Source organism: Macaca fascicularis, chromosome 1 (genome assembly GCF_037993035.2).
Source record: "Macaca fascicularis isolate 582-1 chromosome 1, T2T-MFA8v1.1".
Classification (NCBI taxonomy): Eukaryota; Metazoa; Chordata; class Mammalia; order Primates; family Cercopithecidae; genus Macaca; species Macaca fascicularis.
The window spans coordinates 20,161,619-20,233,707 of NC_088375.1; the positions used below are offsets into that span (position 1 = coordinate 20,161,619).

Here is a 72,089-nt window from a genome sequence, read left to right on the forward strand (position 1 = left end):
CCCGCTATCTTCCTTCTCTCCTGGAGACCCTCAGCTAGGAGCCCGCAACCTTAGTCTGTGCTCAGGCTCCGGGGCTTTCCTCAGAAACGATTCTAGAACCCCAGAGACAGGCCCGAGGGAGATGAGGAGGGAGAGTCCCTGCGCAGCATGCTTCCTGAAGGCACATGTCAGAGTAAAAGCGTGTCCTCATAAGTGGGGTTCTCACTGACAGCGGAGTGACTTTGCACAAGACACTTTACCTCTCTCAGTCTCCCTTTCCTCATGATAATGATCATAATTCTCACTACAAAGCTGTATTACATCACAGGACAACAGGAGAAATCTGGCCATCTCATACACTAGGCCTCCCCAAGTTGCTATCATCTCTTTGCTGGGTTGTTGCAATTACCTCCGCAAAGGCCCCACTCCCACATCTGCAGTCTCTCTTCATACTACAGCCAGGAGGCTCTTTAAAACCAGGATTGAGTCACCAACTTGTCAAAAACCCTCAAATGGTTTTCAGTGTGACTCAGAGTAAAAGTGAAGGTCGACACCATGACCTGCAAAGCCCTGCAGGATAAGATGCTTGAAGCCTCTTGCTTCTTAAGCCTTCCACCCCTCTTCTTCCCTAGGCCATGGCCTCCGTCCGTGTGGTCTGGCCATTCTGCCTCATGAGGGCCCTTAGCGCTGACTGCTCCCTCCGCAGCATCTCCTCTCACGTGACCACTGGGCTCCCTCCCTTACCCCAGCTTTCTGCTCAAGTGTGGCCTTCGTAGGGCTGCCTTCTTATCCTCCCTTTTCCTACCTCCTTGCTTTATAGTACTTATGGCACTTACCACTGCATGATGTATTGTATGTTTATAAATGCGCCTGGTGTCTGCCTCTCCCCAGTAAAGCACGAACACTGTAGGAGCAGGCACTGTGCCTATTTTGTATACAGTTGTGTTTTCAGCCTTTAGAATAGAGCCTGGCACACACTAGGAGCTCAGTACATATTTGTTGAATGAATAAATACATTCGTCTAGTACAGTGACCATATAAAACATTCGCTTTCTCTCCATTTCTTCTTTCTCTTCGAAAGTGATTTCTGTAGAATGGAAGATAAAACATTGTGGGAAATTTCTGAGATAAAATGCAGAATGTTCACAAGTGTTTGAAAATATCATTGGAAATTCACATGAATGTCTCTAGAAAACATAAGGGCTCCTTACATGTGCAAATGCGCTCCACCAAACATGACAGAAGTTGGGAAGTGCATTGTGAACAGCGTCTGGGAAGGAAGGGACAATAAGCGTGAGCAACTGGGCAGCCAGGAAAAGGAGTGACTGAGAAAATGAGGGCTTGTTACCAAAACAAGGGCAAGGGGAAAAGATGGGAAAGCGGCAGGGGAGGGAGACACTGATCATCCCGGATGCTGAGAACACAAATTCCCAGCAGACCAGGAGGTGGGGTGGGGGTGGGGTGGGGAGTTTGTGGAAAGTCTTTTTGACCGTAAGCCAAATAGTCAGTGCTGGGGCCCAAACGATAAGGATTTTACTTCTCTAGGACCACAGGAAAGGAGTCACTTAGCCTGAGTAGGTGGACACAGGACTGAGAACCAGAGGGCTATCACTAAGGCCATAATCAATATGGGCGGTACCTGCAGAACCCAGGTATAGCTGCCAGATGAGGCGATGTTACAATGGAATGAGGCAGCTGCTCCACTGGGGACACTACTGTCATGCCTGGGCGCCTGGGCACCGAGGAAGGGACATCCACCACGTCCACAGGGGTCAGGGAGATGTCACCGCTGGGGACACTGCTGCCATGCCTGGGCACCGAGGAAGGGACATCCACCATGTCTGCAGGGTTGAGGGAGACATCACAGAAAAGGGGATGCTTAGAGAAGCAGGAATTCACGAAGCACACCAAATGAGAAGTAAGAAATGTCTACCCGTTGGAAGAGCACCGCAGCTGCCTAGATCCAACTGATATCTTGCTGCACTGCCAGACAGCTTACCGAGTGGAATTACCATGGTTCTTTCTCTTGGCCATGTGTTTTCGCTGGTGTCATGCAGAGGAGACCACCATATGAGGAGTTATGAAGTGAAATTTTAAAGGAAAATGAAAGTAACGGGAAAGTTATCTTTAGTGGTATTACGAAAGCTTCTAAACTCGTGAGAGCATTGAACCTTAGAGTGTCTTTTTAAAACCTGTATCTTCCATTTTGTTTTCTTTTGCATGCTTAAATTCCCATTTCTCTTGTGTCTGGGACATCTACCATTGAATAACTCAATGTTGTCTTCAGTCATCACACATGAAACATGCCCCGTCTTCCTTCCCATTTGCCAAAACTACAACAGCTTTTCAACTGGCCTAAATCTCTATCATGTCCACACAGCTCACCTAAATAGTCTATTTTGTTCTTGGGTTTGTTTTTTTGTTTTTGAAATGGAGTCTCACTATGTTGCCCAGGCTGATCTTGAACACCTGAGTCCAAGCAATCCTCCTGCCTCAGCCTCTCAAGTAGCTGGAACTACAAGCGCACCCCACTTCTCCTGGCTCTAAATAGTGTTTTTATGGTGTGCTTTCACCATGCCTTTTCCCTTCTCACAAGCCTCAGGACTCCCCCTTACCTACAGGGTAGGAAAACACCTACCTTCTCACTCACACACAGCTCCTTCTTAAAAGCTATGCTTTCACTGTGAGTATAGTGATGAACAATGAGCTATGGCTTTGGTCCTGTAACATTAAGGCTAGGATGGTAGGGTGATATTAAGCAAATGCCAAGCATTCCCTAAAGAAATAATTGCAAATTATGAAAGCAAAATATTATGTTAGGAGAATCAGATTTTGATGAGGGGTTATGACTAGGGAAAACTTTTTTGAGGAAGTGATTTTTGGGCTGACACATGGAGGATGAGCAAAGTTGGCAAGGGAAGGACTAACAGAAGGGATGTGCAGGGCACCAAGGCCTTGGCCTATGGGAGGAACTGATGCAAACCCAAGAGGCTGGAGTGTCATCTACTAAGGAAAGAAGGATGAAAGGTGACACTGGAGAAAGAAGCAGGGTTGTGTTAGCAGCAGCGAATCCATGCAAGTCTGCAGCAACCTATATTCTTGTCTCCTCAGAAGAAAGAATTCAACTGAGGGACATAAGGCAGAGGGAGAGACCGAGGCAAGTTTTAGAGCAGGAGTGAACATTTATCAAAAAGTTTTAGAGCAGGAACAAAAGGAAGTAAAGTACACTTGGAAGAAGGCCAAGCAGGTGACTTGAGAGATTCAAGTGTACTGTTTGACCTTCGACGTGGAGTTTTATACATTGGCCTGCTTCTGGGGGGGTTGCTCCCTTCTCCCTGGATTCTTCCCTTGGGGTGGGCTATCTGCATGAGTGTGACCTGCCAGCACTTGGGAGGGGCCCCATGCACAGGTTGCTGCTTAAGGATGAGCAGCAACTTCTGAGCAGCACAGAATCACCAGCTAGCTTACTTCTCTCCTGAAGCTGTGCACACGCTCCCTTGAGGCATTTTCCCCTTACCAGTTGAGTGTTCCTGGAGGAAAGTCATAGACCAGTTAAACTCCACCATTTTGCCTCTTAGTGCATGTGCTCAAGCCTACTCGCCCAAGTCCTGCGATCTTATCAGGAAGCTGCCTATCACCAGCTTCAGGTGTGTCTATTTTAGACCGACAGCTTAACAACGGCCTGACCATCACCTGATGGCCGCCTGACATTCCTGTGGGGGGGCCTCTCCTGCCCTGCTCAGGTCTGATTAACTACCTGCTGTAACAATTGGACCACACGGGGCCTTCCAGACTGGGTAAGGGTTATGGATCTGCTTGCTGCTGAAGAGAGGATGACTTGGAAGCCAGGAGATTTTAGGAGGCTATTGCATAACTGAGACGAGAGCAGGTGGTGAGTCAGACCCAATGGAGAGCAGGAGATGGACGAAATGTCTTAAAGGTGGAATGAATGGGATAAATAGGATATGGTGGTGGATTGGATGTAGAAGGGATGGAAAATGATGTCAAGAAGGACTCCCAAATTTCACACTGCTGAACGGAGGTGTCATTTTCCAAGATACGGAAGACAAAAGAGGAGTATGTTTGTGGAGAACGACCCAGCTTAGTCTCAGGCAGGTAAACCTTAGGGTACTGGGGGTTCCATCTTTCCTCCTGAGATTATTATACCCATGTTTACAGTTTCTGTCACTTAGATGGCAGTGAAATTGCTTCACCTTCCAGAATGTGCATGTGTTTTCTTCCAAACAGATAAAATACATAAAGGAGCAGGGGCTTCATCTGTCAGCATACACACGTGAGTGTGCCTCACGCTGTCCAGCAGCACCATGTAGTGTGCACCGTGTAGCGTGCACTATTAAAAGACCTTGTAAGAATGGGTGAGTCACATTGGACTATAAATGTTTAGCCTTCAAAGCACTGTGAAGTGAGAGGTGATTATCATTATTTTTCAGGGAGGAGAAATCTAACCTCAGAATCACTGCATTTTAAATTATGACATTCTAATTCACCCCATGCTTCCACCATGTTTATGTGAAACAGCTGTTCTATGTAAATATCCTTGTGCTAACTACTGCCCTAGGGGTGTGACAAAGGAAAAGTCACAGGCAATCTCTTTCTAACCCAGCTCTCACTCAAAATTCCCAAGTTATGTTTTTCGCAAATGGTTTGAGTTTGCCTCTATGATAAGAAAATTTGATTTGATTAAAATGAACCACAGGAAACAATAGGGCCTCTATGAAGTTATGGAGCCTGGGTGTGATGGCTCATGCCTGTAATCTCAACACTTTGGGAGGTCAAGGTGGGAGGATTGCTGGAGGCCAGGAGTTTGAGACAAGGCCTGGGCAACATAGTAAGACCCCATCTCACGAAACTAAATATATGTGTAGCCAGTTGTGATGGTGTGTGCCTGTAGTTCCAGCCACTCAGAAGTTAAACTGAGGGGATCACTTGACTCCAGGAGTTTGAGAAGCTGTATTAGCACCACTGTACTCCAGTCTGGGAAACAGAGTAAGACTCTGTCTAAAAAAAACCAAACAAACAAAAAACGAGAAGTTATAGGACTCTGAGACTGTGCTAAGCATAAGTTCATAGATTTTAACTCCTCACACTACAGATGTTAGTTCCAGGGTAGAAGACATCATGCCTGGCCTCAGTCCAGCAGCCCCAGGCAAGGTTCAGTGAGGCCTCTGGTGCAGTGGGGGCAGATCCACAAAAGGTGACATCTCCCCATGGCCCACGGTCGATGGACTTCCAGAAGGAGTGTATCATCTAGCAATTTTGCAAGTCACCCTCATGCAGTTTTTCCTAAGCAGAGAACAGGGAATGGGGGATGCAGGTGGTGGGAAAGAAAAGAACCAAAACCAATGTCACAGGTAAAGAAAGGTTAAGGATGTCCACACATATTAATTTCCTGCCACCATCCATTTACTTCACATATGTTGGCCTCTATTTGCCTGTTTCCCTGTCTGCAAGATACAGATAATAATAGTATCTATGTAGTGGGTTTGTTTTTTGAGAAGCAAATGAGCTACTACAGGGAAAGCACTTAGAATCGCCACTGGCACATCAGAAGGGCTTGCCACACGTTAGTTTTTATTAAGAGGACTATCACCGTCATCATCATCACCACCATCTCACACCACAGACAGATTCTTTTATATTCATTTTGCAGATAAGGAGACTGAGGTTAAGTGCACATCAGTCAGCATGGGTTCTGTTATGTTGCTCTAACAAATAACCCATAGCTTCAGGTTATGGACAGCCAGAGACACTTATTCTCTCTCATGCTAAATATTGGCTCCATGTCCTCTTCCAACCAGAACCCAGGCTGAAGGAGCAACCCTTCTCTGAAATATCCTACCTTTCTCATAGCAGATGATAGAGATGGAGGAACCAAGTTTCTACTCCAAAGGGACACATGTCACTTCCACTGTCATCTCTTTAGAAACACAGTCACCTGACAAGCCCCATGTCAACAGCACAAGGAGTAAAATCTTTACCCAGGGATGACTCCGTGGGAAAGGGCAGCAAATATTTTAACAATTACACAATCTACCACAAAGAACTTCAATAGCTCACCCAGGGTCACACAGATTTTAAAAAGCCAGGATTCGAAGCCACTTGTGACTAGTGCAAAAGTCTTTCTGGGGTCCTGCCTGACTTTCCTCCTTTTATTTTAAGCACATTGTCTTTATGATCAAAATCTTCTATCCTTACAATATTTAAAATATAGCAACAACAACAACCATAGCAAAACAGCAACGACAGCATTTTTATTTATTTTTATTTATTTATTTTTTGAGATGGAGTCTCACTCTGTCGCCAGGCTGGAGTGCTGTGGCGCGATCTCAGCTCACTGCAAACTCTGACTTCCTGGTTCAAGGGATTCTCCTGCCTCAACCTCCTGAGTAGCTGGGACTACAGAGCTGGGATTAAAGGTACGTACCACCATGAACGGCTAATTTTTGTATTTTAGTAGACAAGGAGTTTCACTATGTTGGCCAGGATGGTCTCGATCTCCTGACCACGTGATCCACCTGCCTCGGCCTCCCAAAGTGCTGGGATTACAGGCATGAGCCACCGTGCCCAGCCACATTCTGAATTTTTAAACTAGCTTTTTTGCAAAGAATCTCAAATTGCAGAGAATCTCAATCCTTCCCCCGGGGTCAAAAGTTGGCCAGCCATATTCAAGATTCCAGCCAGTTCTTTTTCAGTTGTAGTTTAAGATGCTTCTTTGGTTTTCTGGCTTGTGAGATGGGGACAGGTCCATACCTTCCATTTCAACAATATACTGAGCATTTACTATATTAAAAGCCTTATATTAGTTTACTTCTCAAGACTGTGTCAAAGAATAAAATCACAGAGGTCATCGTTGGAACCCGGCTCATTGGTAGTTGGGTTTATAGGCCCTTCAGTGAACCCACTTAATAAGTTGTGTAATCACACACACACAAAACTAGTAATTTAAAAATACGGGAAATGTACTTTTAAGCTCCCTTTCAGTCTTAGATTCATGAAGCTTTCATATCTTCTACTGACTATTTTCACTGCTGAGTTGTCAGGGATGAAGCAGAGCCCGTCAGTCTGAAGAGTCAGTGTTTGAACTAATTCTCTTCCAGACACTCCTGCTGAACCTGAAAGCCTACTTGAGGCCTTGGTCTTAGCTTCAACCTTGAGAACACTCAGGAGAAATTAAGTCCCTCTTAACCTCCTTGGACCTCAAATGTTTGAGGATGTGGTCACATGGCACCTCCGTGGGAACACGGCTCACTTCCTTTCAGCAGAAGGCCTGGTCCTGGGGCGCCTGCTGCTCTGATGACACCCTGGGCGCTGGGCTGTTAGTCTCGCCATGGGTCAGTCTTTGCTGCGTGACTCCAGAGTTGCTCCTTCACTTGTCTCCAATACTGAGTGCAGGTTTGCATCTAGCGGGCTCCCAAAGTACTCATGGTTATCCTGCATTTGGGGATAGGGACAGTGGGGCTGTCATTAGGCTATCTCTGTAACTGAGGCCAAGAGTTATGACTTTTTCACACTAGCTTCTCATAGTTCAACAGCATCCTCACCTAAAGGCAAAATATGATGGAGATGGAGGTGGGGGAGAGCAGGGAGGGGGCTGCTAAGAGGGAGGGGAACACAGGGCAGCGAGGATAGAGAGGGTCACAGCAAACATCACTTTTCATCCATCCCTGGCTGCCTCTGCACTGAAAACGCCTTCCAGTCTCCCTAAGGGATGAGCATTGAGAAGTTTCCATCTCATTAACCACCCAGTGGACCCAAAGGAAGGCCATGTCCACCTCCCAGGGCCAAACAATCCCACAGCATCAGGGGTCCCTCCGCCTCTCCCTGCTCCTGAAGCAAGTGCGTGAGGCTATTTAGCAAGGCATCCTCCTGGAGTTGTGGTCAGATGGCTCATGTCCAATCCCCAGCTCACACACATCCGCTCTAAAAACTTCCAGAGTCCTTGGTGTTCTTTTTTATTCTTTTAAGCTGTAAATTATGCCCTCCAGCTTACCTGACCTCCACACGTTGGAGAAGAGTGCATATCTCACCTCAAAAGGGGTAGTCGTGAGTGTGAAGAGTTTCAGGATGGATGGGAGAAAATAGGGAATTAACAGAGAGATTTTAAAAATACTTAGTACAGATTTTTCTTAATGCAATCACATCATTCATTTTAACTTATGACTTGCTGGAAGAGCTTCCAAAGTCAGCAGTCTGGGCATTGCCTGGGTTAGCAGAAGGGGGAGGCTTTCTGAGGAGGATTGCAGTGGGTTCCCTCTCCCTGCCCATCTCTGTACGGGTCCCTTCGCCAGGGTCTCCCCCTGCCCTTCCCACTGCTTTGAAATGAGACTGACCCATGAGGCTGCTCCAAGTGTGAGTGACCCAAATGAAGCCATCCCCTTTCCAGCAGGAGAGAGCGAGGAGGGCAGTGCTTCCCTCGGGTTTTCATCTGATTTTCTCAGCAGATGTGGAAGGGCCCTTCGTTATCATTCTCAAATGCCTGATGGGAGAAGCCGTGGCTGGGAGACTGGGTAAGGGGTGGAGCAGGGAAGGCTGGCTCCGCATAGGGAGAGGTGCCTGGGCCCAGTCGCCTGTGCCTGCTCACTTGGCCAGCAGTACTGGAAGGGAGAGCTTTTAAATGGGGGTTTTAAATACTCATGTTCTCACTTATAAGTGGGAGCTAAATATTGGGTACACATGGACGTAAAGATGAGAACACTAGACGCTGGAGACTACAAGATGGGGGAGAGAGGATGGGGGGCAAAGGCTGAAACCCTATCCACTGGGTGCTAATTGCTCACTTCCTAGATGAGATCACCAATACCCCAAACCCCAGCATTGCAAAATATATCCGTGTAACAAACCTGCACATATATATATATATACCCCCTGAATCTAAAATAAAAGTTGAAATTATTTTTTATTACAAAGTTAAAAACCATTTTAATGTGTTTTGGTATACAGCAAAGAAATGAACATAAATAGTGTCATATAATTTTATTAGAAAGTTTGACTAGTCATAGAAATAAATGGGCAGCATTTTTAACCAATAAATAGAAGATGTGAATTCTTTTCGAATACCAGACAAAGGTATTAATATGTTAAATGGAAAGTTTTTAGGACTAAAACCTGTTACTGAATTAGAAACAGAAATTCAACAGTTCATATTTTCTGAACACCATAAATGACAGTAAAGTATCAAGTAAAATGTAAACAACCAGTAATTTCAAGCCACAAACAAATTTCATTTAAGACCTTCTAAATTAACGGCTGCATTAAATGGAAAATCTAAACTGAGGTTATTTTTAATGAGTCAGGGAAGTTCTAATTTAGCAGCATGGTGCTAAAGACCTGAGTTCAAGTAAATAATTCTACCAATATTAGCTTAGGGTTATGGAACAAGAGGCATTCTGACCACATATAACTACTCTTCTCTGCAGTGCAGTATTGTCATTTAGGAAATAGATGCAAAGGGTACAATTAAATGTCTAGGAATAAAAAAATACAAATGAAAATATAATATAGGTTTTATTATGATTTAGGTGTGATGGGGCCAACAGATCAAGAGACAACTGCCATGAAAAGGACAGCTCGTTACTCACAGTTCCCATGAGGAGGGGCCACATCACACCAAGGGGGCCGTATAGGGAAGCACCAGGGTGGGCCAGAAGGCAGAAGGAGGGGGGCTATGGGCCAGAGCCTTCATTGTGGTTTTTGTGAGAAGTGGGTGAGGCAGGGTAAAAAGGCTTAGGATTGGCTAGTCTGAATAAATTTCAATAGGCTCTGGGGCATAGGGCTGTTCTTAATCTGTACCTGGTCCTGGGGCGATGAGGGCAGGGGCAGGGGACAGTGGCCTAGAGTGTGAAAGCCCTATAGAGGAGGTGCTGAGAGCCTTGGCCCTGCTTCGGTTGGTTTGCATAGGAAAAGCATGCTTGCAGCTTGCAGGTGAGCCCTTTGCTATCTCCAGGGACTGGCTGGCCCTGGGAGGGGCAGCCCCCTCCAGGGTCAGCAAGACCCCTGATGTCAAAGCATCAGAATACAAAAAACAAAAGGCATGGGTAATACAGGGAGGCAGGCTCTTTGATGAATACTCTAGGATCTCTGTTGAGGGTATTTCTGCATCCAACCAGGCTGAAGTCAACCTGAAGATTTCTGTTCCTAACAGGCACATAGGGCGGAAATAGTCAGCGGGAAAGCATCTCCACCAGATGCATAACTATTGCCCCAGCCCTGCTTCTCCTAAGGTTCCCTGGGATTCTTCAGTGACAGATTTATCAGGTCAGTGTTCCAGCCTGTATCAGCCACACCACTTCACACCTACCTTTCTGAAAGAGTGAGCTGGCCAGTCTTTCAGAGTGTGAAGAGTACAGGGGCCAGCAGCCAACAGGCATTGACAGCTCTGGGTCAAATGTCACTGGTGGTGTTTGCAGAACAGCCCAATGTGACAGCCCCGTGTATCGTGTCCAGGGTGGCTGCCCTTGTGTTTCCTTCACAGGAAGGAAGGAAACAGTCTTCTCCCGGGAAGGAAGAGCTCAGCTAATCCTGTGATTTTGTAGCCTAGCTTGTTTGCTAAACACATACCGGAAGCAAATGACAGACTTGTTCTTTGGTCAGCCTCACATCACAGGCAGAGGTCCGACCAAAATTCTAAATTGCAGCTTGAATTATACACAGCGCTGCACCACCCATCCCACACTTATGGAGAACCGTGAAGAAAAACACACACAAGCACAGAATAGGTCTCATTGGAGGATCTGGGATGATTGCTGAAAGCATCGCCTTCCCCACTGAGCTGCTGGAAGGCAGCATATAGAGGCCCTTGTCCGCTCCAAAAAAAACAAGCCCTTGTTTCATCTCTCCCTGCTCTGTCCAGCCCCACCCAACCCCAGTCCCTCCCAGACGCATGCCAGATGGGTCCTGATGAATGTCATCCCATGATCAACGATCCCCCGACTGTGAACAAACCCCAACCCATTTATTCTGTGGTTAATCCATGTTTTAATAGGTGTAATGATTAAACTGCCTCCACTAACAAATGAGTTCGCTGGAATGTAAGGATTTGAGTGAATCCATTAGAAACATCTGTGGATAGACAGAGACACATGGCATACATTCCCTATATGTGGAAATGCAGACATGGCAAAGATGAAGAGAGAAGATGTCAGAGGCAACAAGCACAGACGCTCCCCCACTGGGTTAGAGTTCTGGCCTGAGGTGGCGCCATCTCAGGCACCCACACCTGTGTCTGCTGTGCAGTCCTCTAGGACTCCCCTGGGCGAGTGGTCGGACATGCCCCAGGGCCAGCTTCCTGCCTGCCCTTACCTTACCTTCGATGGCATGTGGTCACTTCAAGGTGCTGTCCCTGTTTCAGACCCAGCGCAAGGTCAGAGCTCATAGGCCCTGGAGTCCGTGGCCGTGTCAGCACAGTCCAGATCCAGTGTGCCCCTCACTGTCAGTCACTTCCTCTGCCACAAGCCCCCTTACCGGTCACTTTGTTTTCTGCACAAGGAGCATTTCCCTCACTGTCCCTGTGCTGAAGGCCCCTTCCATTATTGCTTTCCAAATTTTTGACAGTCAGCGTCTCACTCTGTCACTCAGGCTGGAGTGCAGTGGTGCAATCATGGTTCACTGCAGGCTCGACCTTATCCTCCCACCTCAGCCTCCTGAGTAGCTGGGACCACAGGTGCATGTCACCACTCCCAACTAACTTAAAGAAAATAAAATCTGTAGAGATGGGGTTTTGCCACATTTCCCAGGTTGGTCTCAAACTCCTGGGTTCAAACAATCCGCCTGCCTTGGCCTCCAAAAGTTCTGGGATTATAGGTATAAGCCACTGTGCCAGACCCACTTTCCAAATTTTCAATGTCTTCCCTGATACCCACTTACTTTCCTATCCTAAATTCTAATTTGGCCCATTCCTGCTACTGAGAAGAAACATGAACATAACTCAATCCAGTTTTGACCAGTCTGGCTTGGCTCAGCCCATGCTCTCTCTCATGCTAAGCTTTCTGGGGAGGCAGCTAGATAGCAAATCCTTCAATGGTCATCCTTTGCTTCATATTCCCTACCTGGCCCCCTCCACCTCCCTAACCAAAGAAGGCCAGGACAGCTACAAGAAGATTGCATTTAGAAAGAATCACCATACATTCCTCCTCTGTCTTCTCAGGAGTGTCACCGTTTTTTTTTGTTTTGTTTTGTTTTGTTTTGTTTTGTTTTGTTTTGTTTTTGAGACGGAGTCTCGCTCTGTAGCCCAGGCTGGAGTGCAGTGGCCGGATCTCAGCTCACTGCAAGCTCCGCCTCCTGGGTTCACGCCATTCTCCGGCCTCAGCCTCCCGAGTAGCTGGAACTACAGGCGCTGCCACCTGGCCCGGCTATTTTTTGTATTTCTTAGTAGAGGCGGGGTTTCACCGTGTTAGCCAGGATGGTCTCGATCTCCTGACCTCGTGATCCGCCCATCTCGGCCTCCCAAAGTGCTGGGATTACAGGCTTGAGCCACCGTGCCCGGCCAGGAGTGTCACTGTTAAAGCAGCAGTCACTGTCACAAGAATAAACGTGTACCCAGGACCAGCACAGTGGCTCACACTGTAATCCACACTGGAACCCAGGAATTCTAGACCAGTCTGAGCAATAGAGTGAGGCTTTTAAAAACTGTACTGGGGGACGTAATGAAAAATATGTTCCTTCAGACTTCTGAACCTTTACATTTGCTGTGTCCTGTGCTGGAAATGCCCTTTTCTACCTCTTGACTGGGGGTGGAGGAGGTCTTGTTTATTTAAGTTCTAGTTCATTTAAATAACCAGTTAAAATCTTACCTTCTGCGTGGAAACTGCCTCCAGCCTCCCTTCAGGAGGCTGCTGCCTCCCCCTCAGCATCCGTGCTGCAAGGCCTTCTCAGGCCATCTCCGCTGTGGTTGTGCCTGCGCCCCTCGGTTAGGCCGTTCTTTCACTGCTATAAAGAAATATCTGAGACTGGGTACTTTATAAAGAAAGGAGGTTTAGTTGGCTCATGATCCTGCAAGCTTTACAAGAAGCATGATGCTGGCATCTGCTTGGCTTCTAGGGAGACCTCAGGAAGCTTACAGTTAGGGTGGAAGGCGAATGGGGAGCAGGCACGACACATGGCAACAGCAGGAGCAAGTGAGAGAGAGTCGGGGGTGGGAGGAGGTGTCACACACTTTTAAACAACCAGATCTCGTGTGAACTCAGAGCCAGAGCCCACTTATCACCAAGAGGACGGCCCCAGCCATTCATCAGGAATCCACCCCTGTGATCTAATCACCTCCTGCCAGGCCCCACCTCCAACACTGGGGATGGTATTTCAACATGAGATTTGTGGGGGACAAATATCCAAGCTTTGAGACTAGGAATGCTGCCTCAATCACCTCTGAATCCCCAGAGCCTGCCTCAGTGCACCGAATACCTTAGACCTCAATGACTTTATCATGCGGGTCAAAGGGGATAGAGAAAGCAACAGCCATTGCCAGTGGGGTGGGCAGTGCAGTGTGGTGGAGTAAGAAAGAGTAACTTAACTCCTCTGTGTCTCAGTTTTCTCATCTGTGAAATAGGTATGACAGTGGAAATACCCGTGTCCTAGTAGTGGTAATTAGATGAGTAATAAAACACTTAAATTGGTGCCTGGAATTGGCACCTAATCAGTGCTCAGTGAGCAAGAACTCCCATCCTTAGAGATACAGATAAGGTACTTAAATGAGCCAACTTTGATTTCTTAAAATAATGAGGCATACTGTAAGATGATTATCTTTAAAATCTAAGGCCCACTTACCAGTCATTTCAAGTATTTATTTTTTCAAGCCATCCAGTGCCCTCACTTCCCACCTTCCTTTCCTCCAATGGTGAAATGATCAAAAGTGGGATAGAGGGGACTGGGGGTGAGGGTAAAGGTAAAAACGAGATTCGGAATAGTGTGAAAACAGCCTGGTCAGCCCCTAAGTTGCAGAGAGTGCACAGGACACACAACAAGTTGCTCGAGGTACAGGTTAGAGGGCCCCTTTACACCCCAGCTCTACACAAATGTGCACTGTGACTTAGACAAGTCACTTCTTCCGTTTAACTTCAATGTACTTATCTGTGACATGGGGATGAGGACGCCACAATGGCTTCCATCATATCATAAATCCTGAAATAAATCTTACGATTCTCATTCTAAATGTAATTCTCCATATGCAGTCATTCTACGCTGGAGAAATAACGAAGGTTTTATTTATTTTTACCACCAGCCTTGGAGGTGAACAAGCTAGTAACAAACAAAAGCCAATGTGTATACGTGTATGTGTATACACATTTTTTAAGAAAGAGAGGAAAATTAAAAACAATCCACAAATCAACTTTGATTTTGGATTGTTGAAATCCAAAACCAACAGAGTAGTGAATATTTTTGCATTATTTATAAAGCTATTTATTTTTAACGTTTAAAAAGTATATTTTGTATCATATATATGAATGGCTATTGTTTCATAAATAGGTATCTATGATGATTTTCATAATGGTGTCTCACCAATACATCATTTTAAATGGAAATCATAACTTTGAGCAATATGAAAACTCCCGTTTTCCGGAAGGGAGTTTAGAGTTTAGAATTGCTGATGCTGTAAGAGTTGAGTTCGCTGAAGCTGGGCTGCCTCACCAGGGGAATAACATTAGCACAGAGAGTGGTCGGTTCCTTGATGGCCGGTTTTCCATTCTCACGCTTTCCAGTCTAGAGCGGCCCTGTCTTTGTGTGGTTATGTATTAAAGGCCAGATTCAGCAGGATGGGATGTGAGCACAACAGATCCAGGTTGCTGGGTGCTGCGAAATGCCTTGTATTATATCACGCCTCCCGCAAATGAGCTCCCTGCCTTCCCCACTCCATTTCTCATTAGCCCTCCCCGAGGCTCCTCCCAGGATAGATGGAGGATGGGGTGCAATTACCCCTGACCCAGATTTATAGCTAGGGTTGGGGAGAAGGAAGTGACCATCCTGGCAGGTTAAATGGCTTGACCTGGGTCACATTGCCAACACTAACAGCAAAAAAAAGACCTATTCTGCCGGCCTTTCAAATCTCAGGGCACACAGCTGCGTCCCGGGAGCCACATGGCTTCCCTGCTGGCCTGCTTGGATTATTCATGCAGAAACGGAGCTCCTTACTCGGGATTATGTGTGTGCCTTGGCGACTAACTCTACTTCTGGTGTTGTGTTACTTCTTAATCATTTGGAAGAAGAAGTCTTACGATTTTCTTTTCAATTCAAAGCAGGTTTACCACATTTTGCTGTCCCTAAACCAGATGAAAGTGCTTGTCTGTGAATTTTCCATGTTTGAGGATGTTGTATTTGGAAAGGTCTGAGCCTGTAAGGAATTGCTTTTGGAGAAAGTCTCTCTCCGTTTGGAGGCGGTAGGAGTTATAGCTACAAATCTGTCTTGCAATTTTTAAAATTATGATAAACATATGTAACAAAATTCACCGTTTAACCATTTTTAAATGTTTAGTCTGCGGTATTCAATGCATTCACATGGCTGTTCTAACGTCAGTAGTACTCGGCTCTAGTACTCTTTTTGTCTTCTCAAACAGAAACTGTACCCGTTCAACACTAACTCCCCATTCCTCCCTCCCCTCAGCCCCTGGAAACCATGCTACTTTCTGTCTCTATGAATTTGACTCTTCTAGGTACCTCCTATAAGCAAAACCATACAGTATTTGTCCTTGTATGACTAACTTATTTCACTTGGCATAATATCTTCAAGGCTGTGGAATATCCATGTCGTGGAATGTTTCCAAATTCCTTTCCTTTAAAAGGTTAAATAATATTCCACTGTATGGATATACCACATTCTTTTAGCCATTCATTTGGTGATGAATATGAAGTGATCCTCTTGTACTTTTAAATCAGTTATTTCCCATTAGCCTTATTTCCTTTCAAATAAAAATTTCAGCAAATTTGCATCAGAAAAATGTGTTTTGTTTTTTTTTATTTCAATTTTTTTAAAAAGGCAAAACTCAAACCGTGTAAGAGTTGAAGCTAACACTTTAAAATGACTTCAGAAAGTGTTTGAATATTACATCCAACCGCCCTAGAAACCCTCCCTTTATTCCCAGCAGCAGCAGCAGCCATGGGGAGGTAGGCGCAAGATAAAAACCTGGACACCAGTTGGGAAGTTCTTTAAATAATTGAGACAAGATGTGAGAAGGGCCTGAACCAAGGAGGTAAATGGCCTGAGAAAGGAGAGAGCAGGGCCAGGTGTGCCAAGTATTTAGGAGTGGGATGTACTCCTGGGATGTATTCGGGGGTGGGGGCGTTAAGTGACAGGGGGTGAGGGGAGAGGCTGCAATCCACAACCAGGGACCAGACTACTGGTGAGAAGTGAACCAACGTGAGACTCAGGGCTCCCATAGACCCCGGAACTCAGTGCATGCTTCCCAGAGCACATTGGGCCCAAGGCTTTGGGCTAAAATCAAGTAACTGAATTTTGTGCATCAATTTTGACTACTAAAAGTCTTTTTTCTTTTTTCCCTGATACTTCTTTGTGCATTCTACTGTTTTCTGAGTGGGTGGGCTTGAGTGTCAATTTGTTACCTTGCTTATGCTCTGTCTCACTTTCTGTATATCACGGCTTCTGCCATGGCACATAGTTTTCCATCTTCAAATTCATCCTAGTTTACTCATTTACTTTATATACATCTGCTTATCTTACAATACAGGACAGAACTTTCTGCTTTTATAAAGTAAGTATTCCGTGAGCAAAGATGTTAACAAAGCTAAGTCTTCAGGGTCCCTCCCTTCTTTGAACCCTTCCCAAGGCCCTGAAACAGGCCCCAGCAATTTTGTAATTGTAATTTTGTATTATTTTTCTTACCGAATGTCCCCCAGATTTTATAAGCATCAGGCGCTTCAAAACCTGGATTTGCCCTGTTTGTGAGTCAGGACTGAGCTGGAAAGCCGGGAGGCTGAGCTGCTTTTTCACAGAGGGATTTCTGAAGGTCTTTTCTTCTGACAAATGGGGGAGCTTTTGCCTTCAAATCAGTGGTTTCATCTCTTCCCCCTCCCCACCCTCATTTTCTTTTCTAAATCTTCCTGATGTTCATGAAGACAGGCTTGTTCAGCAAAATGAAACAAAGAAAATTGAGACAATTGCCTCAGTTGAGATGAGACTGTTGTTGGGCTGGTAAGTGTAGCTTTGATTTTTCTAAAATCACCCCCAATTTTAGTGATCCTCCCTACCTTGGCCTGGGACCCCAGGGGAGAGAGCCAGCCTGCCCATCTTTGTCCTTCACACACGTGCACGATCACTCTGGCAGGGAACACGTGTGCTGCTCACAACCCGTGGAGACCAGAGAATAAATCAAATTGTTCTGCGCAGAGAGAAATTGGGTCCCGAGCAGCAAATCAATGGATAATCCATGTGCATTTTTAATGCACTTTTCCTCACATTTAACACCATCCTTCTACCCAGACCCACCCCCTCGGACAATGGGAAACAAAATCCCCTTCCCCTTGGCCCCATGAGTTACCTCCCAGCAGTTGGGCTCTTGCAGACCCACAGGAGAGCAGCTGGCAGAGGATCAAGTGCTGGAAAGGGGGAGGGGGAGAAAGCCCCCTGAGGGACGGGGGCTGGACTTTGGTGACAGATCACCATAATCACTGCCTTTAGAGAGAGGGAAGGGCAAACAATAAAAATCTATATTTCTGATGAATAAAACACGACTGGTTTCACGTTGGGAAGGTGAAATAATGAGAGAGGCCTTGGTAGGTTTGTAAACTGATGTGTTTCTGTCCCATGGCTCTGGAATTGTCGAGTTGCCCCAGTGATAGGAGACCCTGGTGCTGATTTTCAGAATCAGGTTCATGTTACCCCAATGTTAACTCCCAGAGAGGGAGAGTCTCAAAGCCATCTGGAGAAGGACTTTGTACTTTTCTATATCCAAAAATTGAACAGAAATGGCCTTTCTTAGAGAAAAACAAAAATTTAACAATGTTTTATAGCATCAGCATTTTAAATTAAAATGTAAGATACAAATAGGGAAAAGTACACACATAATAAATATACAGTTCAAGGCTGGGCACGGTGGCTCACACCTGTAATCCCAGCACTTTGGAATGTCAAGGCAGGCGGATCACTTGAGCCCAGGAGTTCGAGACCAGCCTGGGAAATATAGTGAGACCTTGTCTCTATAAAAAAATAAACAGTTATCTAGTTGTGGTGGTGTGTGTCTGTGGTCCCAGCTACTCGGCAGGCTGAGGCAGGAGAATCATTTGAGCCTGGGAAGTCGAGGCTGCTGTGAGCTGTAATTGCACCACTGCTCTCCAGCCTGGGTGACAGAGTGAGACCCTGTCTCTAAAAGTAAAAATAAAAATAAACAAACAAATACATAAATACACAGTTCAATGGGTACACACGAAGTCAATACACTGAAGAAACCAAAAACAGAATACAGAAATGCAACCGAGAGGGCCGGGCACGGTGGCTCACGCCTGTAATCCCAGCACTTTGGGGGGCCAGTGCGGGCAGATCACGAGGTCAGGAGTTCGAGACCAGCCTAGCCAGCATGGTGAAACCCCTTCTCTACTAAAAATACAAAAAAATTAAGGACCAGCTACTTGGGAGGCTGAGGCAGGAGAATCGCTTGAACCCGGGAGGTGGAGGTTGCAGTGAGCCGAGATTACGCCACAGTACCCCAGCCTGGGTGACAGAGTGAGACTCCATCTCAAAAAAAAAAAAAAAAAAAAAAAAGAAATGCAACTGAGAAAGAGAACACAGGGCCTTCCATGTATCCTCTTCCACTCACTGCCTCCCTCCTCACTGCCTCGTTTAATTAAGGTAACCATGATCATAACTTCTAATACCACAGAGTACTTTTGCCTCTTTCTGAACTTTACCTAAAGGGAGTCACACCGTAGGTTCTGTTTTATTTCTGATGTGTCACGCTCACATTGTATTTGAACTTCCTCCCTGTTTTGCTGTAGCAGTCATTTGTCCATTTACGTGGGTGTGTGGTACATTCCCTTGGATGAATGTACCGCAGTTTATTTATCCATTCTACTGTTGATGGAAATTGGAATTGTTTCCAGTCTTGCTACAAACATTTTTATCCATGTCATTTAAAACATAAATAAGTATTTTGGGGAAATATTTCTAGGAATGGGATTCCTGGATCATAGGGTATTTGTAAGCTCAGCTTTAGTTGATACTGCAAACCAACTTAGTATTCAGTTAAGGGTATAGTACTTTTAAAAAAATATGCTCCTATTTTTATTGTATTTATTTGGTTGACATAATAATTGCACATATTTATGGGATACATAGTGGTGTTTTGATTCATAAAGTTATCAGATCAGGGTAATTGGCCTATCTACCATCTCTAACAATTATCATTCTTCATGCTGGGAACATTTAATATCCTCCTAGCTATTTGAAACTATAGTGTATTATTGTTAACTATATTCATCCTACAGTGCTATAGAATGCTAGAACTTCCTTCTATCCAGCTGTAATTTTGCATCCTTTAAAATCTCTCCCTTTCGATCCATTACCCCTGCCCTTCCCAGACTCTAGCATTCTCTGTTGTTTTTGCAATTGAGTGAAATACAAAAGGAAAGACAATATATAGTCCCACTCTCCCAGAGTTTCCATGTGGTCAAGGGATCCACTTGTGAAAGAGTGAAGAGATATTACAACTTATTCGATTGGGCACCAAATTGAGGTAATTGATACCAAGTGTCATAGGATCAAAGTCACAGGTAGGGGGGAATGCCAGGCCTCTTTCCCTGATAACAGTGGGGAAACCACTTTTACAGGGACATGCCAGTCCCCAGGCTCATGGGGTTAATCTCTTCTGCAATATCCACCCTGTAAGGGGTTTTCTCTTTCACTCTGCTCCTTCTCTGCAGCAGCTTTGTCTCCCTGCTTTCAATTCCCACCACACATGTAGAAGGCCTCAGAGTCTATGAACCAGGTGCTGTCAGATAGAACAATAATAAAATAGCAACAGAGATTTTTTTCTTACAGAAATTTTAGCCAAGTTATTTGAAACCAATTCTCCCCATGAAAACAACCAAAGCTCTAATTTAAATATTCAAAACGTCTCCTTAACAGTCTCAAATAGCTGACAAAATTGTAAGAACCTCCCAGGCCAAAGCGTATGGTGAGGGGAAACAGAGAAACAAGAGGAGAGGAGAAGGTGCTTCTGCCCGAGGTCCTTCGCCAAGCCAGGCAAGCCTGGCCTTCAGTTTTAGCAGCTTTGAGGAGCCAGAAGTTAAGGCCCAGTGCTGACCAAAGGAGAGAAGTCTAATAGGATACCTTCTCCACATAAGCTAGGATTCCAGAGGCCTACAGCCTAAGGACAATGGTGAACTAGAAACAAAATCACCTCACTTTCCACCTGTACGAAGTTGCAGGTAAGGTTCTCTTGGTGATAATCAGAGCAGAGGAAAAATATCAGAAAAACAATAACAGCCCCTAAGGAGTTGTGACCACAAGGTAACTCTCATAAGGATGTGCATCATAGCCTCACATCACCTGGATGGTACAGGAAACTTTTAATTATGAATTTATTTTAAAGTAGTCCCAGGCTGGTAGTGCCTTCAGGTGTCTGAGAGAATGAATCCCAAATTCTATTATGGATAAATATTTTCTCAACATAGGCCTATAAATACTTTTACAAGGACAATGAGCAGTACACAGTCAAAAATAACCAAGCACACAAGGAAACAAGGCACCATAGACAAAAGCAACTGAAACAATAAACAGAACAAATATTCCTTTAATATTTAGATGTTGGAATTATCAGACAAAGTCAAACTGATGCTCACCATGTTTAAAGAAATAAAACAGGCTTTTAAAAAGTGGCAGATAACAGGAATCTATAAAAAGTGACCTAGTATATTTTTAAAAGAACAAATAGAACTTCTGGAAATAAAAATACAATCTTCAAAAGTTAAAATTCCTTTGGTGGGTTTGATAGCAAATTAATACAACTAAAGAGAAAATTATATTTCATAAGATCTGAGACACTATTGATTATAAGATGCACTGTTATTTTATGGACACCAAGAAAGAAAACAATGTTGTCAATTAAACTGTGGCACAATGCCTTTTTATTAGAAATTTTAGTTTGCACTTACTGAAAGAGCTCTTTTAGACTTATATTTTTAAACTCTGTGCCTAAATAGAACCCTTATGCAGACATAAAAGGGGAAATATGATTGAAATGAACTGGTTTAAAATGTTCCTAAAACTTCTTCACAGGCAGAGTCTGATTCTTCCAAGTCATTTTTAACTCAAAGTTCCATTTGTGTTTTTTCACTTGCTGTTGAGATGCAGCACTTCTCACAGTGCCCCATGACTGTTTCCAGGATCTTCTTCCAGGGCCCTTATCCCCATTCTGTGAACTTTGATTCTGGTGCTTTCGTGGCCCTGCCAGACATGGCCAATTTATAAAAGGTTTTCCGCTGAAATGCAATTCCATGAAAAGTTTTTGGATATTAACTAGGGCTCACTTCTATCCTTCCCCAAACTGTCCATGTTTGTTGATTGAAATATCAAAGAACTGCAGTGGTCCAATCCTGCTGCCACAAGTAACAACCGCGTTGTTCATCTCTGGGCAGACGATGACTGTGATTTTAAAACAACATCAGTTGTAAGATATAGCTCTATTTCAGTGTGTTAAAGTGTGAAAAATATATAAAGTTGGCCCTCAGCATCCACAGGGGATTGGTTCCAGGATCCTCCCAGATACAGACTCTGCAGATGCTTACATCCCTTATATAAAATGGCACAGTATTTGCGTGTAACTTATGCACATCCTCCCATATGCTTTAAATTTATCTTAGATTACTTCTCATACCTAATACAATGTAAACACTATGTAACTAGCTGGTATATGGTAGTATTTTATTTGTATTATTTTTAATTGTTATGTTGTTATTTTATTTATTTATTTACTTAGAATATTTTCAATCTGTGGTTGGTTGAACCCACAGAGGCTGAACCCATTGATATGGAGGACTGACTGTAGATATCTCAAATGGGTAAAGAATGGTAGATGAAGACCTGCTCCCAAACATTTGGTGTCTCCTTATTTCTACTGCGGCTGGTCTAAGGGGCTTTCATCCCTTTCTGTTTTATGATTCCACCTCCCCAGCCTCACTTCCCCTGATCTTCCGGTTCTGGGCTGACCCCAGGTGCTCAGAGTTCTTGTTAGCCCTCCTCACTCCACCCCGACCTCCTCTCTTGCTCCTCTTGCCACTGGCTCCTAGTCCTCTGCTGTTGGCATTGCCTGGGCATAGCCCTCTTACTCCATGCAGTCAGACTCTCCTGAGGCCAGGTCTTCCTGGGGTGCTTATGATGGACACCTTGTGGAGCTTCATTAGCTCTTTGGTACTGAGGGCAAGGTTTAATGCACAGACAAACATTTTATCAAGTGGTAGTCACAAACCGAGTGCCTTTGGCCAATAAATAATTGTCACATTTCTGTTCTTGGGGCCTGTGAGAAGAGTTCCTAAAACGATCATGTAGAGCGAGCTGAGACACTTACTTTGTCCCTGTCCTCTGGGAGCATTCATCAGAGCATGCACTCAGCCATGAGAACAGTGCATGACCACATGAAGGGGTTTCGTGAAGTTCTTGAGCAATGTTTGAGACAGTACGTTTAAATTTTAATATTATATTCAGTAGGTCTGGTCAAAAAGATTCATAATAGCATTTCAACTGTAATTTTTCCCCCTTGCAATTGATACAGCCTTCAATTTTTCACCATAGGATAGTTTATCTTTTCATCTTATCAAAGAAATAGGATCCCACACACCAGACTGTTTGTACAGAATTATGCAATAAAGCCATCATAAATTTTGAGAAATTTGCTTTTACATATCATTTACACATTGTTTCTATCCAACTGAAGTTACTAACATTTCTGTTCATCCTTAGGGAAGGGAAGCATGGTTTTTCCATTGGCCAGTCTTACTAGAGAATGAAAATTTATTTGCAAACTCTTCCTCTCCAGCAGCCACAACCCCAAAACAGCTTCTTTAGCCATGAATGCCCTTGGAGTTTGATGGAGTGACATGAATGAAAGGCTTAAGGTTTGTGTATTAGTTGTCTACTGCTGCTGCAACACATTCCTCAACCCTGGTGGCCTCAACAATACCAATTTATTATCTTACAGCTCTGGAGGTCAGAAGTCTGACACAGTTCTCATTGGGTAATAGTTAAAGTTTTGACAAGGCTGCATTCCTTTTGGAGGCTCTAGAGGAGAATTCTTCCTTCCTTCTTCCATTTTTTTTCTTTTTCTTTTTTTTTTTTTTTTTTTTTTTTTTGAGACAGAGTCTTGCTCTGTCGCCCAGGCTGGAGTGCAGTGATGTGATCTCTGGCTTGTTGCAACCTCTGCCTCCTGGGTTCAAGCGATTCTCCTGCCTCAGCCTCCTGAGTAGCAGGGACTACAGGTGCCTGCCACCATGCCCCACTAATTTTTATACTTTTAGTAGAGATGGGGTTTCGCCATGTTGGCCAAGCTGGTCTTGAACTCCTGACTGCAGGTGATCACCTGCCTCGGCCTCCCAAAGTGCTGGGATTACAGGCGTGAGCCACTGCACCTGGCTGCCCTCTTCCAGTTTCTAAAGACTGTCCCCTTCCTTAGTTCATGAACACATTCCTCCATCTTCAAAGCCAGCAACACTGCATCTCTCTGATCATTCTTCTGTATCACATCTCCCTCTGATCCCCTTCTGCCTTCCTCGTCTGCTTTTAAGAACCCTTGTTTTTGAACAAGGACATTGGTCCCACCTGGATAGTCTAAGATAATCTCCCTACCTTAAGGTCAGTTTATTAGCAACCTTAATTCCATCTGCAACCTTAATTCCCCTTTGCCATGTAACATAACACAGTCACAGGTTCTAGAGATTTGGGCACAGATATCTTTGGGGAGCATTATTCTGCCTACCACAGTCTGGATAAGATGAGAACGGGTCAGATTATGGAGAGAACAGCAACCTCAGAGCTGCTTTCTAACCCAAGTACAACACATAGGGAACAGCTGTGAGACAATTCTCCCTGGGGATATTTGCTGACCATCAAGAACCTATATAAGTGACAGTGGTTATCTGTCTCCATGTATCCAATGTCCAGACCCTATTGGCCCCCAGGATATTTCATCTCAAACAGACATATCCAGCTCAGTGTGTTTCAAACTTTCAGCATAGTTTAAAATATGGGGAAGAATTCCTCCCGGATCTCAAAGGGGATAAATGTTGGGATTAGTGAGAGTTTCTGAAATCAGGAAAGTTAAAAGTTGGCAAACTCTCCTTTATCATTCACATTAGACTTAAACTTAGTAACTTACCAAGATTGCCTTGGACCTCCATGCCATCCTATTCATTGTGAAGTGAGCATGGCCAATCTGGTTTATTTATTTTTTAGAGGCGGGCAGGGTCTCATTCTGTCATGAGGTTGGAGTGCAGTGGCCCATTCATTGGTTGCTGCAGCCTTAACCTCCTGTGCTCATGTGCTCCTCCCACCTCAGCCTCCCTGGTAATTGGGACTACAGTCATGCACCGCCACACCTGGGTAATTTTTAAGTTTTTTGTAGAGACAGGGTTTTCACTGTGCTGACCAGGCTGCTCTCAAACTCCGGGGCTCAAGCGATCCTCCCACCTCAGCCTCCCAAAGTGCTGAAATTACAGGTGTGAGCCACCAAGCCCCGCTCCAAACCATTTTATACTCTGATTCATCAGCACTGAGTTGCACAGAATACAATACACTCTCACTAGTTTAAGCGGAGAAGAATTTATTCAGGGTATAAATGGTTTACAGAATCACTGGGAGAGGACAGGAAGCAGATTTGAGGCTAAGCTTCTAGGAATTACATCCAAAGCCACATTGCAGGACTGATTGTCAAAGTCACCACAGCCCCCACAGTCACCACAGCTCCTGCTGCTGAATCGGGAAGCCGTGGCTAGCACTATAGTCTGCAGAGATGCGCGGGGAAAGCTGCCTCCAAGAAATAAGACATCGAAGCGCTGTTCCTGCAGCTGCTCACCGCATGGAACAGTGATCTTTCTGCAACAGCCCCGCACCTGCAAAACTGGATGTCTTATGTCCCACCTCTTGTTCCCTTTAACTCCGCTCTGAAATCAACCCTTCCAGGGGGGAATTTGCTTGGCAGATACTAATCACATCTGGAGCCTTGGGCCTGGGAAACATAGGGTTTAGCTCTCCAGGCTCTGGGTGAAGGAAAGGAGAGTGTTGGGATAGACAGTGAGGAATCAGCCCAGGGCGCCCACCATCGTCAGTGAGACAGTGGGGAAGAGTTAGCACCCGAAGCCCCCGGGACCACTGTGGAAAGTAATTTTACCAGCGTGCGCATCACCGGAACAGAGTGTGAAACAGGGCTCCCCAGTGCATGTTGTACCTCCTTCTTCATACCTTTCTGCTCTTTTCAACAAAATTTCCTGGGCTTGTGTGGTTCAGTGTTTGGGTTGGCTTTTGTTTTAGCTGAACTAGTTCACTTATTCTGGCTTTGTGGCTGCTCCAGTGAAATATGTGCATATTTTGCCTGTGTACGGCTATCTTTTCCTGTTTTCCTTCAGGGAGAATACATCAGCGCAGAGTCCATGGCACTGCTCCAGATAAAACAGCGCGGCAGAATCATCACCACTGGCAGAGCTCTCTGGTTGACTCATGAGGATTGGGAATAAATGACCAAATATAAACAGTGGAGTGGTGCCAACTGAGGCTCCCTTGTAGCAAGCAGTCCCCTGTGGCATGTGAAAAAGAGGCCGGGAAAAGCCCAGCTGTGGGCACCTTGCCACTGACTGCTGCTAATTTACTGCCATGACTACTCAAGGGCACACTGATTTCTGCTTTTCAGAAACCTTTTGTGCATTATTTTTTCCACTATCCCCATTAGGCTGACTAACCTGTAAGGCACTGGCTCCCTCAGCCAGTCAGGGCTTAGGCCTGTTTTATCGCACTGCAAATCCCTCACTGGCTGGTCGGTAGCAGTGAGAGAGGACACAGTGGTATTCCTAACCAAGTCTTGCTGGCCTTTAGCTTCCACATGCTTACCTGCAAAATCCTCAGCTTATCTAGTGTAACCAAGATAAAAAAACAGATGATAGGTAGATAGATAGATACATACATACATACATATATAGATGCATAGATGAGATAGGTAGGTAGATGATAAATAGATGAAAGATAGAGATAGGTGTGATAGTATAGGTAGATAGATAGATAATCAATAGGTAGGTTGACAGACACACAGAGAGAGACGTGTAGATGTCATAGCACCGGTCACTGAAGGAGCCTGAACAACCTCACACACGCGCAGTACCAGGCCCCTCACCTTCTTCTCTGGCTCCTTACAGGATCTCCTGGCCAGAAGCTGCTGGAGTCATCCGTGGTGGCACTCCATGGTTAGCACCCTGCCGGGGGGTGGGGGACATCTCCTAAAACTGAAGAACCCCCACGGCACTGAATGACACAAGCTTCCCTTCTAGTCTCCCAGCCCAGGGTGGCACTGGGTCCCATGGAAAAGTGAGGGGGGATGTCCCTTTTCCCAACTTTGTCACTCTTTCTCATCTGAGCCTTAAAGAATCGTGGCATACTCCCAGAGTGTAACACAGACCTTCCTGGAAACAACCCACTTTACGCTACCTGTAGTCCCTTTCTCCAAGACCCTGGCCGCAATCCCAGGGCCACATGTAAGCTCTCAGCCCAGGGTACTGGCACCCAAATCTTTCTCTATCAGCACTCCTCCCCATCAGCACTGGCCACTCAGCCTGTGGGTGTGTGTACACGTGTGTGCTGGGTATTGAGTGTGTGTGTGTGTGCTGTGTTGAGTGTGTGCATGCATGGGAAGCACAGTGTAGGCTAAGCCGAGACCCTCATTTACTTAGATGGGAGAGCACTAAGAGATCTAAATACACACATCAACAGCAGGGGCTCTGCAGACACTCAGCAAGCTGGGAGTGGCCAAGGCCGTGTGGAAGGGGCCCCGAGGAAGAGCTCACCTTAGAAGATAATGCTTAGTCTCTGGTTGCTGCCAAATGACATTGTTACACTCCTAAGTTCCCTGCTCTCCAGGACATATTCTGAGTCCCAAATAAGACCTATACGGTGTGGTGGCTCAAACTACAGGTCCCAAGTGTGTTTCCAGGACCAGCTGACGCTGCTCCAGTGAGGAGTTACCAAAGGCCTCTCAACATACAGGACCACCCACATCACTGCAGACTACCAATATGCTGGAGCACGGCTCACTTGATCTGAACAGAAGAGTGGCAGCCCAGGAGGGGCAGACGCTGAGTCAAGCTCACACCCATTGAGAACATTCTTCTTCCCCAGTATTCCCTCCAATGACAGGGTAAGAAAGGCGAGATGCAGATGGAAATACTTGGTCTTGCAGTTTGGGTTTGTGCATTTTTCTGTAAGATTGCATTACAGTGTGACATGAGTCCACGGACCAAGGAAAAGGTTTGGATTCAGTGGACCAAGCCTTGTAATGTTATTAGGGCTACTAGTGGGTGACATTGGAGTCTCTTCCTGCCACTCGCAGAGGCCACAGATGGACCAAGCCCTTCTAATGCACAGCTCTCCACACCCAACCTGTGGGCCTGGTTACAGTTGTGCGGTGGGGCAGACCCTCCACCCACACCCTGGTGGCCGCAACAGTGAAGAGGGCTGCAGCTTCCATGGGTGGGTGGCAAGACCTCACACCAGTCCCATGAGAAAGCTAAGATGCTTTCTAAATGCTGCAAACTGTCAGCCCACAAGTAAGTGCTTAATGCCAGAAAGCATACAGAAAGTCAAAGCAAACGTCCCTCCACCCTCTTTTTCGCTTGGGTTTTGTGTTTGTTCTTTGTGGCTGGGTGGGAGATTGGGGTAGAAAAAAAAAATCCATGATTATTTTTGAACCTGTCTTGTATCCTTTTAAGAAGTAGCTTCTACTAGCAGCTGGTTTTGGTTTTTTGGGTTTTTTTTTGTTTTTTTTCCAGAGAGAAATGTGAGGGAGGACTGTGTTATGAGCAAAATGTTCATATCCACTTGCAGCAGCCTCCTGGTGCATTTCGGGAAATGGTATGTGCTCCCTGGAATCCTGGGGTTCTTTAGAGTGAGCACATATTTATGTTAGGGAGGAAAAAAAAACCTCGTATTTTCAACCTCAGAGATGATTTTTTAAAGTCAAAACAACTCACATCGTAGGCTGCCAGAATGCTTGCTTTCTGCGCTCACTTCTACTCCCAGATACATTTGTGTAGCTCATTATATGCTGACTGGAACTGCAGTTTGCAGTGAGAGCCAAGCAGCACTCTCTTTCCAGCTCGTTTCTCATCAGAAGAGTGGTCTTTTATCACTTCAGGAACCTGGAAAAGGCTCTCTGCTGTGGCCATGCTGTTAGATAATGATCTCACCAACCCTAAGCAAAAGCAGAGGGTTTTTCACCCAGTAAAAGCCCTAGGCCGAGGCAAATCCCCACCCCACGCCCAGCCTTAAACCCATCAGACACAGCAGAGCTGGCCAGAGGATGGCCCCCCAGAGGCCTCCAGTCTTTGTGTAAATGAGTCCGCCCCACCCACCTGCACTGCCCTGGAGTATTTTTGATGACACCGTGGAGCGATGACTGCATCTCTTTGAAATCACATGAAGAGTTGTACTTAACAACAGCTCGGGAGGTCGGAGAGAAGCCACATGACGCAGCTGCTTTGAAAGCAGAAAGAAGACAGGCTCACGGTCGGGCTCCTGGCCAGCGGCGCTGGATAATGACTCCTCTGCCTGTCCCTCTGGCTGAAGCTGAGGAGAGCGAGCCTGTGCACCTGAAGATCTTCAGTTCCTTGTTTGCTCTCTTCCATATTTTCCAAATTTTCCACAGAAAGCACATTCTTTTCCTCTCACCCCTGAATCTGCCAGTGTTCTGGGTGATGGAGGATCCCAGACCGGTTCACCCTATGGGGACAGATGGATCACAAAATGACTTCCAAGCCCACAAAGTTGATGGGCTTGTGGGGGCTGTGCCTTCTCACCCTCATTCGTCGGGCTCCATTGGTGAACATCTGGAAGCTTCTTCTTGACCTCTGCAAGCCACTCACCCTCACTCCCAAACTCCTGTCTCAGGGCCTTGGCACTTGCCCTTCCTCTCCTCCTCTGCCCAGCCAGCCTCTCCCAGAGATCCGTGAGGCCTGTGCCTGCTGATGCTACCCGCCACCCTGTCCCTCCCCACCACTTACCACCGCTGAACAGCCTCAAAGGGTCATTCATCCTTGCGGCTGTTGTCTGTTTTTGTATTATGGAAACCCAGCCTCCCCATCCAAAACCGCAGTCTCCACAAGGAAAGAGATTCGGGGCTGTTTCCTTCTTCTGCTGTATCCTCAGTCACCAGGAAGCAAAGCAGACACTTGGTGAATACCCACTTTTGCAGAGTAGAAATATCAATTGTGTATTTTGCTTTTTCATGTCTATTACGTTATTTCTTCTGTTATCACATAAGCACAGACTGCTTTACAAATCAGAAAACAAACAAGCAAATCCATAAACATGCATTTTAAAATCTCAGGAGGCAGGCCAGGGGCAGTGGCTTACGCCTGTAATCTCAGCACTTTGGGAGGCTGAGGCAGGTGGATCGCAGAGCCCCCTCTCATGCTTTGTGGGAGCAGAGCAACATGTAGGTCAAGAGCCCATCGAGAATGTGATAAAATATTATTACAGACATTCTTCCCAGAAAGCGTGTGCTCATGCCTGTACAGAGAACATTTTTACAGAACTCAAAGGAAGTCCCAGGTCCCCCCACGCTTCACAAATGAAGAATCCCGGGTTGAGATGAGTGACTCCTTTCACCTCACCTCATCCTTCCTGCACAAATGTACTTCACGGTTGTCAGGGATTCCAATAAAACAGCGCTTCTCTCCACGCGTTGGACCCGGCAACCATGGCCCATGCCACGGCCTCCGTTCCTCACTAAGGCAAACTTCTCACCTGCTCCTGCCGAATGGGGCAGCCAGGGTCAGTTGTGCAGGCCCCAGCCCTGGCAAGTGGAGATAAGGAGGTGGTTAGAGGCAGCACAGACAACAGGGCCTGCAGGAGCAACTCAAAGAACTGTCCAGGCCAGCCTGCGAGGCCCACCTGTTACCACAGCCCCAGTGTTTATAAAAGGCCTGGTTGTTCCTCTTTTTTTGGGGCTCTTTGGGTCATATGTGTTCTTAAAATACCAGTCTCAATCCATGAGCTGAGGTGGCCTGAATGAGACTTGGTTCCTCTCAACAAAAAGAGTCCAGATGGCACAATGTTGGGAGACCATCCCTGGGAGCCGAGGCTGCTGACCAGGAGGGTCACCTTGGAAAAGAGAAGGTCCAGTTGGCAAAGCTGCAGCAGACGCTGGCCCACCCTGCTCACTACCCCATTCCCCTCCCAGCTGGGCTGCTGGGCTGGCTGAGCTCTGAGCTCCTTGCGGCTGTCAAATGCCATGTTTCACAAGAAGTTCATTCCAGGTGAGTTCTTGAGATTCCCAGATGAAAAGAACAAAGGAAAAATAAATAAATAAAAATATAAAGCAAAATAAGTTATTCATTTGCCTTTTTGCCTTTCTCCAGCCTGATACCCTTGAGAGTAGCTTCCCCATTTCCAAAGTCCTACAACCCAATGCCGTAATCTTGACTGCACCCCTAATCTCAGGTATTCCCGCTTCCCCAGCTCTTCCCTTCGCCGTGTCTTTTGCCAGCCTGGTGAAGCCACATCCAGAGGTGTAACCCTGAGCCCCTGCCCCGGACTGTCCAGCACAGCCAGCAACACTGGTAGATGCAGATCTGGTTTATCTTTAATCATGACCCTCAGTAGAATCCACAGACTTTCCTGGAAACCACAGGGCAGTCTTCAGCCCCAGCTCCCATCTCTTCCCTCCACATCTAGGCACCTTCTGTTTACAGAGAAGGAGCCATGATGAAAGAAGGCTTTGACCCATTTGAAGGCTTTCAGCCAGAAAATGTGCTTTGTACTTGGAGCTGGAGGAATGGCATTGCCACCACACCACACCCCTTCTTGGTGGAATAGCCACAGCCAGAAATCTCCCTCTGTCCCTTCCCACATGGTGAGTGGCTCTGGGAACCAGGCCTAAGAGAGGATTGGGTGAGAGTTTACAGGGAAGGAATCCTGGCTCTTCCTCTTAGTGGCTCTGTGACTGGGGGAGGTGGCCTAACACCTGTGGTCCTCAGTTCCTGTCATCAGTAAACTGAGGTTATGAATGCAGCCTGCCTCCCAGAGTGAGCTGTGAGACTCAGGTGCATTGGGGCATGGCACAGCACCTGTGAACAGGTGAGGCCAAGATGATACTGTCTGCCCACAAACTGCTTCAGGCTCTTCCTGGGCTTGCATACCAAGGGATCCTTCCAGCTCCCCTCCTTCTAGGTGGGGCCGTGAGCCTGGCTTTGGACGGTGGCATGAGGGCCAAAACGACAGATGCCGCTTCCAAGCCTGGCACATCAACCAGCTCCCTCGCATTCTCTTTCTCACTTCCTTCTGCTACAGCCTTGAAGGCCATGTGTTGGGACTAGTGGTTCCCTAAGATGTAAGGAGCCAGATCTTTGGACAACTGTGTATAGCAGAGCCTGCCCCAATCTCCAACCACATTAGTATGTGACATAAGTGAGCAATATATTTTTCTTATGATAGGCCACTGAGACTTCAGGATTTCTTTGTATTTGCAGCCTAGCCTTGCCTACCCAGATAGAGGTGCCAGATGGATGACCTACAAGCCAGATGTGTTTGGTTTGGCTTTAATGATTAAAAAATTGGAATGTAAGTGCCCTACAGAGAGATGCTCCAGTTTGCCACAACCCTCACCACTCCTTATTGATTTTTACCAGCCACTTCACACATTTACCTGCCTAAGTCCGTGAAACATTTGAGTTTGCAAGCCTGAAAAGCTCTGGATCAAAATCACTTTTTGGATAAATGCTTCGAATCTGTGTTGTCTCATCCTGTGACTTACTCAGGAAGATAGCAGAAACTCATGCAAGTAAATCAAGTAGCATTGTCTATTGAGGTTGGGTGCAGATAGCTTAAGTTTAAAACATGCACTATGGGCCAGGCATGGTGGCTCAGGCCTGTAATCCCAGCACTTAGGGAGGCTGAGGTGGGTGGATCACCTGAGGTTCAAGGAGTTCAAGACCAGCCTGACTAACATGGTGAAACCCTGTCTTTACTAAAAATACAAAAATTTAGCTAGGTATAGTGGCAGGCACCTGTAATCCCAGCTACTCAGGAGGCTGAGGCAGGAGAATCTAAACCTGGGAGGTGGAGGTTGCAGTGAGCCAAGGTCGTGCCATTGCACTCCAGCCTGGGCAACAGAGCGAGACTCTGTCTCAAAACAAAAACAAAAACAAAAACAAAACAAAACATGCATTGTGGCATGGTGAGGAGTGGCCTGGCTTGTCAATCCGGTTCTGGTTTTGGCTTTTTCACCCAGAAGCAAAGTTGACTTCCACCAAATTAACAAGGGCCTTAATTTCCTTGTTTTCAAAATAAGTGATTTTAAATAAACACTCTCCATATTAGCTTGGGCTATCATAAGGAATTACCATTGGCTGGGTGGCTTAAACCACAGACATTCATTTTCTTGAAGTTCTAAAGGCTGAAGTCCAAGGTCAAGGTGCCTCCTGACGTCATTTAAACTTTATCTCCTTCTCACAGGCCCCGACTCCAAATAGAATCACATTGAGTGTGTGGGCTTCAGCATCAGCATTTTGGGGGGACACCATTCAGCCCATAACAGATTCTATTATTTCCAGACTGTTCAAAGAAGGAAATAGATCATATTTGTATACTCACCACAGCGTGGGACAGGCACGGGGAGTGGTAGGGCTGACCCGCTGAGGGACCTCACTTTAATTAAAAATGCCTGTTTTAAAATTTAATTTTACTTTATTTTGACAAGATAAATTTATTTATTTTTATTTTTAAAAAAGTTATTATTTTTTAATTTTTTATTTCCATAGACTTTTGGGGAACAGGTGGTATTTGATTGCATGAGTAAGTTCTTTAATGGTGATTTGTGAGATTTTGGTGCACCCATCACCTGAGCAGTACACACTGAACCCAATTTGTAACCTTTTATCCCTCACCACTTCCCACCCTTTATCCCAAGTCCCCAGAGTCCTCTGTATCATACTTACGCCTTTGCATCCTCATAGTTTAGTTCCCACTTATGAGTGAGAACATACGATGTTTGGTTTTCCATTCCTGAGTTACTTCACTTAGAATAATAGTCTCCAATTACATCCAGGTTGCTGCAAATGCCATTAATTCATTCCTATTTATGGCTGAGTGGTATTCCCTCATATATATATATATATATATACACACACACCACAGCTTCTTTATCCACTCGATTAAATGACATTTGAGCTGGTTCCACATTGTTGCAATTGCAGACTGTGTTGCTATAAACATGCATGTGCAAGTATCTTTCTTGTATAATGACTTCTTTTCTTCTAGGTAGACACCCAGTAGTGAGACTGCTGGATCAAATGGTCCTTCTAAAAAGTGGCTGTTTTTTAATATATGAGAATATAAAAATCATTTTTTCAGTCATGTGTGTTGTGAATATCTTCTTCTGGACTCTGGTTGGTTCTTTAATTTTTTATTTTTTTCTTCTGCTGAAGTTTTGCATTTTAGTATTTATCAGTTTCAAGGTGATAATATTCTCCTATACTTTCCCCTAAAGTTAAGGTTTTTGTTTCAATATTTAGAAATTCAATCTCCTGTGAGTTTTGGTGTATTTTTTGTATAGTATGAAGTCTGCAGTATGTAATACTATTTGAAGTTATTAAGTTTTACATAAATAGGATCACACTGTAAAAACAAAAGTGGCTGTCCTCTTCCAGACAATTTTTTTGCCCAAAACATCATTCTGAGATGGGCCTTGAAAAAATTCCCGACATGGAGAAAAAAGCTGGCCCTGCTGTGTCGGTTGAATGGCCCAGGGTCTGCAACTGGAGCCCCACCACAAGCTGTGCTCCTGGTTTTCTCTTCCGTCTGGAACAGACACTCCCCTGGTGTGAACTGTTGCTGTTCGCAGTGTGTGGGATGAGGGGCACCAATCCTAACCCACTAACAGAAAGCTATGGGAAATAATTAGCTGGTGCTGACTGAGAACTCTGAAATACATGAGGCGTGCAAGGAATGTTTCTGAAATACAGACATATTCATTCTGTGACACTCAGGGACAGCCCCGGGGTGCTGCTCTGGTGTCATCTCTGCAAACTGAAACGTCCAATGGCACCAGGAGCAAGGTCAGAGTTCCCAGCCCTGTGGTGTCCTTGGACTTGAAAATCAGCCATTTAGAATCCTTCTACGTGCCTCATAAGGCTGTAGGGATTAATTTGGGTTATACTGGATATTTGGAGTACTGGGTGACGTACAAGAAACCTGTCTCCCTGCAAGGTACAGACCCTTTACAAGACCTTAAAATTCAGGAGGAAGCTGGAGGCCTTGATGCCAGTCCTTCCTCCATCTTGGCTCAGCCATGCGACTTTGGATGCATCGTCTGACCTCTCTGGGCTTCTGTGGACACACCTGAAAACTGGGAACAGGTTGGGAGGGGCATTTGACTCGACAAAATTGAATGAGCTGTTAACAACTGTTTGCATTTTTTGTTTTGTTTTGTTTTTTGAGATGGAGTCTGGCTCTGTCGTCCAGGCTGGAGTACAGTGGCGCGATCTCAGCTCGCTGCAAGCTCCGCCTCCTGGGTTGACACCATTCTCCTGCCTCAGCCTCCAGAGTAGCTGGGACCACAGGCGCCCGCCACCACGCCTGGCTAATTTTTTGTATTTTTAGTAGAGATGGGGTTTCACTGTGTTAGCCAGGATGGTCTCTATCTCCCGACCTTGTGATCCGCCCGCCTCAGCCTACCGAAGTGCTGGGATTACAGGCGTGAGTCACCGCGCCCAGCCTGAGAAAAGTTTTTAAAAGCTGAACTAACACTGTCTCAGCAGGCCCAGGAAGGAAGGGCGCTTTGCCTGGGGGTCTGGAGGTGTCTGGGGTAAAAGAACCCCACGGGGTGGAGTTCATTGCATTGCGGCTCTTTTACCCCTCTCATGGGGTAAAATCCATCACCTCAAGCCTTGGGGTTCTTTTACCTCGGAGACTTCCAGATCCCCACGCAAAGTGCCCGTCCTTCCTGGGCCTGCTGAGATCGTGTTAGCTCAGCTTTTAAAAACTTGCGCCCGTAGGGCTTTTACCCTCACGAGGCCTGGAGTTGCACAAAGCTGAAACAGCTGCCTCTTCACACAGCCCTGTGCCCCGCTGGCCCGTGGACACTGTCAGGACAGCAATGAGGTAACATAGAGCCCCACAGGAGAGCCAGGCACACTGCTCGGAAACCCAGAAACAAAGTGAAGCCCAGCTGGGAGAAGGGGTACCTCAGTGTGTCGGGAACTCCTGTCTTAGCCAAAGCAGCAGGAGGGGCAGTGGGCAGGCAGGACACAGCACCCACTTCGAGGACCAAAAGGTGGACCTGATGTGAAGCTGGTGGGCCACCATTCTGCAGGAGCAATGGAGCCTAATAGATCCCGGAGTCTGAGTGTTCTGTTCACAATTCCCCTTGCTCTGTGCTTCAACAGCCTACCTCATACTTAGGTGCTGGTGATTCATGAGCTGACCTGCATTATCCTCTGCAGCGTAGATGACAAGAGGGAGGCTGAGTCGAGTGAGTCCCTGACAGACTGGAGGCCGAGCCTACTGAAATCCCTTTTGGAACCAGGCAAGCAATAAATAAATACAGACATGAATAGATGGAAATGGAATTTCTACGACGCAAACACCCACACCGTCAGCAAGTTAGATTTATAGCAGCAGAGCTTCAGGGAAGATGACTCCCTCTGCTAACAGCCACGGTTCAGTCTGCCCTAACCCAAGCACACCTACTCACCACCCTCCAGCTGCCCTGAGATCTCTCTTCTTCCTTTCACCTGCTCTTTCCCTGCCTCCACTTCCTCAGCACCCACTCCCCATTAACCATTGCAGTCAAGGTCATGCCCCCATTGTTTTACTGGCAGTCTTCTTTGGTGGTCACCAATGACCTTTTCACTGCCAGATGCAATTAAAAAAATTTTTTTCTACTAATACATAATATATGTACGTGTTTTGGGGGTACATGTGATATTTTGGTACATGCATAGAATGTGTAATAATTAAGTCAGAGTATTTAGGAAATCCATCGCCTCAAACATCTATCATTTCTTTGTGTTGGGAACATTTCACATCTTCTCTTCTAGCTATTTTGAAATAACTTCCCTGATTATATTCTGTTCTCTGCCTTTGGTGGCTATTACTCGTAATATAACCTAAGTTCTTTACAAGATCCTGTCCTTAGCTGTGTTTTTCCTTTTCCTCTCTCACTCCTGTCTCCTTGCACATTTCATCCACTACAACCGCTTCTCCTCCCACAGCTGTGGACTTCACTCAAGCGGACCTCTGCTGGCCACCATATTCCCCTCAAGTCAGAGCTCTGCGTCTTCAACTTTTTGAGCATTTCCTGTGTGTCCCCCAGCCACTGCCCAGCATTCTCTATCAGGCATCCAACTCAAATGCTTGGCACTCTCTTTGATATCTCTCTTCCTTTATGTATTCTCAAAGAACCAATTACCAAATACTCCCTACTCAACTGCTACTGTGTTTCTACCTTCAAAATTCCTTGCCAAGAATCTCACTTCTGAAATCCATGTTGGAGTAAACAAATAGGAATCTGAGCAAAATATATGAAGCAGCTATTTTCAGACATTGGACAGTAGGCAAGAGGACTGTGGGTCCCTGAGAGAGGCAGGACCCAGAGTCTCCCCAGCTTTCTGCCTGAGGGCACTTTCTACCCACAGCTTATGGAAGTGATCCAAGCAGAGATGACAGCTCTGCTGAATTAAGAGATCAGAATATGGAGACATTGGGCTGGTTCTTAGTTGAGGGGGCAGAGTGAGAAGATAGGGCGAACTATGGCAGAAAGAGCCTGCCAGTCTGGATATGGGTCGCCTAGAGCTTGTTAGTGAATACTCATCAGAGCAAGTATGAAAGAAATCCATGAGCAGGGCTGAGAACTACAAGCACTCACACCAGGCTCACACAGTTAAGCTCCTACCAGAGAAGGTGGAGAGACTTGTTAGGCATTCAGAAGAAACTTCCGAAAGCTTGAGTCTTTTCAGATGCAGTTTCTGTATCTATTGAAGTGGTTTTTCGTATAATGTGGTATGAATATGTTGGTACGGATTTTTACAATTCCTCGTGAGAAGAAATGGCTTATAGTATTCTGTTGTTGTAATGTCCTTGTCAAGTTTTGATATCAAGATGATGCTGTGCTGGCAATGTTCTTTCCTTCTCTGTTTCTAGAAAAAAAATGTGTGTAGGTTTGGTATTGCTTCTTTCTTAAATGTTTGATAAAATTCAACACTAAACCATCTGGGTCTGGAGTTTTCCTTAGGGGAATTTAATACTCAATTAAATGTCTTTAATATATATATAGTTGTTAAGAATCTCTATTTCTTCTTTTGTCAATTTTTGTAATATGTGTCTTTCAAGGAATTTATTTTATCTAAGCTTTTTAATTTATTGGCATGAAGTTGTTCATAAAATTCTTACTATCCTTTTAACATCTATCTGTTAGATCAGTTATGATGTTCCCTTTTTCATTCTTGATACTTTTAATGTCTTCTCTTTTTTCTTAATCAGTCTGACTAGAAGTTTATCAATTTTTTATTTTTATTTTTTGAGACAGGGCTTCATTCTGCACACAGGCTGAAGTGTGTGGTTATGAGCTCAGTTCACTACAGTCTTAACCTCCTGGTCTTAAGCAATCCTCCCACTTTAGCCTCCTGAGTAGCTGGAACTATAGGTGTGTGCCGCCATACCCAGGTAATTTTGTTTTGTTTTGTTTTGTTTTTGTAGAGATGGGATCTCACTGTGTTGCCCATCCTGGTCTTGAACTCTTGGGTCAAGTAATCTTCCTGCCTCAGTTTACCAAAGTGCTGGAATTACAGATTTGAGCCACCACACCTGGCCAAGTTTATCAATTTTAAATCATTTCCAAGAACCAAGATTTGGTTTCATTGCTTATTTTGTCTTTTTTCTATTTTGTTGATTTCTTATTACTTTCTTCTACTTTGGGTATGATTGGAGCCCCTTTCTTGCTTCTTAAGCTTATTGCTTTAGAACTCTTTGCTTTTTATTTTTTAATTTTAATTTTTATGATTGTTATTTTTTGCTGCCCGAAGTGATCTCAGACTCCCAAGCTCAAGTGATTTATCCTGGCCTCCCAAAATGCTGGGATTACAGTTATGAGCCACCACCCCCGGCCTGGAACTTCTTATTTTCAAATACAAGCGTCTAAAGCTATAAGCTGTTAACTGCTTCCCACAAATTTTGATATGTTATATTTTAATTGTCATTCTATTACAAATAATTTCATAGTGGAGAAACTTAACAGAGATCATTAATCAAATGACCAACATAAATTTCATCAGTAATGAGACAAACAGAAATCCTGTGCTACCTGATATGATACAGCAAGAAGAACACAGGATTGCTTCTGTGATATTCTGCTAGAGTTGCACAATCTGAATCCAAACATGAGGAAATGCCAGACAAATCCATATTAAGGGCTACTGCATACATAAATAATCTATCATCTCAAAATATTATAATCAAAGACTGAGGAACTCTTCCAGAATAAAGGAGACTATAGAGATGTGTCCAATGGAACGCATAATTCTGGATTTGTATGATTTTGCTACTGAGACATTGCTGAAATTTAAATGGGATCTCAGGATTATAAGGTTAATTGATTTTCATGGTTGTATTATAGGAAATGCACACTACAGTATTCAGAGTAATTGGGCATTATGTTGACAAACTCATGTAAAATGGTTCAGAATTAAAATATTTTTTGGATTATATTTGCAACTTTTCTGTAAGTTCTTTTTCTGAGGTTTTTTTTCCTGAAAAAATTATTCCCTGACCCCCAACAAAGAGAAAAATTTTGCTAAGAGAAAAAAAGCTACACACACAAGAGTTGCTATGATATCATTCCATTTATGTTAAATTCTGGAACATTCAAAACTAATCTACAGTGACAGAAAACAGATCAGTGGTTGCTTAGGGGTGAGGGCGGGGAGAAGATTGTGAAGTGGCAGGAGGGATGTTTTAGGGGTGACAAAAATGTTCTGTGTCTTTATTCTGGTGGTGGTAACATTTTTTTTAAAATAGATGTATTTCATACTATGAAAATTACATCATTATAAAGTTGACTTGAAAGGAAAATGCCTTCCTTCTTCCCCAGAACATGGTCTTTAACATCATTTCCCCTGAAGGAATCAGAGGTCCTTAAAGAAGGAGTTCATTTCTCTCTGAGACAGGTCTAAAGTGAGCATAGGATGCCTCATTGTATTAGAAAGCAAGGAAACTTTCAAATATGAATAGGGTCATGTGAAAAGAACCTAAGAGATAGCTTAGAAAAGGGCCCACTTTTCAAAGTCATGACAATTTAAATATGAAAAGTATCATGATGGATTGAAACACATCGAATCAATGAAAATCTGTTAAATTCATAATGATACTTAGAAAAAATGGAAAGTCAGAGAACCCATTTATCACCATTTGAAGTAGCGATTAAAATAACTCTTTACTCTAATTAAGCATTTATCCTGTCTCCTGATAGGAATTGTGTTTGAGGATATTTAAGTAGTCCCCGTTGATGCAATCAAATTTTACTTTACTTAAAAATACCGACTAATAAAAGTAGTATAAATGCCAGAATTATTTTTAAAGATCATTTCATAAGCTCTAGATTTTATCAGTTGGTATTAAAACCATCCTGTGAGTAGTTGAACTGTACGTTCTAGGAATATCGCACAAAACATTGTAGTCACAAAGGGAAAATAGAACTGAAAAATAGATCAGGCCTTCATCAGTCTAATCTAAGCATGGGTCATATGGGTCTAATGTATTTTATGACCAGATCCAACTTGTTTTAACTAGATACAAGTTTCATGAAATACAAGAGAAAGTCACCAGAAATATCCAGAAAATGGGATATCCTGCAGGTAGCTGGCTTAGTCCCTTCGACAAATCAATGTAATTTAAAAAGCGACTTTTCTAAAATAAAATAATCTTAAGGGACATAAAAACCTGTTGGCATCCATAGTCCTGGATTGAATGCTAGTTAGATATCACATACTAGTGAGATTTTTTTGTTAACTGAAAAAAATTGAATATGGTGTGGTTCAACTTTGAACTTTAGTTCAAAGTTTACTAAAATAGAGGAGTAGAGATCATTGGTGAAAAAAATTACCATCCAGTATGTACAATAATATCTCATTTTGGTAAAAAAATACAGATAGGTAATGTGTATATGTACATATATACACACACATATAATGTATACAATATTATCTTATTTTCGTTAAAAAATAAGTAAGTGTATACATTATGTGTGTGTGCACATACACACAGAAAAAGAGCCAGGATGATATGCACCTAATGAATGAAAAGTGTGATATGTGGGTGGTAGGAATATATTATTTTTGTCATTTTTTATATTGTAACTTTTAAAAAACATTTCTTTCTTTAAAGTTTTTTATTTTAGAGACTCAGTCTCACTGTGTTGTCCAGGCTGGTCTCAAACTCCTGACCTCAAGTGATCCTCCTGCCCTAGCCTCTCAAAGTCCTGGGATTATAGGCACACACCACCGTACCGGACCAAAAACACTTCTTACAACACACACACATACACACACACACACATACACACACACACCCATACACACATATTACCTCTATAATAATAAAATGTTATTTTTTCAAAAATGTGTTTTGTTTTGACCATGCTTCTGCATCCTTTCAGTCCTTACTTCAGGCCCTCATGCCACCTTGCCCAAAATACTGCAGTAGATCTCATTCTTAACTATGATCCACTGCAATCCACCCTACATACCAATATCAGATTAATCTTCCTAGAAGAGAAGTGCTGATTGATTGGACGACTTCTGATCAGCATGTTTCAGTGGTTCCTGCCTATACTGTAAAATCATAACTTCTCAACCCTGTTCTCAGTCACATAGGGACCCATTCCCGACCCACATCTCTGAGCTCAATCCTGCACTCCCTTCGGCCTTTTCACCACCCAGACCGCAGCTTTCCCACCCTCGTGCCTTTGCTCACAGCCTTGCTGGGACACAAAGCTCTGTCTGCTGACACCTTACCTTTCCTCTCGTGCCCAGCTCCAAGGCACCTTCCCACAGAACTTGCACCGTATTTTATATATAATTTTTTAAAGATGGAGTTTTGCTCCTATCACCCAGGCTGCAGTGCAATGACGTGGTATTGCCTCACTGCAACCTCCACCTCCTGGGTTCGGGCAATTCTCCTACTTCAGCCTCCAGAGTAGCTGGGATTACAGGTGCCTACCACCATGCCCAGCTAATTTTTGTATTTTTAGTAGAGATGGGGTTTCACCATGTTGGCTAGGCTGGTCTTGAATTCCTGACCTCAGTTGATCCACCTGCCTCGACCTCCCAAAGTGCTGGGATTACAGCTATGAGACACTGCACCCAACCAGCATTTTATTTATACTTTCTAATGTTGACATTGATGCATGTGGTCTGTTTCCCCCAATCAAATTTAATGTTTTAAAGGGAAAAATTCCTATTCAGTTTTATACCATTCACAGAACTAGTAGTTCTGTTTTCTGAACAAAGTAGTTACATAAAATAATAAATAAATAAATGAACAAATGATGTTTTCTAATTAAGACAATTTCTCCATTCAGAGACTATGCTTGAGGCCAGGAGTTCGAGACCAGACTGGGCAATGTAGTGAGACACCATTTCTATAAAAACAAACAAATGAGCAAACAAAGACTGTATCCAGGGTCTAAAATATTTTCTTAAGAATGGCAAATTGTTCTTTTTTCAAAATGGGACAAAATGTACCCTCCATACTCACACATTCTTATGAAACCACAATCAATTAAATGAGCATGGATGGCATTCTCTGATTCTTAGGGAAGAGTAGGTCAAATTGGGTTCAGAGTGCTCACTTCCTTCTCCCTCTTTGAAATTGCACTTTTAATGCCTGATAGATGAGGTAGGCTTACTCTGTTTCATGGTCACTTTGTCTGTCCTTTGTAAATACAATACTGCACACTGCTTTTCTTCAACTTTGCCCTCCAGCTTTAGAGATAACAGTTTGTCACAGAACGGGGAAAGAGTCAAAACGATGATTTTTCCTGGGGCACAGATTGAGGCAGGACCTGCGGGGATGCACCGACAACAGGAAAGAGATCCAGCAGAGTCACAGCCATTAACTCCAAGAAAGCAAATCTGTGGGAGTTTTCCTTAGAGCCCAGAAAAAGTAAATAGCCAGGACCTGCCTCTCATAGTTGCTGTGGCCCTGCAGATAACAATGTGAAGGGTCCCAGGGAACTCTGCAGAACATCCTGGCCATAGGGCTGGAGCTGTGTTGAGATAACTCTCCCCTCCCTTACCTCTCTCACCTGATGGGTGCTCCGGGTCAGGACCAGGCATTGTGATAGAGAACATTCTTTTAGGAAGTAGAACAACCTCTTAAGGTAGGTACTATGTGACCTTCAAGATCATGCTGAGAGCCTGATCAACCAGCAACAGCAAGTATTTCCTGAGAGACAAAGTATTCCACGTCCTTTGCATGGTTGATGGTTTAATTGAAGGACAGAGAGAATACTCACATGAAGTATTGATGCAGGATTTTCTTCTCAGTCACTTTACAAGCTAGGGACCTCTGGCCGGTGACTCTCTGCTCAGGCCTTGTTTGGCTATGCTACCTGCTGCTGGAGACAGCCCTCCCATTCAACCTGCCTGGGCCAAGTCTGGCTTGTGCACCAGTTCCTGAGTTCTTGTCCCATGCCCAAGAAGAATGAGGATATGCTGACACCCAAAGAGTGAGCAAGGAAGGGAGTTTTATTGACTGATGAAACACCTTTCAGTGGAGAGGGGACATGGGGGTGGTCCCTCTACCTGAAGGTGGGAAAGTCCCCCATAAAGTGACTGAGTTCAGGGCTTTTATGGGCTTAGAATAGGGGAGAGGCAGGCCATAGGTAGTATTGGAAAAGGCAACATTTGATTGATTGGTTAAAAGGTATTATTCAGAAAGAATCCATCAGAAAAGGCTGGGGAAATAGGAACAGAAGTTCTCACTCTGGGTTACTAGTTTCATCTGGGACCAGCAGTCCAGTCTTTCAGGCTTCAGGCTGTTTTTCTGGCTTGAAGGTGGAGTTTCACTGGGGAACCACCCCTATCTGCCTAGGCATTTGGCTGCCTCCTATAGCTATCAATTCCCCTCTCTGAAAAGGTACATCTAACTGCCATTAAAATAGAGATGAAGACCAATCTTAATGGCTTCCTGCGGACAGGCAGCACTGTTTTGCAAAACAGCAGTCAGATGTCCCTCAGAGGCCTTTCTGAGGGTCCCAGGTAAAAGGGAGCCATCATTCAAGGCAGTGCTGGCCAAAGACCAGGGATGAGCTACAGGCTATACAAGCTGGAGAAGTTCTGAGGGGAGAGAAATTCAAGGACCCAGGCAGGCAGGGCAGATTCAGGGAGAAGGCGACTTGGTCAGCCATCAGGGTTAGCACCATGGTGCTGGGAGCACTTCCTAACAGAGATAGGGGTCTCCTGCCTGACCACCCCCATCACCTTGAATCATCCATCACCTCTTAGTTTCAGTTTTTAATGGGACAACATCAAACCACATTCCTAAAAAGGCTTAAAATATGTAACATTCCTATTACTGGTTAGCATTTCGATAGCATCTTTTCCTGTGATTTTGGCAAGTGCCACAGTGGGGCAGGATGGAGAAGAAACAATGGAAGAAGACTGCAACTAGGGTGATGTGCAGTTCAGGACTCCTAGGCCTGGACATGGTGCCCAAATCAGAACCTGGTTTTCTGTGTCACCCGCCCTGGATCCTCCTTGGCAGCCCTGATGCAAGTGGTGGGTTCACCCAAATCCCTGAGAATGTGAATGGAGTAGAGATTTTTGTGCCACCATCACCAATTCCAGCTTTTCCTAGGTAGTGTTCCAAAGAGAACAAGCAGCCCTCTTTGAAGAGCTCAAATCCTGTGTCTCTAATACCTACCCCACCAAGCTCCTCCCTCACTAAGAAGAAATGTTCCTCTGCAAACCCTTACAACCCTAGGGAGGAGGAGCCAAGACAAGACAGCTCCATGGCCATCAATCCTCATTATCATTCTCACCATCATTATCATCATCTAGAGAGAAACAGGCTGCATGTTTTGTGTCATCCGACTGACAGATCCATTTATACCACTGTCTAAACACGACTAAAAGGAAAATGCTCATTTGCTTTTAACAGAACTGGAAAAAGCACAGACTTCTCAAGTTTTAAATAAGCTGAGCTGCTAATTTTAATATTAAAATTCGAGGTTAAGACTACAGAGAGCTGGTAGGGCTGGCATATGGTGTGTTACTGAGGGTCCCCACTGGGACTGCTGTGGGCTTGTGGTGATGGAGAGTTTTTTTCTCCATTGTTTTCTAACTTTATTCTTGTAGACCCAGATGTCTTTGACACCTCCAGTCCATCATTTGCACTTGAATGGTGGGTCTGGGCAGCAGAGTGACCTAGGCCTCTAGAAAATTAGACACAGCCAGGCTAGCACAACAAAGGACGGGAATTCAAAGCAATTAGGAAGATTGCTTTGAGGGGAAGATTACAAGGAACGTAAAGGTCTGAGTCCTGTTGTCTTCACTAATCAACATTCAAAACTTTGAACTTTCTTAGCAACTTCCAGTCCAGAGCACTGGATAGGGCTCTTTAAAACTAGTGTAGGTCCCTCCTTGAGGGCAGTGAAGGGGAAAAATCAATGCATGGAGAGAGCAGGAGCTGTGTTCAAAGTCACGATGTAAGAGGCACGTGGATGGGTCTCACATGGTTTGGAGTCTGCTTAATAATCCCCGTAGCCAGCTCATTGGATGGGTAGCAGGCTGGGTTCTTTGTTGCAGACAGCAGAACCCACTAGAGCTAATCAAGTTACAAGGACTTATCAAAGGTTAGTGGGTAACTCACAGAAGCTTCAGGAGGGCCAGAGAATTGTGCAGAAAGGAACAGAGCTCAGACTACAGAATTCCTCCATTGAAGTCCCTTCTGAACCTTTAAAGGAGATAATAGTAAGTTCAACCTTGGAGGTAGGCAATTCAGCCTTGGAAAAGATTGCCAAAACAAGTAGAACAAACTCTTCCAAGGAAATTACTCCAGGTACCCAATTCCTTACTCCAGTGCTCCTATCTGGACTGCTTATTGGCCCCAGCTATATAACCAGGTCATAGCAGTTTGTGTGGACCCCCTATGACCCCTGCTGCCCTTCAGCCCTAACTTCCCTCACTGTTTGGCTGCTCAGACTAGAGTTCTCTTTCTCCATCACCCACTCCCCCACCTGCCTTAACTAAGACAGGAAAGTTGTTTCTGTCTCAGTGCTCTAGGAAGCCCCTGACAGTTTCAGAAGTAATTCTCTCCAACTGAGCCAGGGGTGTGGAGATGAGAGACTGGTGCTTTCCATTTGGGAAAGTTGCTCAAATTCCTGGGAGTTCAACTAAACCTTCCTCTGAACTCAGAGCTGACTGATGGGCCAGCATGGAGAAGACATCGGTAAGACACTACAGCAGTTCTCAAGGCAGAGTGGACACAGGACTTACACAGGGAACTTGCCAATATACGGATTTCCAGGACCCAGCATCTCCAGAGATGCTGAGATGTCATGTCTATGGCAGGGGCCCAGGGATCTGCATGTTTCACAAGCTCATCAAATGAGTCTGATATAAATGCTCTGTAGGCCCCATTTTGAGAAACACTGACTTAGAATTATTCCATAATAGTTATGTAGACTGCTAAGATCAGACACTAGAGATAAAAACATAAAATGTGTTTCCTAGTCACCAGCTGTATTACCCATGTCTTATTTTCTGTATTCGGATGCTGTGATACCTGGGGTCTTGCTGACCATGGAGGAACTGCCCCTGTCAGGTTACTCAGTTCTTAGCAGTAATAAACAACTTGTCTGTAAGCACACCTTTCACAACAAACCAACCAATCCAGAGCCCACACCCACACTGTCTTCTTTACTGGGGACGCTGGATCATATCCACCTGTCTTAATCACCTTGGAGCCAGGTATCAGACAATTAGGGACAGCCCCTATGCCCCAGAGTCCATCGAAATTATTCAAACTAGCGATTCTTAAGCCTACACTGAGTCATCCATTACTTTCCATGGAAACCACACTAAAGATTCTTGCCCTTGTTTTTCCCTCGCTCCATCTGCCGCCTGACCAATCCTCTTTGGTGCCCCCACCCCATTCAGGGCATGCTCCTTCCTCTAGGAGCTGTGAGTAGTAAACTCTCCGTCCAACGGTGATCATCTCAAAACCAATTGGACTTACTCTACCTCAAATTCCCTACCAATACACTACATTTTTAAATGCCTTGTGATGCTGTGACTTATAATGAGAAATATATTTGGTCTTCATCCCAGTTCCTGGTGTAGAGCTTCTAAAACATTTGGAATTTCCTATGAGATAAGAGCAATAAAGGTGAAAGGAACACCTTTTGTTATTCATAACAAGTCCCTTCCAATCCCACTGTTTCTGTTCATGAGGTGATTTTTGAAAAGCCCAAAGGATGGGGGACCAGTTGCCAGAAGACCCAACCATGTACTTAGAGGGTTGGAATTTTCATTCCCACCCCTACCTTTTGGGGAAGGGAGAGGGGCTGGAGATCGAGTTAATCACCATGGCCAATGATGAAATCAATTATGCCTGCATAGTAAAATTTCCCTAAAGACCCAAAAGAATGAGGTTCACAGAGCTTCCAGAATGTAGCACTTTCTTATGAATGTAGCACTTTCTTATGAATGTAGCACTTTCTTATGAATGTAGCACCTCCTCTGCATCTGAACCGTTCTGAAAGACACAGAAAAGGTGGAGGCTGCTCCCAATAGTCCTGCCAGGGATCTAGCCAGGGGCTCAAGAGCCTCAAGGAAGGGCCTTTCTCATGTTCTTGCTCTGCGCCTAATGCCTCCGAGTCCTCCTTGCTGTAGGATGGCTCTGTGATGATCACACGATCTCCCAGTTCAGGGCAGACCACAACTAACTTATGCTAGCATGCTACAGACAAGGTTCCTGCAAAGTGTGGAGGTTCATTGTAAATGGCCTCAATGACTTCTAAGAAGTAAATGCTGTGATTCTACAACTGAAAGATAAACCACTGTGACCACTATAAAACAAGGCCCGATATCTCTTACAGCCTTTCCACTGAGAGTGGGAGGTCTACCTGTGACCCTCATGAGTCCCAGCTCTCTGAGGCTCCTTGGCCACTTGAGTACAGCAGAAGGGGATGCTTCCTGAAGAAGCTGGTGGCTGCTATTTCCTGTCTCCTGGAATCCAGCCATCATGATATGAAGTAGCCCAGCAGCCACAGGGAGGGGCCCCTATAATGGTTCTAGCTGATGGCCCAAGTGGGATGCCCCAGAAACAATCCAGTCATGTTGAACAAGGGAGCCCAGAGATGACTGCAGCCCCAGGACTAGTCATCCTCAGCCTCTATCCATGGTGTAGAGACAAAGAAGCTGTCCTTGTTGAACTCTGCCCAAATTGCAGATTTGCAAGCAAACTGAATGTTGTGTTCTTAAGCCACTAAGTTTTAGGTGGTTTGTTACTGAGCAATAAAGAATCAGAAGGGCCATCAGGCCCCGTGGAGCCTGACCATTTCTAGGGTGGCCTCCACAGGATCTGGTCTCCTGTTGAAAATACTGAACTCCTGCTTTCCTCTTCTCCAGTTCCAAAATGAGAAAGAATGCGCTTATCTTTTCTCATTTGCAAATTAAGCAGCTGGGCAGCCCTTTCGCAAAACAGGCAACGTTTGTTGTCATTTCTAGGAATAATGAGGAGGAGGAGGGAGGCTGAGAGAGGCAGCTGTTGAGAAATGTCTTTCTCCTCATCCGCCTACCCGCTCCAGTGCAGACCTGGCCCGAGAGAGAGTCGGGGCGAGCTGAGTCGCTCACATGCACCCCACAGTTAGTGGAAGTAGGTTCTCAGTTCAAGTACTGTTGTGTGACCTTGAGAGTCTCTGACAACCTGCTACAATGGCCCAGCTTGAATTAAAAGCACTCGCCAGCAAAGTTGTTTTAATGTTGGACTGTTTCATTCCTCTCTTCATTGTATGAATTCCCAATCCTGGGGAGCTTTAGTAGATTAGCGACATAAACGACGGCTCTTTCCATTCCAGGCTCACCTGGGCCATTTGGCCTTTGAGTGACATTCTTTTCTTTGGTGTTTGGAGTTCGTCTTCCTCTTTGGGCCACCATATACCAGATTATTGGGGATGGTTATGTAGCTAATGATGGCTAATGATTTCTGTAATGCACTCACCTACCCTCCACTTGCAATACTCTTACTGATCATAATTATCAAACCACCAGGGAAACAGAAATAAATAGGCCCAAATTTGCCCTAATATAAAAAGAAATAAATCTGCAAAGAACAGTGTTTTCATGTCTCTCATAGACACAGCAGCCAAAAATCAATTAGGAGAAAGTTTAGACTTCTCACTTTTCCTCTCCATTAAAATAGACTCAGCAGATGTAAAATGCTTTGGGATTTTGGGGAGTGAGGTTTTAAAAAATAAAACTACAAATATGGTGGTTTTAGAGTTTTCTGACCACCCAGGTTTCCTTCAGTTTTTTCTCTCCAAATGAACACCTATGACCGTTAATGCTCAGTCCCTGAAATATTTTCTTCTCTCTTGGTCCTGATGCCTTGATCTAGGAAAAAAGCTCATTAGTGTCAGCAATCCAACTGCAGAAATGATGAGTGGACACATACCCATCTCACACATGTGGGGAGGACACAGCCCGTGTCCTTGCAAGTGTCCCTGTCTGCTCCAGATAGCAGTGGAGGTTGTGGAGAGCTCATGTGTTTTTAAAGAACTAGCCAAGATCCGTGCTCGAATTCATAACTGTGGGCAACTGCTTTGACTCAATAATCAATATTAGAAGTGTGCACAAAGGTTCAGCTACAGAGACATTTAATTAAAATGTTGTTTGGAATAGCAAATAACCCGAATGCCTAGCAATAAGATCAGTTAAAACTAGGATGCAAAAAGTGATATTGCTGTGAACAAATGATGTGGCAGGTAATGGAAAGATGGCCAAGATACATTATTAAGTGAATAGACACACGGTTTTGTCCGTTTTATTTATGCACATGTATGCATGCATAAGAAAAGTTCTGAAAGAAGATAACCAGAAGTGTAAAAATAATTATATCAGAGTGGTAGGATTATGGATATTTTGATGTCTTCCTTTTGCTATAATTTTTTTCTACACAAATTTTTTTTTTTTTATGTTTTAGACAGAGTCTCACTCCGTCACCCAGGCTGGAGTGCAATTATGTGATCTCGGCTCACTGCAGCCTCCATGTCCTGGGTCCAAGCAATTCTCTGGCCTCAGCCTCCTGAGCAGCTGGGATTACAGGCATGCGCCACCATGCCTGGCTAATTTTTGTATTTTTAATAGAGAAGAGGTTTTGCCACATTGGCTAGGCTGGTCTCGAACTCTTGACCTCAAGCGATTCACCCACCTTGGCCTCCCAAAGTGCTGGGATTACAGGCATGAGCCATTATGCCCAGCCTTCTACACAAATGTATCTATTTTGTTAAAAAAAAAAAAAAAAAAGTATAGCAATAAAAAATATTTCAAGCAAATAAATTGTAATCAATATTATTCTCCGTGGGAGTCTCCTGGGACCAGCTTCAAGTGATTAGATTTTAAAGGCCAGCCTTGTCGTCCACCAGTTTGCTATGAGGGTCTGAGATTTAGGACATGGACAAGTCTGGCCAAGCCTGAATTGGAGAGCAGAGGACAGTCAGCAATGTCCACAGACGAAGGATGAAAGCCGAAAAGGTCAAGACTATGCCCCGTGGCTTCCTCTGACCCATCTCAGCCCTCCTTCAGTGACCAACTCATTAGCTACCTCAGGCCTCGGTTAAAATGACACAGCTTGCTCCTCGTTTATTTCCTTCATGACACTTACCACCATTGCAATTATTTTATTCATTTGAATATTTCTTTTCTGTTGGTTTGTTTCCCCTCACTAGGTGGCACATTCCCTGGGGCTGGGAGCAGACCTAGGTCACCTCTGTGTCCCCAGGGCCAAACATAGCACCTCACCCATTGCAGGTGCTCCAAAAATACCTATGGGTTAAAAGAAGTGTGAAGAATTAGGAAAAAAATGGCTATCTGGGGAGGTCAGAAGAAAGAGCAGGAGAGAAAGATGGAGGGGAACGGAGAATGAAAAGCAAATTAAAGGTTCATTTGAGCCATAATGTCACAAGGAGCAGGAGGAGTGAAGGAACAGCCACCACGCCTGGCTGGGATGCCACCGTAGGGCTAAGCTTGGTTAAATAAGAGGAACACAGCTGGGACATCCTGGCAGCTGGAGCCCTGCAAGGTGGGACGTGGGCAGTCAGCCTAAGCTTGCTGTTTCTAAGAGTCCAGTCAGAGTCTGTATTGCTCTGCAGAGCAGAGAGCCGAACAAGACACAAGGAGGTGTGAGTATAAACTCCTCCAACAGGTGCTGCTCGGTCAGAGGAGGAATCGTACCCTGCTCCTTTCCCAAGGGTTGCTGATATTGATATCATTTTAAAAAGAATAGTGAATTATACACAAAAAGAAAAATAGTAGAAACAGGCCAGCTGTGGTGGTTCATGCCTGTAATCCCAGCTACTTGGGAGACTGAGGCAGGAGAATTGCTTGAACCCGGGAGGCAGAGGCTTCAGTGAACCTACGTGCCACTGTACTCCAGCCTTGGCGACAGAGTGAGACTCCACCGCAAAAAAAGAAAAGAAAAGAAGAGAGAGAAAGAAAGAAAGAAGAAAGAAAGAAAGAAAGAAAGAAAGAAAGAAAGAAAGAAAGAAAGAAAGAAAGAAAGAAAGAAAGAAAAAAAGAAAGAAAGAAAGAAAGAAAGAAGAAACAGTTCATCAAGAAAGAAGCCGCTGCCTGGCATGGTGGCTCACATCTGTAATCCCAGCATTTTGGGAGTCAGAAGTGGGCAGATCCCTTGAGGTCAGGAGTTAGAGATCAGTCTGGCTAATGTGGTGAAATCGCATCTTTACTAATATTAGCCAGGTGTGGTGGCACACGCCTGTAATCCCAGCTATTCAGGTAGCTGAGGCCTGAGAATTGCTTGAACCTGGGAGGCGGAGTTGCGGAACCGAGATTGCGTCATTGCACTCCACCCTGGGTGACAGAGTGAAACCCTGTCTCAGAAAAATGAAAAGAAAAGAAAAGAAAAAAAAGAAAGGAAAAAGAAAGAAGCTGCTAAATGGGAACATGAGATACAACCCAGGTGTGATGTTATGATTATGACTGAATATATATATAGAGAGAGAGAGAGAGAATATATATATAGAGAGAGAATATATATATAGAATATATATAGAGAGAATATATATAGAATATATATAGAATATTCTATATATATATAGGAATATATACACACACACACACCTATCAACAGTTCCTAGTCATAACCTCCATAGCCCTTATCACGGTCTTTCGTTGCAGTGTTGGGGTGCTTTAGCCCTCAGATGCAGGCCTCATGAAACAGAATCTCTCTCTCTGACCTCCTGTCCTTCTTTCACCTGCCCAAGGCAAGACTCGAATCTGACGGTGGGTCAAAACCCTTATTCCAGAGGGGATCCTGCCCCATATCCTAGAGGAAGGAATCCTGCACAGAGAGATAAGAAAAGTCTGAACAGACAGGCCTTGTTGGATTTCGATCATGTGCTTTTGGTCCAGTCACATTTCTACATGGTTTAATCATGCCTGTGTAACACAGCTTCTGTAAAAATCCAAGAGGACAGGGTTCAGGGAGCTTCCAGATAGCTCCCAAGACAGAGAGAGAATAGAAGCTACAACTTAAGGGAGAATTTCTGCTGTAACTTACTGGCCAAAGCAAGTCACAGACCAACTGGCAAAGTGATGCCACAAAAAGGGCAGTTGGGAAAGGGGGTCATTGTAACCTCCTTTGGCAACACAGACCCTTACGAATACTGAGGCTGTGAACAAGTGTTGACTTCTTGATGTTGATGACTGAAGGCTAGTGACAGCAGTTGTTCGGACAGATCCATTGCCTGCCCACACGGTAGCTCTAGGACCACTGTTCGTCACACACAACTTTTGCTCCCTGTCAACTTCTTTCTCTTCCATAAAATCTGCAGCTGATATGTACATAAAGGCTCAATATCAAGATGGTAAGATGGTCACTGCTTGCAGCTTCATTGCTTTGCTTATTCTTCATCATTAAGTTTCAAACTTTTCCACAGAAATGACCGTACAGGCTCAGAAGAGTGATGGTGTTACCCCGAGGAGACTGGCCCCATTCAAAAGCACATTTCCTTCACATCTAAATTCCTATCTTAAAAAATCATGCAGATTTTACTTCTAATCTATAAAATGTCTATCTGCTTTGGCAGAAATTTTTAAAACATACTTTTCTCCTCCAAATTCACCCACAGAGTTGATGTTATAGAAAGTGTCTTCCCACGCACAGAAACCTGGGACTGGCACTGGTACCCTGCTCCAGACCCACGGGGTGAGGCTACACCCCACAGAGCAGCAAAGCTTGTAATTCCCTCATTCAGGAACTGCTGCTGATGCTGACCGAGCCCTGCTCCCACTGGGAGAAATGGGGCCCAGAACTCAGCAAGGAGGCAGGCCTGGGGGCAGTCCTAGCTGAATGATCATAAATTCAAAAATATTTTATTGAATATAGATGGAGTTCTAAAATTCCAGAAAGAGACCTGTATCCTAAATAGTGGAGCTCCGTGGACAAGAATGGAGACATCCTGGCCCCATAACAAAGGCAGCATCCATGCAGGATGGCAGCAGGGGTTCATGACTGAGGGATCTGAGGCCACTGAGGGTGTTAGGCAAGCCCGTGAGATGCTAACTCTTCACTGAGCAGTCACTGTGTGCCTGGCACAGGTTAACAAGGGGAAGCTTAGGTCATAGTTCCTGGCTGGGCAGAGTGGCTCCCGCCTATAGTCTCATCACTTCGGGAGGCCGAGGTAGGAGGATCACTTGAGCTCAGGAGTACTAGACCAGCCTGAGCAACAAAGTGAGTCCTCCTCTCTATAAAAAATTTAAAAATTATCTGGGCTGCATCTTGCATCTATAGTCCCAGCTACTTGAGAGGAGGAGGTGGGGGGACGGCTTGAGCTCTGGAAGTTGAGGCTCCAGTGAAATGTAATTGTGCCGCTGCACTCCAGCCTGGGACACAGAGTGAGACGCTGTCTCAAAAACAAACAAATGAAAAGACATAGCTCCTGTGGCTGGGCAACATGCACTTCTGAAAAGAGACCTCTCCGCACCCCATGCACCTCGAGACACGAACAGGCAGAATGGGAATGCTGAGATAACCAGCAGGCTCAGGGGAGCTCACTCAGGTCCCAGGGGAATCAGAACGAGACCTCAGTGTCCCCTGCCCCAGCCAGACTCCCAGCCTCAAGCAGTGGTCCCTAAAGTGGATACCCCCTACCAGCAGCAGCAGCAGCAGCAGCAGCAGCGCCTGAACGCTAGTTAGAAATGCAGATTCTCGGGCCCACTGGACCCTAGGGAGTAAGCCACTCGGTGGCAGCACGCAATCTGCATTTCAGCCAGCCCTCCGGGGGATTCCAGTGCAGCTGAATTCTGAGATCTCTGGCCTCATGTGCCCACAGTACTCGGGAAACAGCCAGCGGAGCGGGTAGGAACTCAGGCTTCAGAGGAAGCCGGTGGCTCGGAGTCTGGCTCTGACTTACCAGATCTTATAAGCTCGAACCCATTTTCAGCCTATCTGAGCTCTGTGTCCTTACCTGTGGAAGACGGTGCCAAAAGGTTTGATGAAAGAAGGGGAGGTGAAGTGATGTCAGCTTCCTGGCATTGAGCCTGGCCCATTGCGCCTGCTCAGCACCGGCTGCTTCCTCCCGTCTCTCCGCTGACACTGTCCACCCAGCCCTCTAGCATGTTCTCCACCACATCCACCTGGTGGGCACAACTCTGGACAAGGAATCATCCAAGCAGTGCTTTCCCTGCAGAAACCACATCCTTGGCGGGACTCCGGCTGTTGCAAATCCCTGGCCCCAGCCCCCAAGGAAACTTGGCCTCAAGGTAGCCCCCCATGGATGCAGCATAGCTTTGCCCATCCATGCTGCAGCTCTCTTGAGTGCCCGACCCCACGCTCACCACTCTCCACACCACAGAAATCACAGTGAGTCTATCACATAAACACAACATGGCCTCTGCATCCAGATTCCCAGTCAAGGCCCCTCACACCCGCCCAGTCCCAGGGCTGGACTGGGCCTACAGATGTCAGCACTGGGGGCAGGCGAGAACCGACCAAAACCTGGTAACGAACCCGCCTATCTCTGAATAACTGCATGACCTTTCTCTAGACACTTAACCTTCTCAAGCCTTTGTGAAGATCATATGATATGTTTTGAGAGTACTTTGTACCTTGTAAAACCATATACGAATCTCAATTGTTATTACGGATGATACAGTCTTTAATTCCCTTGCAGGCAACACCGTTTTCCCTGGATCATAAATTCCTAAAGAGGGCTGTGTGCTTTGTACAGTAACTAATTCAACTCCCTGTAAGTGCCTGATAGACATAATTTATAATGATGGTCACATATGTAAACCATAACATGGACCATGTAATTGGTTGGCTTTTCTTTTGCAAGATGTGTATGGTACACAAATTCAAAATCACTTACATTTAATCGTATAAGCATCTTTAGATATGCAAAGTGTATATATTCATGCCATCTGTTAAATCCTGATTTGCTAAGCATGTGCATATAAAGACATCTGGGCTATACCGATTTCATAGATGTTTCCCTCAAATGCCCTGACAATGGAAGCAATCTGCTTCGACATTTTCAGATACATTTTCCCCACTTAACTGGGAGCCTCCTCCCAGGGGGCAGTGACGTCAGTGCAGTGCTCACCACAGCAGGCCAGAGTTCCTCACACGGAGGCGTGTGCTGCGCCAGCTGCCTGGGGCTGTGGCCTGCTCTTATCAGGAGCAACTGGTACCTCTCTCCCCACATAAACAATTAGGGAGAGGCAAGGAGAAAAGCCTTAAATATTTGCTTTCCTTTACAAGACCACCTACCAAATGTTGTTAAGACCCTGCAGGCAAAATAATCTGTCATGAGTGCAGCGCTGGGCAAATATAAACACCTCGAGGACTCTACTGAGCGGTAGCCTGGGGTCCCACATGTTTTCACAGGTTTCCTTCTGCGGAGGAGGAAGAGTCCTGCTCTCCTCTACTCCTCATCCTCTCCTGTTCTACCCCTCCCCCAAACCACATCTTGGTGAAGCACTTCATCAAAAATAGTTCGGGTTAGACAGGGTGCACATGAATAAGACAGTGCGTGGTTTTCACTACAAAGTTGGAGTCCCATCTCCTTTTCGTTCACTTTAGCATTCACCAGTGCTGAAGTGGTGGCCGGCACGGGCTGCAGGGAGCCGTTGGAAGTGAAGAGTCACAGAGCCCCGGCATCTCACACTCTGAACCCAGGGCGGGTGATAAGCAGAGGCAGGAAGCAGGGTCAGAAGGGTAAGGGAGCTTGCTTCAGTCTGTGCTTAGGGCGCAGTTCACACCGGAGATCCCAGCACAGCTCACTGCAAAACATTTTGAAACAGGAGTGCGTTTCACTCGCATACCGTGCTTCCCTCTGGTTCCTGGCGCAGCCTGGTGCAGCGGCTGGGTGGGATCCATGCAGCCACTGCTTGTCCCGCCCCTTCCCCATAAAATCACAGGGAGCTTTTTACCAAGGAAATGCTGGAAAAGTTAGCACTCTCGCAATCTTGGTGCTTTTTCTAATTGCCTATTGGAATTTGCAAGTGATTATCAGAATAGAATGAAAAGAGGTTGCCTCTAGCTGACGCTTTCTAGGCCTGCCCTGCAAAATCCCCTACAGCAGAAGTGAGCATCGTGGCTTTAGGCTGTGTCTCGAGAGGATGTGCATAGAAAAGAGAAGCCTCTAGCAGGCCATCTCTGAAAATAAATGCATCTGGCGGAGAAGCTGAGCAAAACCCTTTGTGGTCTTTTCCCAGCCACTCTACTCTGTGCCCTCCTTCCCTAGCCTCCGAGCCATTTTTTCCTCCAACAGCCTCCCTATCAGCTGCCCTAAAAGTGGCCTTTAATGGAGGTGCCGACACATCAGCCTGCTCCACTCAGGGATGTCACCCCTACAGGCCACCTCAGGGACCACCCCTCCCCTACCCGCCATCCCTGCAATACTTGACCTGTCCCTGCATCTGCAGCACTGTCCAGAGCCTGCCTGGATTTGCTCAGGACATGTGGCCATTATCCCATCTCTAGGAACTATTTGAGGAGGCCCAGGCACTGTGTACTACTATCGTCACATTCCGCTACACCCCAGTAAAGCAGGCAGGAAATAAGTGTCATTACTCTCTTAGCTCAGTCTCTCAATCTGATAAAAACCTAAACCCACGCTGGAGTGCAGTGGTGCAATCACGGCTCACTTCAACCTTGACTTCCCAAGCTCAGGCAATCCTCCCCCCTCAGCCTCCCAAGCAGCTATGACTACAGGCATGTGCCACCACGCCTGGCTAATTTTTTAAATTTTTTTGTAATAATGGGATTTCGCTATGTAGCCCAGGCTAGTCTTGAACTCCTGGGCTCAAGCGATCCTCTCACCTCAGCCTCCCAAAGTGAGGTCACATTCTTAACACAGTGCCTGGCATATACTAAGTACTCAGTTAAGTTTTATCAAGAAAAAACATTCAATCAGACACATAAACCAAAATGCAATGATAGGTTTCAAAACTATCCTCTTACCACTTTACCATCTCTTTGGAACATTTAGGAGTTTGGTTTGGTTTTATCCCAAAATGTAAACCCCTGTTTTGTTGTTGTTGTTGTTGTTGTTGTTTTTGTTTTTGTTTTTTGAGACATTGTCTCGCTCTGTCGCCCAGGTTGGAGTGCAGTGGCATGATCTCGGCTCACTGCAAGCTCTGCCTCCCGGGTTCACATCATTCTCCTCCCTCAGCCTTCCAAGTAGCTGCGACTACAGGCGCCCGCCACCACGCCCAGCTAATTTTTTGTATTTTTAGTAGAGACAAGGTTTCACCGTGTTAGTTAGGATGGTCTCGACCTCCTGACCTCATGATCTGCCCACCTTGGCCTCCCAAAGGGCTGGGATTACAGGCGTGAGCCACCACGCCCGGCCCACCCCTAGTTTGTTTTTAAGTTGTCAGTAAGGATTTAAACATCTGGACTGTGCTTAGAATATAGTCAACTGCGGTTTTATCTCCCCTCCCTTCCATCTTCTCCCACAGAAGGTGAGTCCCCTGCAATTCAGCTCCCCCACCCTACTCCCTTGCAGTGCCCCAGCTGTGTTACTGAGGGGAAATGTGAAGCCTCAGCAGTCCACATGGGAGGCCAAGACAGCTGTGGGGCATTCCTGACCAGCCATCTGCACCCGGCAGGGTTGGAATCCAATCCGGCATGACTCTTTCTAAATGTTGCTTCCTATGGGACAGCCTCACCCTGTTAGGCTGACCTGAGTTTGCATTCCTGAGCTCAGCCTGGGGAGTATGCATGTGATCTCCTGTGGCAAGGAGAACTCCCCCTACTAGAAATGCAGCCATTGCTTGGGCCCACCTTGGATCAGCCACAGCAGGCTGCAGCAAGCTGCCTATGGGAGGAGGGGGCTGGAGCAGGAAATGAGAGTTAAAAGAGCCTTTTCAGGGGTGTGATCAGGCCAAAAACAGGAAGATCAGCAACTCAATCTTAGGCCTCTGGGGTTAAAAGCAAAACGAGAGAGAGAGAGAGAGAGAGAGAGAGAGAGGCAGAGAAAGTTTACTAAACAAATAAAAGTCCCATAGAAAGGTTGTATTGAGCCTGGGCAACATAGCAAGGCCCTGTCTTTACAAAACAATTTAAAAATTAGCTGCGTGTGGTGGCCTATGCCTGAATCTCACTGTTCAAGCACAGCCTGGTGGACACAGTCCTAGCTACTTAGGAGGCTGGAAGTAGCAGGAATGCTTGAGCCCAGAGGTTTGAGGCTGCAGGGAGCTACGATGGTACACTGTGCTCCAGCCTGGGGGACAGAGAGATCCTGTCTTGGGGAGAAAAAAAAAAAAAAAAAAAAAAACAGGTCCTATTGAATGATACTGCGGCACATGGTGCTCTCAAAGAAGATGAGTTACTTTCTCCATGTGTTTGTGCCCCCTGGCAATGACCTTGAGTGTCTCCTGCGCCATCATCCTTGCTGCTGATGATACGACAGCCGCAGTGTAAGAATCCCAGCATCATCGTACACACACCCCACCCCCAACACACACACACCAGATACAGTCAGTCGCTCAGCGCGAGGAGCAGGCTCTTGGAGAAAGCTCTGTCCATGCCTCCTCAGATCCTCGCGCAGACCGGCTCACCTGGGTTCCTGCCACAGTTTCCCGCCTGTCTCTCTCCGCCAGACCCTCCGCTGCCTTACAGGGCTACCTTCCACGTGGAAGAATCAGAATGATCTGATTGAGTTACTCTCATGCTTTCCACCTCTCAGTGGCTCCCAAGTCAAATTAAAATCCTCAGCAAAGCACACCAGGCCCATCACAATCACGCCTTCACATCCCTCCAGGCCCGTCCCTCTACCTCTGCATCCACCCACACGCTGTTCCGGCAGGTTGCATTCCTTGCCTTGGGTGTGCTGTCCCCTCTTCATACTCCAAGATTTAGCTCCAGCTGCCCCCACACTGCCTTTCTCAGAAGCTTCCTGGCACCCTTCCCAGGCAGAGTCGACCCCCTTCGAACCTCCATTGTGTCTCCCGCACACCTGAGCCTTCCAGACTGAGTTGGATCCTCTCCTCGCGTTTCCTGTAGCTCATGCGCTCGCCAGGATCGCGGCACTGTGGGGTAACTGCTCCGGTGCTGCCTGCTTCCTTCTTAGATGCAAACTCCTTAAAGGAAAAAGCAGATCTTACTGAAAATTAAAGTCCCAGCTCTCGCATGATGCTGGGCACACAGCTGGAGTCCTGAAGAATTTGCTGGATAGAGGAATGAATAAACGTAGCCCTTAAGCAGTGAGTTCCTGTCTCTCTCCTTCCTTAGTAAATGAGGTCATTGGGAGCAGGAAGGATTCTATTCATCTTTGTGTCTCTGGTGCCCGGGCGGAAGCTGGCCCTTCACAGGCAGGCAAAGGTGCATTTCACTCACTTGTTCTGGCTATTCCAGAATTTGGATAACTTATAGTCCCATGTCTCTCTGAGATTCTAGCAGGACCCAGGGACAACCTATGGGAAGACAGGGGTAGTGTGGGAGTGGGGTTTCTTGGAAGCTCACCTTGCTGGGATGAGTGACTCGGGTTCTCCCAACTTTGAAGTTCAGGGCCCAGCTTCAGGTGGCCCCCATCTCGCCCTGCGCTGGAGGGTGTGTGTTGGGTGGAGGGGGCACACATGCCAAGGAGGGGTGGTGAACATTGGGTGCTTGGGAGATGGAAGGGCCAGCTCAGTGCAGACGTAACAAACCGAATGGCAGCGCCCAGGAGAGAGCATTTGGTGGCAGGTGACCCTCATGAGGATCAGAGTCTCAGGCCATTTGGCTCAGGTGCTCCGACCAGCCCCTCTGCTGACCCTGGCTCCCAGCCCCGTGACCTGGCAATGACTCTCCTCTTCTTAGAAAAAGGGGGAGGGTGGCTAATTGAAAACAAACCAACTGCTTCTCCTCTTTCCTCAGCCCTCAGGAAAAGCATGTAATCATCTCCAGGATTTAGAGATCTTTTTCTTCTAAAGTCAAGGGAAACTTGTTGTTCACTCCAGCCATCTTGATGCTGCTGAATTGTGTGGTCTGAGTCCTTGTCTGCTGGAAGCTTTGGACGACACACTGATCTGAGCACTAAGTTTGGAGTCCGAGCCATGGTTCACTGTGCCTCAGTTCTCCCACCCAGAAAGCAGTTGACCCCTTGGTCCAAGTGGCAATGATGCCCAACAGAACTTTCTGTGGTGCTATCCAGAATGATAACACTCGCCACATGTGACTTTGCAGGATGGCCAGGGCAACAGAGGACCTAATCTTTAATTAAATTGATTCACTAATATTTGACTATCTGGACTGCACAGCTGTAAGGTCGAACCTGCTCTGACATTACATCCCATTCCCACAAGCACACCCTTTGTCTCTCTAATTCTCACAGCCACTTTCTCCACAGAGTGATAACTGGGATTATATAGTCTACGCAAAGCCTTTAAATATAGGACGTGGGTCGGAAAGGGCAGAATGCAGTATCAGAAAGACAGCTTACTTTGAAAGTAACAGGCAAAACTGAAAATGATGCACTGGAGAGGAGAGCCTTCCGCCCATCCCCTCTTCCCTTTCGTAATCCTGCAGAGACCACACGGTGTTGCAAATCAAAGTCTGCTCTCTGGCCAGATGTAGACAGAAGCAAAACTTTCATCTCTTTTCTTGCTTCTACATAGTGCTCCTTCTTGAACCTAACAGCCTCCCAGCCTACCCCTTGGATCTGTTCTAATAGCAGTGATTGGAACTGTTGTGCTAGGACAGATGGCTTCCTGAGGAGCTACCATGGTGCAGTGAGGACACCTGGGAGCACCCAGAGCTCCGCAACACATAGGCTGAGAGCTGTGCTCTGGTGCCCATCGTCCCTGCAGGTACTGCCGGCTCAGCCCCACCCAGCCCACCCCAGGGCTGCACAGGGTCCCTGTCCTGGAACGCTGGTTTTCTACCCTCGGGCATATTTGCTGATTCTCCCAGACCCTGGCCAATATTTTTCTCCAAAAAAGCCTTCCTGGCAGACCCAGCTGGCACTGCCCTCTCCTTTCTCAGACCCTGCTGTGCAGCAATGTTTCAGAGTCATTCCGCACCTTCAGTTCTGCACCAGTGTTATTCTCCAAATATTTCTGTAGTGTCTCAGCTAGACCAGAGCCTCCCAGTAAGCAGAGGCTGAGTCATCTATTTCTTTTTTATCCACTGTGGCACCAAGCTCAGACTTTGCTCTGTACTACTTACTTGCCCAGTGCTTACTGACTGATTTATTGACCCAGAACCACGTCGAGAATGCAGTCAGGCTATTACCGTGACCTTCGCAATGCAGGCAGGTGAGCTAAGGTGACAGGGGTAGAACCCAAATTACTCACTGGGGCTTTTGTTCTTGCTCTGACTCTACTACCAGCTCAGGTATCAGAATGCACTACCCTATTCCCAGGGGCCCCTGTTTGGTCCAGACTGCACAGTCCCTGCTCTGCAGGGGTTCAGGGACCACGCCAAGGAAGGCCGGTGTGAACATCATAAATGGCACACTGAATGGCACTCATTGTTACTGTAAAGTGCAGGTACGTTCTGTACAGTGAGATCAGACGGGTTACTCAGAGCCAGCAGCCGGGACACACCTGTTCTTTTGCTCTGCATCAAAAATCCCTCTTCTCTCTGCACACATTTCTTCTCTCCCAGTTTCCACGAGGTGGCTAAGGGCCTTCCTGGACATTTCTTTGACTTCTTAGAAACTCATCTAGAAACTCCCTGTTGAGTTTCTAAAATGATAAATTCACTGGCACTCAGCAAATCTACATTTTACATAAGAAAAAGTCAGCGTAGAATAAACGTACCTGGTAACTGGGCACCTAAAACTGGACTTGTAAAAGCCAGCTTTTCTGCCACCACTTCCACCCCTCTAGACTGCTGTCTCTTGCCATAGATTCTCCCTCTGGACCCTTCAGGATGTCTGGCTCACCATGGAGCAGCCCTTGGGCCCTCAGGCTGACTGAATGTCTCATACCCGGGTCAGCCCTCTTAGAGGGACTGCTCCATGCCACTGCATAAACAGAAGAAAGGGTCAGGCATGGCGGCTCACACCTGTAATCCCAGCACTTTGGGAGGCTGAGGTGGGTGGATCACGGTCAGGAGTTCAAGACCAGATTGGCCAACATGGTGAAACCCCATCTCTACTAAAAATACAAAAATCAGCCGGGTGTAGTGGCACGTGCCTGTAATCCCAGCTACTCAGGAGGCTGAGGCAGGAGAATCGCTTGAACCTGGGAGCTGGAGGTTGCAGTGAGCTGATATCACACCATTGCGCTCCAGCCCGGGCAACATGATGATTCTCTGTCCCGCGCCCCATCCTACCCCCCAAAAAACAACAAACAAACAAGAAACAAAAAACAAACAAACAAAAAAACCAGAAGAAAACACCAGAGTGGAAAGGCCTGTAAAGGAAAATAAAATCTTGGGACCCCAAACTCACTATGCCAAAGGGAAAAGTTAAGCTTGGAAACCAAGTCATGCAAAAACTCCCTTCCTTTTTTTCCAAGACAGCTGTAATTTCTCAGACTGACTTTCTCTTATGTAGAATGTAGATTTGCTGAGTGCCAGACTAATGGTTAATTGACTTCCCCACTTCTTTTTTTTTTCAGGTGTGAAATGTAGATTCACTGAGCAATACTCAGAGCCTCACAAGCATTGAAACCACTTGTCTCATTGCCTACCCTCCCTCCTTTTATTTTTCCTTTTTCTTCCCCTCCTGATTGCTCTTTCCCCTTTAAACACCGAGGTTCCCAAAACTCTCTTTGGAAAAAGCATAGGACACAGATTCTACTGTGACTTACGTTTCTTTTTCTCTGGTGCCTCCTCAACCTTGGCAAAATAAGCCTCGACATCAATTGAGATCTGTCTCAGTCACTGTGGTTTACAGACCCAACTCCTGCACTTAGGGAGTAAGGAGAGCCAACAGCACAGATTAGGGGCCTCCTTAGCTGATTTGGGTGACCACGCCCATACCAATTCTCTGACTCCAACACAGCCTGGTTCACAAGACTTCACGATCCTGTTGCAGACTTCTCAGCCACAATTGACACAGGCCAATGGGGCCTAAAGTTCTCCTTGGTTTTTCTGAAAGTGTTAAGAAAGTTGGTGTAGAAAGGAAATGCACACAATTTCTGCATTTCTGCCCTGCAGTAAGGCTCAGAGCCTATGATGTTTAATTGTATGTGTCAACTTGACAGGGATAAGGGATGTCCAAAGAGCTGGCGAAATAATATTTCTGAGTGTGTCTGTGAAGGGTTTCCAGAAGAGACAGCATTTGAATCAGCCAGAGCAAAGAAGATCTCTCTCTCCATGTGGGCAGGCATCATCCAATCCAGAGAGGGTCCATATAGAACAAGAAGGTGGAGGAAGAGTGAATTCTCTCTTCTGAAGCTGGGATGTCCATCTTCTATGGTACTCAGACATTGGAGTTCCTGGTTCTCCTTCAAACTCCCCTCAGGCCTTCAGCCTCCAGTGAGAGTTACACCATCGGCTCCCCTTGTTCTTAGGCATTTGAACTTGGACTGAATTACACTACTGGCTTTCTTGGTTCTCCAGCTTGCGTACCATGGGACTTCTCAGCCTCTATAACTGTGTGAGCCAATTTCCATAGTAAATCTGTTCTTTCATGTACATACATTTCTCCTACTGGGTCTGTTTCTCTGGAGAGCCCTGACAAATACAGACTTATCTGTTCAGAACCACTTTTAATATCCCTTTATAAAAATCCTTCCGTTGCTACTTTGAATAATTAGCTGCTCTTGATGGGGACCATGATAATTCTCTTAAGTCGTTTTTTTCTTTACTGTTTCTGATTAACTCCAGGTATGCACTACTACATGCTTTTCAAACTGGAGTACCCGCAGCCTCATTTCTGGGCAGGAAGGATGCAAAACAGCAGAATATAATGGTGCATCTTCCTGGAGCATCAGTTTCATTGCAAGATTTGGAAGAAATGAAGTCAAGTAATTTACAAAAACTATCTCTGTTCCCCCACAAACACAGAAGAAAAAAGAGAGAAGAACAGGAGTGGGAGAGGTGCCTCGAGAAATAGTCCAGTCTCAAGTTCCCCAGGTCGGGGCGGAGGGTCAGCCTGCAGTTAGGACCAGGTGGGCTTCCTTTCCTGTCTCCCAGGTGGCCTCTGATGTCCTTTAGAATTTAAGCTCAGCATTTACTTTGGACACATGAGTTTTGAAGGACATGCAGGTGCCAGATACCCTCATAAATTGGACCCCATGAAGACAACTCTGCCACAACAGATTTTGTATTCCTTCTCTACAAAATCCCTCTCAGCAGGGCATGCTCTGTACACACAGCAAATTGTGCTTGTTGCACTGCTCCCATGTGCAGCTGCTTGAGTCAGCACCTGGCTCATCTCCTGCACCATCTCACAGGGCTCCGCGGACCTCAGGATCTTCATACTGTATGTAAAGTAAAGGGAGAGAGGCTCCTGCAGCTCCTCAAAGTCCTCTCCCACAAAAGGCAGGGACCAGTGGTCATCAGGTAGAGAATGACTCTCAGGCTCCACACACCCATGAAGAGGCCATCATATGAGAAAAAGGAAGAAAGAACAAAGAAAAAGGTAAGAAAATACAACTGAAAAATAAAGTAACAAATTTTAAAAGAAAACGAAAAAATATGGAGAGAAGAAAAGGAAAAACAACAAAACAGAAAAAAAAAAATCAAGGAGCGAACAAGCTAACTGTGGTCAAAGTCCCTCAGGTCATCAAACACCAGCTTGCTGAACTGAAAAGATAAAAAACCTAGGCCCAGTCAGGAACTTACATAGGTGCTTGGAATTCCCTAACAATGGCTCCTCATGAAGTCAAAGCAAGACGTAGACCTATGTTGACTGGGCATAATTCACAGCAGTTTTCTCCATTTTTAATCTGAAGAACTCTTTACTCTTAAGAAAACTCAAGGCTTTTTTATGTGGGTTATAGTGATTGATATTTACCTTAGAAATTAAAACCAGTATGATGCTTTTAATTTCAATTACATCTTGTCAATCTGTAACACTTTTTGAATTTTAAAGAGCTCATAATGTCTACTCTTAAAATATTCAATTCCTTTTTCTTTAAATAATTGGTCTCAAAATTATGCTACAACTTATATCATAATGCTATAGAAAATGTTCTGTTATGTACCAAACAATAAGATCCATTATTAGTATCTATAAGCTGAGAGAAAGACTGCTTTCATCATATTTTCTCCAATAATATTACCAGTATATTTCTTATCAGAAAACTTTGAGGCCAGAAGGCAGTGAGTGGGTTGATATATTCAAAGTGTTTAGGGAAAAAAACTGTCAACCAAGTATCCTATAGCTGCCAAAACTGTCTTTCAAAAATGAGGGAAAAATTAAGATATTCCCAGAAAAGCAAAAGCTGGGGGAGTTCGCTGCCACTAGACCTGCTCTGCAGTGAAGATAATCCTTCAGGTTGAAATGGTAAGATGGTAGACAGTAACTTGAAGCCGTATGAAAAAGTAAAGATCTCTGGTAAAGGTAAATACGTGGACAATTGTAAAAGCTAGTATTATTGTAACTTTTGGGTTGTAACTCTACTTTTTGTTTTCTACATGACTTAAGAGACTCATGCATAAGAAACAATTATTAACTTGTTTTGGGGCATACAATACATGAAGACATAATTTTATGACATCAGTAACTGAACAGGAGTGGGGCTAGAACTGTATAGGAACTGAGTTTTCACATGTTGAAGTTAAGCTGGTATAAATTCACATTAGAGTGTTATAACTTTAGGGTGTTAAATGTAATCCCCATGGTAACCACAAAGAAAATAGCTATAGAATATACACAAATGGAAATGAGAAGGGAATTAAAATCTTTCACTACAAAAAGTCAACTAAACACAAAAGACAATAATGCAGGAAATGCAGAACAAAAATCTATGAAGCAAATAGCAAAATGACAGCAGTATGTCCTTCCTTTTCAGTAATTACTTCAAATGTAAAGGATTAAATTCTCCAATCAAAAGATAGAAATAGGCAGAATAAATAGAAAACACAGGATCCAACTATATGCTGTTTATAAGAGATCCACTTTAGATTCAAAGACACAAATAGGTTGAAGTTTAAAGATAGTCCATGCAAATAGTAACCAAAGAGAATAGGGTAGCTAAAATTGAATTTAAGTCAAATAAACTCTTAAGTCAAACTTTATGTCACAAAAGGGTACAAGAGACAATACAGACATTATATATTGATAAAAGATCCAATACAGCAAGAATATATAACAATTATCAACATTTATGTGCCTAATAACAAACTATCAAAACATATAAAGCAAAAATGGACAGACTGAAGGGACAGATAGACAGTTCTACAATAATAGTTGGGGACTTTAATATCCCACTCTCAATAATGGATAGAATAACCAGACAGAAGATAAGCAAGGAAACAGAGGCCTTGAACAATACAATAATCCAATTAGGTCTAACAGCCATCTACAACAGTGGTCCCCAGCCTTTTTGGCACCAGGGACCAATTTCATGGAAGACAATTTTTCCACAGACTGGGGGTGGAGGATGGTTTTGGGATGAAACTGTTCCACCTCAGATCAACATCAGGCATTAGTTAAATTCCCATAAGGAGCACTCAACCTAGATCCCTCACATGCACAGTTCTCAACAGAGTTTGCGCTTCTATGAGAATCTAATGCCATCATCGCTGATCTGACAGGAGGTGGAGCTCAGGCAGTGATGCTCGCTCATCCCCTGCTCACCTCCTACTGTGCAGTCTGGTTCCTAACAGGCCATGGCATGGCTCCATGGCCCAGGGGTTGGGGACCCCGATCTACAGGACACTCTACCCAACAACAGCATATACCATTTTTTCAAGTGCATATGGGAAATTGTCCACAATATACCATATGCTAGGTCATAAATTAAGTCTCAGTAGATTTAAAAATGTGTCATACAAAGAATCTTCTCTGATCACAACAAGATGAAGTTGGAAATCAATAACAAAAGTAAAACCTGAAAATTCACCAATTTGTGGAAATTAAACACATTCAAACAAAAAAAAGAAATACAGTAACACAGGAAAAGATGTTCAACATCACTAATCATTAGGGAAATGCAAATCAAAAACCATAGCAACATACCACCACACATCTATTAGGATGTGTGGTTATTTCTTAAAACTTTAAAAATTATAACAAGTATTGGCTAGGGTGTGGAGAAATTGGAATCCTTATGTACTGCTGGTGGGAATGTAAAGAAGTATAGTCATTATGGGAAGCACTATGACAATTCCTTAGAAAATTAAAAATAGAACTACCATGTAATCCAGCAATTTCACGTCTTGGATGTACACCCAGAAGAATTCAAAGCAGGGATGTAAAAAGATACTTGTAGTTTCATGTTCGTAGCAGCATTATTTCACAATAGCCAAAAGGTCTAAGCAACCCAAGTGTGCATTGACAGATGAATGGATAAGCAAAATGTGGTATATCCATACGATGGACTATTATTTAGCCTTAAAAAGGAAGGAAATTCTGACATGTGCTACAACATGGATGAACCTTGAAGACATTATGCTAAGTGAAATAAGCTAGTCACAAAAGGACAAATGATGTATAATTCCATTTATATGACGTACTTAGTCAAATGTATAGATACAGAAAACGGCCAGGGTGATGTTAGGAATAGGTAGTTTAATTAAATTAACTAATGAATTATAATATTTTAATGGGTAGAGTCTTAATTGTGCAAATGAAAAATTTCTATAGATGAATGGTTGTTATAGCACAGCAATATGAATGTACTTACTGCCACTGAACTGCAGACTTAAAAATAGTTAATGTGGTACATTTTACATTATACATATTTTACCCTGATTGTTAAAAACTAAGTAATTTTTAAAAGTTTATTCTGATATTTTCCTAACAGTAACTTGCATTTATTGAGTGCTTTCCATGTGTTAGCCACATGCTTTTCCAAACACTTTATCTGTGCTCTTTTATATAATTTCTGTAATAATTTCATGAAGTGGATGCTATCATTTTGCCTATTTTCAAAATAAGAAAACTGAAAAACAGAAAAGTTAAGTAACTCATCAAAGGTCACAGAGCTTATTAACAGTAGATTTGAGATTTGAACCCAAGCAATGATTCCAGGTTCCTTATCATTAGCCATTATGTCATACCACTTCCAAAATGAGTAAGCAATTAGTACTTTGTAATGACTAATTATTAAGTTATTATTGATTTGGTTATCATCAGATGGTCTTAAATCAGCTGCTTTGCAACTCTATCTTTCCTCAGCTATAAAACTGAAATTCAGAACTCCCTGATGTGTGTGACCTTCCTTTGCATAGCTGCACTAGCAGATGGTGCAGTGAAATCAGGGTAAAATAATCCCCCAATGGTGGGTCTCAGACTTACCCACTGAGATGGTCTTCTAAGGTTGCCTTCCGTAACATTAAAAGTCTAATTTGTTTAAATGTCTATTCTACTACTCACTTGCTTTGTGATCTTGGGCAAACGACCTGACTTCTCTGGGCTTCTGTTTTCTATTACATGGAAATAACAACTTCTTATACAGATTTTGTAAGTAGGAACCAACTGTCCTCAGGCCTCCTTGGCCTGTGGATATTAACGAGGTCACTAGTTTTAATCTGCAAATTTCACTGGCTCAGGATCACCATCAGTTCATCACAAGCTGAGGTTCTGAATTCAGTTTGAACTCAGCATTAGACTATGTCAATATGAGATCTGTACATACACAGACACACACAGAATCTGCAAAGCCATGTACAGTATGTGCTAAATGGATAACAACTGTTGTTTGTATGGCTTTAAGTGGCACATCAGGTCAACATTAACAACCTTGTAGTTTGTATTTTATTTTCTGACTAATTCTGACCTGTCTCAAATGGAAAACCTCCTAGAGCAATCTTTGAACAGCTGTGTGCTGACTCCTGGAGGAAATGGAAGACGTCCCAAGGTGTACACAGGCACCGAAGCACTTTAAAGGAATCTACTTCCAAATCACCAATTTCCAGAAGTACCTTTCCTAAAATGGATCTGCCTGAGATGTGCCTGTGGAGGGTGGGATTCTTTTTTGCTACCACCCCACACAGAGCTGGGCTTCCACCATCCCACTTGATACATTGTTTCCCAGGAATATAAACCTCCCAGATGCCTAAAAGGTCATTTAAGGGAAGACTGGGAGAGAGGTAGGGTGGGATTCTTTTTTTTCTTTACACAATTGGCTCTTATCCTGTGTGCTAATACAGCATTACAAATAATGTTTGCTGTTAACTTGTTATATAATCATGTAATGTTTTTGTATATAACTCAGAGAGAGTTCAAAGAATTGAAGGGAATTTGCAACTCCTTTCACTCATTTCCATCCCTTTGTATGACTGGTGTTTGGTACTCTTTGCCTAACTAATGCTGAAATGTATCTCATTCTAACATATGATCATTCATAAATACCTTTACTAATGATTTTTTAGAAGATCAAATCTTTCCTTGAGGAAAATATTTTGAATTAAATTTTAATTTTGTCTTTTATTTAAATCTGTTGAAGTTTTAACTATATTATTTATTATTTTGATACTTTGTAATGACAATGCAATTGAGAAAAGCAAAAGATATTTAGTAATTAAGCTTCAAGGTCACCAGAATATTAAAACTAAAAAAAAAAAAAAAAATGTTAAAGACAGGGTCTTACTATGTTGATCAGGCTGGTCTCAAACTCCTGGCCTCAAGCTGTCCTCCCACCTCAGCCTCCTGAAATGCTGAGATTACACACATGCAACCCAGCTGGAGTCATTCTTGACTCTGCAAATGACCTCGCAAGGTTGGCTTGCAGTCTCAGGACGGGGACTTGCACTTAGTCCATCTCTACTCATGGCCCCCAGCCAAGGGAATGCTCCAAGTACCCTGGGTGGGCTTTCTGACAGTGCTTGGAGAGGGTGTGTATGAGTGTGTAATGGGAGCCATGTGTTGGGTGTGTGCGTTTGCTTTGAGGTGAGTGTATGCATGGCAGGGATGCCTGTGTGTTGCTTTGTGTGCTGGGTGTGTTTGTGTTGGTGTATGTGTCAGTGTTGTAGAACTTTTTCCTTAGTTCAGCTAAGAGCCGTGTTCCTGTCACACGGCCATGAGAGATTAGGCTTGCAGACACTTGGAAGGGTGAGAAAAAATGGAATGTATTGGGCAAAAGAGAAACAGGGGCCCTCCGCAAAGCCGGAGTCCCTGCTAGTGTGCTTTCCGCCCCGCAGATTGAATCCCAGTTTCCACTCAGGAAAAGGAGAGGCCAGGCTCCTCCCCCTCAGAGGGTGTGAACTCCCCCATGCTCCACCCCAGTGTGCACTCCTCCCAGTGCACAGGCCAGTCAGAGGGCCTTCCACGGAGCCCTTCCCACCTGGCTGTCTCATCAGTGTGTGTGTGTGTTGGGAGTGTGTACATGTGAGTGTGCGTGTCTGTGTGTGGTGTGGTGTGTGTGTGTTGCTGTGTGTTTTGGGGGTGTGAGTGTGGTGGGGTGTGTGTGTTCATGTGTGTTGGGGTGTATGCACTTGTGTTGTTGTGTGTGTCGTTCTGTGTGGGGTATAGGGGTAAGGGGTGTGGGGCTTGGGGAGCAGCAAGGCCTGCTCCTGCTTTCCCCTCCTGGAGAAGCCTCATCTCTCTCTCACATGTGACTGAGCCCTGCTAATACCCGAGTCCACAGCAGCATCTTCAGTTGTCAGGTTTGAACCTGGGGAGGAGGATGATATAAAAATGCAGCTTGAAAATTTGTTCACAATGGCTTAACAACTGTTGAGGAGATTTGTGGCTTCCTTCTGGTGAAGGCAGGGAAGTATAAAAATACTCAAGTGAGGAAATGGTTATAAAAAATTGAGCCGTCTTTAATCCACTTCAGTTTAATAGTCCCTCTTGGAAACACACTTACCATGTAAGCCATGTCGAATGTTATCGCGCACTTGAACCTAATGTTGGCTTCACACAGTGGAAGCCCTGGCATGGAAATTGTGTCTTTAAATCCTCTTTCGGATTAATTGCATCAAGAGTAGCATTCCTTGTATAAAAGGATAGACGGATCCTCCCAAAGGACTTAAAAACCTAACAAGAAATCATTTAAATGAGTAGGAGGCTGTCAGAATCGTGTATCTGATGTCACAGCACATTTATTCTTCACATTCCAATCCTGCTACCTGGGTTGAGGCATCTTTTGCTACAGATGGCAGGAACACGGGCAGAGGCTGCCAGCCTGGAGTCACTCCATTACTCTACTGTGATTCTTCCCTGGGGTGCCGCACTGCAAGGCCACCCTGAGAAAATGTGATAGACCCATGTTACGGAACAGATCAATTTACATGTTCAATGCAAAGAGTTTCTTTGCCTCACAAAGGGATTCCCAGGAGGTTTCATTTAAATAGAAATTTCCTCCAGTGCCTTTAAACAGATTCTATTTACAAAATATCCATAAACAGCAAAATCTCAGGGAATCATTTTTGTAAGTGAAATGAGGTCGATTGCTACTCAGTGTGCATTTCAGTGTCCTTTAAAGGACCCAATGGTAACTGGAGAAGATGAAGTAGCTGGAAAGCTTTTAAAATGATTCCAAAGAAGGACAATCAATCTGCCAAGAAAGGCATTGTGGCTGTGAAGCCTGGAGGAACAAGAAATCTGTAGGCTTCACTAAGGAGGTTAGGCTTTGGAAGATCTGATTCCCACCTCTCCAGTCTCAATACCTGTCCCGAATTCCTCACTTACGCAGCCCAGGTAGACAAGACCTCCTTGGGTCTGGTTGCAACAATAGACTGTCCAAGCTTTCTGAAGCATAACTTGAGCCCGAGCCAGTTAATATGAAAACCAGAAAAAAAATGCTTGTCCCATGAAAGTGCAGTTTTATTAAAGTAAGAATGTAGATATGACTAAGGGAGGAAACCACTCCTCATACTGTCTTACGCCCAGTTTCCGCCGCCAAAGAAAGAAGAAGTAAAGACTAAAAGGCAGAAATGAAATCCACAGGCAGATAGCCCAGTGCACGCCCTGGGCCTGGTAGTTAAAAATCAGCCCCTGACCTAACTGTTTGTGTAATCTATAGATTCCAGACATTGTGTGGAAAAGCATCATGAAAATCCCTGTCCCATTCTGTTCCATTCTAATTACCAGTGCATGCAGCCCCCAGTCATGTACCCCCTGTTTGCCCAATTGATCACGACCCTGTCACACAGATCTCCATAGAGTTAT

The 72,089-nt window shown here is 45.0% G+C and overlaps 1 long non-coding RNA gene across 3 annotated transcripts; it reads right to left on the reverse strand.

Moving 5' to 3' along the window:
* Positions 1 to 24,730: 24,730 nt before the first annotated feature.
* LOC123573468 (uncharacterized) lies at positions 24,731 to 59,016 on the reverse strand. Of its 3 annotated transcripts, none has more exons than XR_012416969.1 (2): positions 58,890 to 59,016; positions 24,731 to 29,981 (listed from the first exon to the last, which is right to left on the reverse strand). It is a non-coding gene; the product is annotated as an uncharacterized lncRNA (long non-coding RNA). The 3 variants fall into 3 exon arrangements; XR_010588445.1 differs by lacking the exon at positions 24,731 to 29,981 and adding an exon at positions 54,564 to 55,707; XR_012416971.1 differs by lacking the exon at positions 24,731 to 29,981 and adding an exon at positions 54,564 to 55,707 and having other exon boundaries at positions 58,868 to 59,016.
* Positions 59,017 to 72,089: the final 13,073 nt, after the last annotated feature.